The 72,089-nt window shown below is 47.7% G+C and overlaps 3 protein-coding genes across 3 annotated transcripts; 1 reads left to right on the plus strand and 2 right to left on the minus strand.

Moving 5' to 3' along the window:
* Positions 1 to 22,450: 22,450 nt before the first annotated feature.
* Positions 22,451 to 31,177, minus strand: LOC123062702 (uncharacterized). The gene is made up of 10 exons (XM_044486338.1): positions 30,980 to 31,177; positions 27,336 to 27,875; positions 27,085 to 27,195; positions 26,859 to 27,008; positions 26,662 to 26,760; positions 24,885 to 25,735; positions 24,162 to 24,218; positions 23,441 to 23,775; positions 23,214 to 23,303; positions 22,451 to 22,481 (listed from the first exon to the last, which is right to left on the minus strand). Exons 2-8 carry the CDS (start codon positions 27,579 to 27,581, stop codon positions 23,769 to 23,771), a joined length of 1,521 nt encoding a protein of 506 aa, XP_044342273.1. The 5' UTR covers positions 27,582 to 27,875; positions 30,980 to 31,177; the 3' UTR covers positions 22,451 to 22,481; positions 23,214 to 23,303; positions 23,441 to 23,768.
* Positions 31,178 to 31,445: 268 nt separating this feature from the next.
* On the plus strand, positions 31,446 to 35,948 carry LOC123062704 (uncharacterized). The gene is made up of 3 exons (XM_044486340.1): positions 31,446 to 31,822; positions 34,618 to 34,871; positions 35,333 to 35,948. Exons 1-2 carry the CDS (start codon positions 31,581 to 31,583, stop codon positions 34,850 to 34,852), a joined length of 477 nt encoding a protein of 158 aa, XP_044342275.1. The 5' UTR covers positions 31,446 to 31,580; the 3' UTR covers positions 34,853 to 34,871; positions 35,333 to 35,948.
* Positions 35,949 to 36,006: 58 nt separating this feature from the next.
* LOC123062703 (putative UDP-rhamnose:rhamnosyltransferase 1) lies at positions 36,007 to 37,903 on the minus strand. Its single transcript, XM_044486339.1, has one exon. It carries the CDS (start codon positions 37,769 to 37,771, stop codon positions 36,362 to 36,364), a length of 1,410 nt encoding a protein of 469 aa, XP_044342274.1. The 5' UTR covers positions 37,772 to 37,903; the 3' UTR covers positions 36,007 to 36,361.
* Between the last annotated feature and the right edge of the window lie 34,186 nt (positions 37,904 to 72,089).

Below are 72,089 nucleotides of genomic sequence, written 5' to 3' on the forward strand. Positions count from 1 at the left end.
GCAGAGTATGAAGCACTCCTGTATGGGTTGCGCATGGCCATCTCACTCGGCGTCCGTCGCCTCATGGTCTATGGCGACTCAGATTTGGTAGTTAATCAAGTGATGAAGGAGTGGGACGTTAGAAGCCCAGCCATGACTGGTTACTGCAACGCGGTGAGAAAGCTTGAGAGGAAGTTCGAGGGGTTAGAACTCCACCACATCCCCCGATTGAAAAATCAAGCAGCCGATGAATTGGCAAAGATAGGTTCCAAGAGAGAGGCCATTCCCAGCAATGTGTTCTTGGAGCATATTCACACGTCGACAGTTTAGGAAGATCCTTTCATTGAAGAGCCCCCACAACCCAAGAGCGCCACGGATCCAACTGAAGTCAAGGTCCCAGCTGTGGTCGACCTAATCATGGAGGTTCTGGCCATTACTCCCGACTGGACAGTGCCCTACATTGCGTACATCCTCAGGAAAGAGCTCCCAGAGGATGAAGAAGAAGCTCGACAGATTGTCCGCTGGTCTAAAGCTTTTACTGTGATAAGAGGGCAGCTGTTCAGAGAAAGTGTGACTGGAGTCGGTCAGAAGTGCATAACACCAGAAGAAGGTCGAATGATCCTCAATGACATCCACTCGGGGACCTGTGGTCACCATGCGTCCTCTCGGGCCATCGTGGCTAAAGCATACCGAGCTGGATTCTATTGGCCACGAGCAAATGAGATGGCGAAAGATATAGTCGACAGATGTGAAGGCTGTCAATTTTACTCCGATATGTCTCACAAGCCAGCGTCAGCCCTGAAGACCACCCCCCTCGTCTGGCCCTTTGCTGTTTGGGGACTGGATATGGTTGGACCGCTGAGGACCGGCAGAAGCGGATTCACTCACGTGCTCGTTGTAGTCGACAAGTTTACCAAATGGATCGGAGCCAAACCCATCAAGAACCTTGACGCTAGCACCGCTGTCAGTTTTATCAGAGAATTGACGTTCCGATATGGAGTCCCACACAACATCATCACGGACAACGGATCGAACTTCAATTCCGATGAGTTCAGAATTTTCTACGCCTCTTAGGGCACTCGAGTCGACTATGCTTCTGTTTCTCACCCGCAGTCGAACGGACAAGCAGAAAGAGCCAATGCCCTAATTCTCAAAGGACTAAAGCCCCGACTGATGCGTGATATCAAACACGCAGCAGGTGCTTGGGTTGATGAACTTCCGTCAGTTCTGTGGGGTTTAAGGACAACTCCTAATCGGTCGACTGGAAGAACTCCTTTCTTCTTAGTCTATGGAGTCGAAGCTGTCCTGCCAAGTGACTTGCTCCACAACGCACCCCGAGTTGAACTCTTCTCCGAAGCAGAAGCAGAGCAGGCCCGGCAAGATTCGGTCGATCTCTTAGAGGAGGAAAGAGAGATGGCCTTGATTCGCTCGACCATTTATCAACAAGATTTGCGTCGATTCCACGCCAGGAATATGAGCGGCCGGGCCTTTCAAGAAGGAGACTTGGTTCTTCGAGTGGATCAGCAGAAACCACACAAGCTCGCTCCAACTTGGGAAGACCCCTTCATCGTCACCAAAGTTCTCCACAACGGAGCATACCATCTTTACAGTATCGAGCATCAGAAAGACGAGCCACGGGCTTGGAACGCGGAGCTGCTCCGCCCCTTTTATACTTAAACACTCGTTCGAATAAAATGTAATAAGCAACACCTTTTGTAATTCGTTTATCAAAGACAAGAGCTTACGGTTCTCTCATTCGATTGTGTTGTTCTTATTTACTCCTGAAATCCCCCAGTGGGTTGGTTTAGTCACGAATCCGTTCCGCCTAAGTTCGAAAAAATCCTACCGAGTGAAGAATAATCCTTCCACTCAGGGGCTTAGTGTTGGGGAACGTAGTAATTTCAAAAAAATTCCTACGCACACGCAAGATCATGTGATGCATAGCAACGAGAAGGGGGAGTGTGATCTACATACCTTGTAGATCGACAACAGAAGCGTTTGGTTGATGTAGTCGTACGTCTTCACGGCCCGACCGATCAAGCACCGAAACTACGGCACCTCCGAGTTTTAGCACACGTTCAGCTCGATGACGATCCCCAGACTCCGATCTAGCAAAGTGTCGGGGAAGAGTTCCGTCAGCACGACGGCGTGGTGACGATCTTGATGCACTACTGCCGCAGGGCTTCGCCTAAGCACCGCTACAATATTATCGAGGTCTATGGTGGCTGGGGGCGCCGCACACGGCTAAGAATAAGATCACGTGGATCAACTTGTGTGTCTCTAGGGTGCCTCTGCCTCAGTAAATAAAGGACCAAAAGGGGGGAGGCCGGCCAGCCACATAGGGTGCGCCAGGAGAGTCCTACTCCCTCTGGGAGTAGGATTCCCCCCCCCCCCAATCCTAGTTGGAATAGGACTCGCAGAGGGGGGAAAAGAGAGAGAGGGGTCGGCCCCCTCTCCTTGTCCAATTCGGACCAAGGGAGGGGAGGGGCGCACGGCCCACTATGGGCTGCCTCTTCTCTTTTCCACCAAGACCCATAAGGCCCATCTAGCTCCCCAGGGGGTTCCGGTAACCTCCCGGTACTCCGGTAAAATCCCGATTTCACCCGAAACACTTCCGATATCCAAACATAGGCTTCCAATATATCAATCTTTATGTCTCGACCATTTCGAGACTCCTCGTCATGTCCGTGATCACATCCGGGACTCCGAACAACCTTCGGTACATCAAAATGCATAAACTCATAATATAACTATCATCGTGACCTTAAGCATGCGGACCCTACGGGTTCGAGAACAATGTAGACATGACCGAAACATATCTCCGGTCAATAACCAACAGCGGGACCTGGATGCCCATATTGGCTCCTACATATTCTATGAAGATCTTTATCGGTCAGACCGCATAACAACATACGTTGTTCCCTTTGTCATCGGTATGTTACTTGTCCGAGATTCAATCGTCGGTATTCCAAATACCTAGTTCAATCTCGTTACTGGCAAGTCTCTTTACTCGTTCTGTAATACATCATCCCGCAACTAACTCATTAGTTGCAATGCTTGCAAGGCTTAAGTGATGTGCATTACCGAGAGGGCCCAGAGATACCTCTCCGACAATCGGAGTGACAAATCCTAATCTTGAAATACGCCAACCCAACATTTACCTTTGGAGACACATGTAGAGCTCCTTTATAATCACCCAGTTACGTTGTGACATTTGGTAGCACACAAAGTGTTCCTCCGGCAAACGGGAGTTGCATAATCTCATAGTTATAGGAACATGTATAAGTCATGAAGAAAGCAATAGCAACATACTAAACGATCGGGTGCTAAGCTAATGGAATGGGTCATGTCAATCAGATCATTCACTTAATGATGTGATCCCGTTAATCAAATAACAACCACTTGTTCATGGTTAGGAAACATAACCATCTTTGATTAACAAGCTAGTCAAGTAGAGGCATACTAGTGACACTTTGTTTGTCTATGTATTCACACATGTATTATGTTTCTGGTTAATACAATTCTAGCATGAATAATAAACATTTATCATGATATAAGGAAATAAATAATAACTTTATTATTGCCTCTAGGGCATATTTCCTTCAGTCTCCCACTTGCACTAGAGTCAATAATCTAGATTACACAGTAATGATTCTAACACCCATGGAGCCTTGGTGCTGATCATGTTTTGCTCGTGGAAGAGGCTTAGTCAATGGGTCTGCAACATTCAAATCCGTATGTATCTTGCAAATCTCTATGTCTCCCACCTGGACTAGATCCCGGATGGAATTGAAGCGTCTCTTGATGTGCTTGGTTCTCTTGTGAAATCTGGATTCCTTTGCCAAGGCAATTGCACCAGTATTGTCACAAAAGATTTTCATTGGACCCGATGCACTAGGTATGACACCTAGATCGGATATGAACTCCTTCATCCAGACTCCTTCGTTTGCTGCTTCCGAAGCAGCTATGTATTCCGCCTCACATGTAGATCCCGCCACAACGCTTTGTTTAGAACTGCACCAACTTACAGCCCCACCGTTTAATGTAAACACGTATCCGGTTTGCGATTTAGAATCGTCCGGATCAGTGTCAAAGCTTGCATCAACGTAACCTTTTACGATGAGCTCTTTGTCACCTCCATATACGAGAAACATATCCTTAGTCCTTTTCAGGTATATCAGGATGTTCTTGACCGCTGTCCAGTGATCCACTCCTGGATTACTTTGGTACCTCCCTGCTAGACTTATAGCAAGGCACACATCAGGTCTGGTACACAGCATTGCATACATGATAGATCCTATGGCTGATGCATAGGGAACATCTTTCATATTCTCTCTATCTTCTGCAGTGGTCGGGCATTGAGTCTTACTCAACTTCACACCTTGTAACACAGGCAAGAACCCTTTCTTTGCTTGATCCATTTTGAACTTCTTCAAAACTTTGTCAAGGTATGTGGTTTGTGAAAGTCCAATTAAGCGTCTTGATCTATCTCTATAGATCTTAATGCCTAATATGTAAGCAGCTTCACCGAGGTCTTTCATTGAAAAACTCTTATTCAAGTATCCCTTTATGCTATCCAGAAATTCTACATCATTTCCAATTAGTAATATGTCATCCACATATAATATCAGAAATGCTACAGAGCTCCCACTCACTTTCTTGTAAATACAGGCTTCTCCAAAAGTCTGTATAAAACCAAATGCTTTGATCACACTATCAAAACGTTTATTCCAACTCCGAGAGGCTTGAACCAGTCCATAAATGGATCGCTGGAGCTTGCACACTTTGTTAGCTCCCTTTGGATCGACAAAACCTTCCGGTTGCATCATATACAACTCTTCTTCCAGAAATCCATTCAGGAATGCAGTTTTGACATCCATCTGCCAAATTTCATAATCATAAAATGCGGCAATTGCTAACATGATTCGGACAGACTTAAGCATCGCTACGGGTGAGAAGGTCTCATCGTAGTCAATCCCTTGAACTTGCCAAAAACCTTTTGCGACAAGTCGAGCTTTGTAGACAGTAATATTACCATCGGCGTCAGTCTTCTTCTTGAAGATCCATTTATTCTCAATTGCTTGCCGATCATCGGGCAAGTCAACCAAAGTCCAGACTTTGTTCTCATACATGGATCCCATCTCAGATTTCATGGCTTCAAGCCATTTTGCGGAATCTGGGCTCACCATCGCTTCTTCATAGTTCGTAGGTTCATCATGATCTAGTAGCATGACTTCCAGAACAGGATTACCGTACCACTCTGGTGCGGATCTTACTCTGGTTGATCTACGAGGTTCAGTAGTATCTTGTTCTGAAGTTTCATGATCATTATCATTAGCTTCCTCACTAATCGGTGTAGGTGCCGCAGAAACAGGTTTCTGTGATGTACTACTTTCCAATAAGGGAGCAGGTACAGTTACCTCATCAAGTTCTACTTTCCTCCCACTCACTTCTTTCGAGAGAAACTCCTTCTCTAGAAAGGATCCATTCTTAGCAACGAATGTCTTGCCTTCGGATCTGTGATAGAAGGTGTACCCAACAGTCTCCTTTGGGTATCCTATGAAGACACATTTCTCCGATTTGGGTTCGAGCTTATCAGGTTGAAGTTTTTTCACATAAGCATCGCAGCCCCAAACTTTAAGAAACGACAACTTTGGTTTCTTGCCAAACCATAGTTCATAAGGCGTCGTCTCAACGGATTTTGATGGTGCCCTATTTAACGTGAATGCGGCCGTCTCTAAAGCATAACCCCAAAACGATAGCGGTAAATCAGTAAGAGACATCATAGATCGCACCATATCTAGTAAAGTACGATTACGACGTTCGGACACACCATTACGCTGTGGTGTTCCGGGTGGCGTGAGTTGCGAAACTATTCCGCATTGTTTCAAATGTACACCAAACTCGTAACTCAAATATTCTCCTCCACGATCAGATCGTAGAAACTTTATTTTCTTGTTACGATGATTTTCAACTTCACTCTGAAATTCTTTGAACTTTTCAAATGTTTCAGACTTGTGTTTCATTAAGTAGATATACCCATATCTGCTTAAGTCATCTGTGAAGGTGAGAAAATAACGATATCCGCCACGAGCCTCAATATTCATCGGACCACATACATCTGTATGTATGATTTCCAACAAATCTGTTGCTCTCTCCATAGTACCGGAGAACGGTGTTTTAGTCATCTTGCCCAAGAGGCACGGTTCGCAAGTACCAAGTGATTCATAATCAAGTGGTTCCAAAAGTCCATCAGTATGGAGTTTCTTCATGCGCTTTATACCGATATGACCTAAACGGCAGTGCCACAAATAAGTTGCACTATCATTATCAACTCTGCATCTTTTGGCTTCAACATTATGAATATGTGTGTTACTACTATCGAGATTCATCAAAAATAGACCACTCTTCAAAGGTGCATGACCATAAAAGATATTACTCATATAAATAGAACAACCATTATTCTCTGATTTAAATGAATAACCGTCTCGCATCAAACAAGATCCAGATATAATGTTCATGCTCAACGCTGGCACCAAATAACAATTATTTAGGTCTAATACTAATCCCGAAGGTAGATGTAGAGGTAGCGTGCCGACCGCGATCACATCAACTTTGGAACCATTTCCCACGCGCATCGTCACCTCGTCCTTTGCCAGTGTTCGCTTAATCCGTAGTCCCTGTTTCGAGTTGCAAATATTAGCAACAGAACCAGTATCAAATACCCAGGTGCTACTGCGAGCTCTAGTAAGGTACACATCAATAACATGTATATCACATATACCTTTGTTCACCTTGCCATCCTTCTTATCCCCCAAATACTTGGGGCAGTTCCGCTTCCAGTGACCAGTCTGCTTGTAGTAGAAGCACTCAGTTTCAGGCTTAGGTCCAGACTTGGGTTTCTTCTCTTGAGTAGCAACTTGCTTGCCGTTCTTTTTGAAGTTCCCCTTCTTCTTCCCTTTGCCCTTTTTCTTGAAACTAGTGGTCTTGTTGACCATCAACACTTGATGCTCCTTCTTGATTTCTACCTCCGCGGCTTTCAGCATTGCGAAGAGCTCGGGAATAGTCTTATTCATCCCTTGCATATTATAGTTCATCACGAAGCTCTTGTAGCTTGGTGGCAGTGATTGGAGAATTCTGTCAATGACGCAATCATCTGGAAGATTAACTCCCAATTGAATCAAGTGATTATTATACCCAGACATTTTGAGTATATGCTCACTGACAGAACTGTTCTCCTCCATCTTGCAGCTATAGAACTTATTGGAGACTTCATATCTCTCAATCCGGGCATTTGCTTGAAATATTAACTTCAACTCCTGGAACATCTCATATGCTCCATGACGTTCAAAACGTCGTTGAAGTCCCGATTCTAAGCCGTAAAGCATGGCACACTGAACTATCGAGTAGTCATCAGCTTTGCTCTGCCAGACGTTCATAACATCTGGTGTTGCTCCAACAGCAGGCCTGGCACCCAGCAGTGCTTCCAGGACGTAATTCTTCTGTGCAGCAATGAGGATAATCCTCAAGTTACGGACCCAGTCCGTGTAATTGCTACCATCATCTTTCAACTTTGCTTTCTCAAGGAACGCATTAAAATTCAACGGAACAACAGCACGGGCCATCTATCTACAATCAAACATACATAAGCAAGATACTATCAGGTACTAAGTTCATGATAAATTTAAGTTCAATTAGTCAAATTACTTAAAGAACTCCCACTTAGACAGACATCCCTCTAATCCTCTAAGTGATCATGTGATCCAAATCAACTAAACCATAACTGATCATCACGTGATATGGAGTAGTTTTCAATGGTGAACATCGTTATGTTGATCATATCTACTATATGATTCACGCTCGACCTTTCGGTCTCCGTGTTCCGAGGCCATATCTGCATATGCTAGGCTCGTCAAGTATAACCCGAGTATTCTGCGTGTGCAAAACTGGCTTGCACCCGTTGTAGATGGACGTAGAGCTTATCACACCCGATCATCACGTGGTGTCTAGGCACGACGAACTTTGGCAACGGTGCATACTCAGGGAGAACACTTCTTGATAATTTAGTGAGAGATCATCTTATAATGCTACCGTCAATCAAAGCAAGATAAGATGCATAAAAAGATAAACATCACATGCAATCAATATAAGTGATATGATATGGCCATCATCATCTTGTGCTTGTGATCTCCATCTCCGAAGCATCGTCGTGATCACCATCGTCACCGGCGTCGACACCTTGATCTCCATCGTAGCATCGTTGTCGTCTCGCCAATCTTATGCTTCCACGACTATCGCTACCGCTTAGTGATAAAGTAAAGCATTACATCGCGATTGCATTGCATACAATAAAGCGACAACCATATGGCTCCTGCCAGTTGCCGATAACTCGGTTACAAAACATGATCATCTCATACAATAAAATTTAGCATCATGTCTTGACCATATCACATCACAACATGCCCTGCAAAAACAAGTTAGACGTCCTCTACTTTGTTGTTGCAAGTTTTACGTGGCTGCTACGGGCTTAAGCAAGAACCAATCTTACCTACGCATCAAAACCACAACGATAGTTTGTCAAGTTGGTGCTGTTTTAACCTTCGCAAGGACCGGGCGTAGCCACACTCGGTTCAACTAAAGTTGGAGAAACTGTCACCCACAAGCCACCTCTGTGCAAAGCACGTCGGGAGAACCGGTCTCGCGTAAGCGTACGCGTAATGTCGGTCTGGGCCGCTTCATCCAACAATACCGCCGAACCAAAGTATGACATGCTGGTAAGCAGTATGACTTATATCGCCCACAACTCACTTGTGTTCTACTCGTGCATATAACATCAACATATAAAACCTAGGCTCGGATGCCACTGTTGGGGAATGTAGTAATTTCAAAAAAATTCCTACGCACACGCAAGATCATGTGATGCATAGCAACGAGAAGGGGGAGTGTGATCTACATACCTTGTAGATCGACAACGGAAGCGTTTGGTTGATGTAGTCGTACGTCTTCACGATCCGACCGATCAAGCACCGAAACTACGGCACCTCCGAGTTCTAGCACACGTTCAGCTCGATGACGATCCCCGGACTCCGATCCAGCAAAGTGTCGGGGAAGAGTTCCGTCAGCATGACGGCGTGGTGACGATCTTGATGCACTACTGCCGCAGGGCTTCGCCTAAGCACCGCTACAATATTATCGAGGTCTATGGTGGCTGGGGGCGCTGCACACGGCTAAGAATAAGATCACGTGGATCAACTTGTGTGTCTCTAGGGTGCCTCTGCCTCAGTATATAAAGGACCAAAAGGGGGGGAGGCCGGCCGGCCACATAGGGCGCGCCAGGAGAGTCCTACTCCCTTTGGGAGTAGGATTCCCCCCCCCCCAATCCTAGTTGGAATAGGACTCGCGGAGGGGGGAAAAGAGAGAGAGAGGGGCCGGCCCCCTCTCCTTGTCCAATTCGGACCAAGGGAGGGGAGGGGCGCGCGGCCCACTATGGGCTGCCTCTTCTCTTTTCCACCAAGGACCATAAGGCCCATCTAGCTCCCCGGGGGGTTCCGGTAACCTCCTGGTACTCTGGTAAAATCCCGATTTCACCCGGAACAATTTCCAATATCCAAACATAGGCTTCCAATATATCAATCTTTATGTCTCGACCATTTCGATACTCCTCGTCATGTCCGTGATCACATCCGGGACCCTGAACAACCTTCGGTACATCAAAATGCATAAACTCATAATATAACTGTCATCGTAACCTTAAGCATGCGGACCCTACGGGTTCGAGAACAATGTAGACATGACCGAAACATGTCTCCGGTCAATAACCAACAGCGGGACCTGGATGCCCATATTGGCTCCTACATATTCTACGAAGATCTTTATCGGTCAGACCGCATAACAACATACGTTGTTCCCTTTGTCATCGGTATGTTACTTGCCCGAGATTCGATCGTCGGTATTCCAATACCTAGTTCAATCTCGTTACTGGCAAGTCTCTTTACTCGTTCTGTAATACATCATCCCGCAACTAACTCATTAGTTGCAATGCTTGCAAGGCTTAAGTGATGTGCATTACCAAGAGGGCCCAGAGATACCTCTCCGACAATCGGAGTGACAAATCCTAATCTCGAAATACGCCAACCCAACATGTACCTTTGGAGACACCTGTAGAGCTCCTTTATAATCACCCAGTTACGTTGTGACGTTTGGTAGCACACAAAGTGTTCCTCCAGCAAATGGGAGTTGCATAATCTCATAGTTATAGGAACATGTATAAGTCATGAAGAAAGCAATAGCAACATACTAAACGATCGGGTGCTAAGCTAATGGAATGGGTCATGTCAATCAGATCATTCACTTAATGATGTGATCCTGTTAATCAAATAACAACCACTTGTTCATGGTTAGGAAACATAACCATCTTTGATTAACGAGCTAGTCAAGTAGAGGCATACTAGTGACACTTTGTTTGTCTATGTATTCACACATGTATTATGTTTCCGGTTAATACAATTCTAGCATGAATAATAAACATTTATCATGATTATAAGGAAATAAATAATAACATTATTATTGCCTCTAGGGCATATTTCCTTCACTTAGCTGCAGTCGAGCACTCGCCTAAGTTCTCTCACTAAGAGGTTTAACGGCAGTCCAACACTCGCCTAAGTTTGAAAAAATCCCACCGAGTGGAGAGCAGTCCTCCCACTCGGGGGCTTAGCTGCAGTCGAGCACTCGCCTAAGTTCTCTCACTAAGAGGCTTAACGGTAGTCCAGCACTCGCCTAAGTTTAGAAAAATCCTACTGAGTGGAGAGCAATCCTCCCACTCGGGGGCTTAGCTGCAGTCGATCACTTGCCTAAGTTCTCTCACTAAGAGGCTTAACGGCAGTCCAGCACTCGCCTAAGTTTGAAAAAATCCCACCGAGTGGAGAGCAGTCCTCCCACTCGGGGGCTTAGCTGCAGTCGAGCACTCGCCTAAGTTCTCTCACTAAGAGGCTTAACGGCAGTTCAACACTCGCCTAAGTTTGAAAAAATCCTACCGAGTGGAGAGCAGTCCTCCCACTCGGGGGCTTAGCTGCAGTCGAGCACACGCCTAAGTTCTCTCACTTAGAGGCTTAACGGCAGTCCAGCATTCGCCTAAGTTTGAAAAAATCCTACCTAGCGGAGAGCAGTCCTCCCACTCGAGGGCTTAGCTGCAGTCGAGCACTCGCCTAAGTTCTCTCACTTAGAGGCTTAACGGCAGTCTAGCACTCGCCTAAGTTTGGAAAAATCCTACCGAGTGGAGAGCAATCCTCCCACTCGGGGGCTTAGCTGCAGTCCAGTACTCGCCTAAGTTTGAGACCCATCCCTATCCACAAGGACGACGAGGTGCAGGTCGACTGCAACCTTCTTCTTCGGAGCTGCGGCACAAATACAACGTCCGCTCCATCCCTATCCGCAAGACGACGAGGTGCAGGTCGACTACAACCTTCTTCTTCGGAGCTGCGGCACTAATACAATGTCCGCTCCATCCCTATCCGCAAGGACGACGCGGTGCAGGTCGACTGCCACCTTCTCCTTCGGAGCTGCGGCACAAATACAACGTCCGCTCCATCCCTATCCGCAACGACGACGAGGTGCAGGTCGACTGCCACCTTCTCCTTCGGAGCTGCGGCACAAATACAACATCCGCTCCGTCCCTATCCGCAAGGACTAAGAGGTGTAGCAAGCAAAGTCCATCCGAAGGCAAACACAAGCACATTCGGAGATAAACCAAATTCAGATAAATACTAAAAGGTTCCAAGCAGCGAATCAAAAGTACTCGGGCACCAAGCCCGAAGGAGTTTAACGGTTACAGAAACCACTCGGCATTCTGAGGCAAATTTAAAGCGTATCCAAGTTTCATAAGATTGTTCACTCAGCCGGAGGAGGACTGGCAGGCTCCACGAATGAGTCCAGATCGATCCCATCAGCGATCCGAGTGGCAGCATCAATGAAAGTCTCCATGAAGGACTGGAAGTCATGCTTTTTGGTGTTAGCGACTTTGATCGCAGCCAGCTTGTCTTCACGAACCTCCTTGCAATGGACTCGCACCAGGGACAGCGCCACGTCAGCACCACACCGGGCGGAGGATTTCTTCCATTCTTGCACTCGATCAGGGATCTCGTTCAGTCGAGTCATTAGAGATTCCAGATCATTCTGAAGCGTCACCTCCGGCCAAAGCATCGAGTCGATTCGAGAGACAACCTCCTTCAGGCGTGCGGGGTAGCTTGTGGCGTTGGCGATACGGGACTTCAGTCGGAGCATGTTCATCGTAGTTTCATCGTAGACCGGGGAAGCGATAGGGTCCAGGCCCATCTCGACCCTCCCAGTTTCTTCGTCAAAGTCTTGACAAAGTTCTACGGCCAAGAGTCAGTTCAATCAACCGAGCAAAATCCGATGGCAAACATCAACACAGTCGGATTAAAAGAAATACCTCCCAGCACGAGATAAAGCTTCTTGGCGAGGGTCCTCAGATAGGCTTCTGTGTCGTTCCTCTTGCGGATCGCAGACTCCAACTTTTCGTTCAGGGTGACCTTATCCTTCTTCAGGCCGGTCACTTCGCGGTTAGCTTCATTAAGACAAGATGTCAGTCTAGTCACCTCTCCTTCAAGCGTTCCGACTAAAGCAAGCTTCTTCTTTGCGAGAGCGGTTTTGTCTTGGGCTGCTTTTTGCGCGGCGGCGAGGTCCGAGTCCTTCTTGTCCAGAGCCAACTTCATTTTCTCTGCAAAAGAAATAATCGAATAAAAAAAGAGATCAAAGAGATATATTGAAATTCAGTCGGCAATCAGTTACCTTCCATACCAGCGGCCTCATCTTGAGCTTTTTTCAGATTTTGCCGAGCCAATTCCAAGTCTAAGTTGAGTTGCCTCTGCTTCTCTTCGAGTTTGGCAAACTTGGAGATAAGAGTACAAGACTTCTGCAGGAGGCAAGAGACAGGTCAATCGATAGGTTCGAAAGCAGCTCATTTCCGAATGAATAAAACCTAAAGAAGTGGACAACAAGCTGTTCAGACCCCAGTCGACTGCCAGCAGTCGACCGCGGTCTCGGGGACTACACCCAGTGGGTGCACTTGGCGTTCCCCCACCGGTTCTGATCCCACTCGCCCGGCCCGCCGGAGTCGAGTGCAAGGAGTAAAAGAGAGAGAGAGAGAGAGAGAGAGAGAGAGAGAGAGAGAACAATTGCATCGTCAAGAAAAGAAGAACTCAGACCACAGTCGACTGCCAGCAGTCGACCGCGGTCTCGGGGATTACACCCAGTGGGTGCACTTGGCGTGCCCCCATCGGTTCTGATTCCACTCGCCTAGACCGAGTGGAAGAGCAAAACTACCAAAAATGACAGCAACACCCGCTGGGTGCTCTAATTCAACGCGAACAACATGAGATTGTGCACAAGAAGATTTTTCAAGAACAAAAACAGTCGGAAAGTCTACTCACCTCGACGTTGGCCCGAAGAGCGGCACTAGCATCATAGGCAGCCTGACTACTCTCGTGCACTATCTTCACCCGCTCCATCATCATATCATCCTGTCGGATGGCTTCCGTAGCCGCTTCCGACTGGTTGTCTGGGACGGGGTGGCTGGTAAAAAAATGTGCAGACGACTCAGGTGCAGATGCTTGAGGCTCCGCGGTGTGGAGTTGGATAGTTGAAGGAACCACAGGCGCGGTCGACCGCATGGGGTGCCCGCTCGGCAAGGGTGCAATGAATGTCACAGCGGCCCTGCCCGCATCTTCAGCCTGACAGACGGGAGGCGTTGCAGTTGGTTCCTGCCGAGCCACCCTACCAGCTGTTACCTTCTTGCTCTTCCTAGGCTTAGGATCCACATCTTCGTCGTTGTCCGGAAGGTCAATGATGTTGGGTGGAGCTGCAAGACAGAACATTCGACCCCAAGTGAACCACTCGACCCTAAAAGGATCAAGAATCGAAATCGCAAGAGTTCATACCTGGGTTAGAGGTCACCGCATCCTCCATTTCCTCGTCCCGGTACTGGTATGAAGAGGTCCCTCATGTAGCAGCACTGCAAAGGCCCGCATTCAATCGGTTACATCCAGTTAATTGAATCCACATAAAGGACAAGTCAGATGGTTACCCGGAGATAGTAGGAACGGTCACTTTGATCCGAGGCAAAGCTTTGGGCGGTTTGGAAGAGATGGCTTTCGGCACTTTCGGCGCTGGAAGCAGCGCGACCTTGGATTGCTTTGGAGGCTTCTTAGTCGGCGTCGGGGAAGACGTCCTGGGGCGCTTCGAGGATTTCTCGATCGGCGCAGCCACCAAGTCCGGAGCGCGTGCCGGGTCATGAGTGTGCTTGGACCTCCTCTCCCTGCGAGGAGGCGAGTCGACTTCTTCCTCATCGGTCGATTCACCGCTCTCCTCGTCCTCCTCGGCTTCCGAATGCTCCTCGCCGCTCTCGCCCCCGCTCCCTTCTTCTTCAGCGCCGGGGTCCTGCACTCCGTTAGGCATCGAGTACATTTCAATGAGGCCCTGAAAGGATAACAATCGAAAGACATTCAGTCGACCACAAACGGGACATCACGTGGTGAATCGGAAAGATACTTGATAAAACAGAAATATACCTGCTCTGGCTGGCGCGAGTTGTCGAATGGAATCACCCTCCTGGATCCCCGAGGGTTGTCTTTGTTGCCAGTGATTCCCCTCAACCAGTTCTCCAAGATATCCTTGCTGACCTCCTCCGGGTGGATCCGAGTGGTATCTTCGAGCCCAGAGTACATCCACATCGCATGGTCGCGCGCCTGAAGAGGTTGGATGCGTCGACCGAGAAAGACCTCCAGCAGATCCATCCCGGTCACTCCGTCGCGGACAAGCTGGACGACCCGTTCGACCAGCTCCTTGACCTGCACCTTTTCTTCTCGAACTACCTTCAGGGGAGCAGGCTTCTCCACTCGAGCCAAGGAGAAAGGAGGAAGTCAAGTCGACTGGCCAGGGGTTGGCTGATCCTTGCAGTAAAACCAAGTCGACTGCCAGCCCCGGACCGAGTCAGGAAGGATCATCGCTGGGAAAGTACTCTTGCTCCTCATCTGGATCCCCAGACCACCGCACATCTGGATCACCGCGTCCTCTCATCACTAGATTGGCCTTTTTAACCGACTGGGATAGGCAAGTGAAAATGTGTTTGAAAAGCCCCCAGTGCGGTCGACAACCCAAGAAGTTTTCGCACATGGACACAAAAGCGGCCAGATAGACTATGGTGTTCGGAGTGAAATGGTGGAGTTGAGCCCCAAAGAAGTTCAAAAAAAACCAGAAGAAAGGGTGGGGAGGCAGCGAGAATCCGCGATCTACGTGGGTTGCTAAGAGGACACACTCACCCTCTCTAGGCTACGACTCAGTTTCGTGCCCCGGGAGCCGAGCCGACTTGTGGGGGATCAATCCCCCCTCCACCAGGTCGTCGAGGTCGTCCTGCGTGATTGCCGAGCGGATCCAGTCGCCCTGGATCCAGCCCGCCGGCAGGCCGGACCTTGACGAGGATCCGCCCTGGCTGGTCCGCTTGCCCTTCGCCTTCGCGGTCGCCTTCTTCGCGCGTTCCAATGCCGCTGTCTTGTCCTTCCCCATGGTGGCGGATCGAGATCGAGCGGAGGTCTGGCGACGAGGCGGAAGCAAGAGTGGCGGAGGGATCAGGAGAAAGAGAAGAGAGAATGGGGGCGTGCAGAGCAGGGGCCTGGCCCGAGACCTTTTATAAGGCCTTCCACCGAGTGGCTGACTAGTGGACCCAAGCGATCTAAACAAATCCCACAACAGCCGCGCGCGCAGTACGTGGCGAAAAAGGTGGCGCGGGGATCGAGGAGACTTACCTAATCCGTCTCGATAACCTCGTTTCCTCCCGTCTGGCGCGATTCCCAAAATTCGAATCCCGCAAGATCAGCGGAGAGCGGAACAACCTATCAGACTGAAGACAAACACCCTCTACATCATCATTCGGAATTCAACCATGAAAGTTCACTCAACAACAACCAAGAATGGACCAAGGCGATTGAGAAAGGAGTCGATGTCGTCTCCTCAACTCATTGTTTCAGGAAAAGGCATATTCATAGCACAAAGAGTGGGTCGGATGTGTTCTCGACCCTTCCTCACTCAAACCCTGATCCATTCGGGGGCTAATGATGAAGCTATGTACCTAGGGTAGGGTCATGGATCTGTCCAGCGTATCCTCCCCAAGGACATCTTTACAAAGAATCAGAAGCAATCGAAGAGAAATCATCATCCACTCGACCGTGGAGATGCGCTCACTCGACCACCTTGAAGACACTCGACCACCAGAAGATGAGGAACCCTCCACTCTGCAACGGTTAAGACTTAAACCATAGCATTATGAGCATTTATGACATTTACTGTAGACGTTACCTGTAACGCCTTTCCTTTATGAGCATTGAACTCTGTGTAATGGAGGGGAGCCGGGGTCCTGGCGCACTCTATATAAGCCACCTCTCTCCTCTGGGACAAGGGTTTGCACTTTTGTAAACACACACACGTATAATCCAGTCGACCGCCTCAGGGCACCGAGACGCAGGGCCGTTACTTCCTCCAAGAAGGGTCTGAACTCGTAAAACTCGTGCATACAACTACTCCATATCTAGGATCTTGCCTCCTCATACCTACCCCCCATTCTACTGTCAGTCTTAGATCCATGACACTTCCTACAAGTAGAACACCATGATGTATTTGCAAAACATGTTTTACTCCATTTTATATCAATTAGCTAGCACTGCTTTTAGGGTTTACAAAAAAAGGAATGTTGAGCATGCAAATATAAAACAAAGAACAACAAAAAGTCATGTTTTTTCTTGACTTACTGAAACAACAAAAGTAAGAAAGAAAATGTTTTCATCAGGTGCTACCATGCCAACATATTGCAACTTACCACACATGTTCAATACAAGTTACCACCAAATGATAAATCATGTTTTGACAGACCGTCTCATGTGAAAAACATGCAGGTGCTCCACCTACATCTAACCCGAGGATCCATGAAGCCAAACAAGGAAGCAAGTTCTAGCATTGGGGGGAAGAAAAGTTCTTTGATGTATCGGTCAGCGAGCGGGCAAGTCCAGAAACATGAGCGTTGAACGGTGATCAAGGAGGGGTTAACACTGATACATACTCCATGCCTAAGGCTCCTAATACAATAATGAAGTTTGACACTTTTGAGGAGGTTGTTGCTCACTACGAGCTATATGCACCCAGGCATGGATTTGGGACAAGGATAGAGTACACAAGAACACTGAAGGACAACACAGTGAGCAGAGCACTCCTGATGTGTGGGAAAGGCGGCAAGCCAAAGAAGAAGAAGGAGGAGGTGCAGGATGTGCAGAACCCAAAAGGCATCATGAAGAAGATAAAAAGGCGGAAGATTATGAGGACTGAGTGTCCAGCCCACCTTTATCTTACACACAAGGATGCGTGGTGGAGAATCAAACGCTCCGACGACAACCACAACCACCCACTGATCAGAAAGCCTTCCCTGACAAAATTTCTAGCATCACATCGGAACATTCCCAAAGACAAGAAGGACTTCTTATGGATTCTGCACGGATGCAACATACAGACCGTGAGGTAAATGCAACTAATTTCATGGTTCTATGGTGCTGCTGAGAATGTACCACACACAACACAGGACCTTGCGAATCAGCGAGCCAAATTTCGTAAGGAGTACTGTAATGCGGATGTGGGGAGCACGATTTCATACTTTGAGGAGCTGAGGGCAAAGGATCCAGATTTCTATCAGAGAATGAAACTTGATGATGAAGACAGGGTGGAAAACGTGTTTTGGATAGATGGCGCGTCGCGCAGAGCATACACAACAACAACATTGTCTCGTTCGACACAACGTGCATGACTAATATGTAGAAGATGTCGTGTGCGCCCTTCATTGGCATTAATAACCATGGGCAATCAATCCAACTCGGTTGTGGTTTCGTTCAAAACAAACTGACTGACAACTTTGTGTGGTTGTTTAACACATTCTTGCATGCGATGGGTGGGGTTGCGCCAAACAACATAATCATAGATTAGGACTTTGCCGTGAGGAATTTTATTGATGAGGTGTTCATCGGGATAGTAGATAGAAATTGCAGATGGCACATTATGAAGAAAGCACATGAGAAGCTTGGGAGGCTAATGGCTGATGATCAACCACTGAACAAAGCATTCAAAAATTGTGTTAACAACAGCTTGACTAGTAATGTATTTCCACACAACACACTCCACTCGCATAACCGCAAGCTAGCTATTGTGTCACGGCATCCAAAGTTACCATGCTGAATTATAATAAATCATCACCAATTATACCCATTTTCTCCACATTTAAAAAGAGGTTTCATTTAAAAACTGGATTGTTATGGTACCCAGAAAAATTTACTAGCACTCATGTTCGAAAGTGACCATGACCACTTGAGCACATTTACCATGTTGTTCTAGTTCACATTCTGCATGAACTAGAACCACCAAGTGTTTCCTGAATGAAGCTATCATGTTAAGTACATCAAAATTATCATGATCTATGCACTTGAGTTACCATCTCCTTGATTTTGACTGCAGTGGAAGTGTTATCTGAGCTAGAGTCACCAAGAGTTGTTTGTTCAAGTTATCATATCTATGTGCATTAGGAAAGTTCCCCATTCTGCATGAACTAGAACCACCTAGTGTTACCTGAAGGAATTTATCATGTTAAGTACATTAAAGTTATCATGATCTCACTTAAGTTACCATATCCTTGGTTTTTGAATGCAGTGGAAGAGTTTGAGGAAAAATGGTGGAAGATGGTGGATGATCATGATGGACAACGAACATTTCAATTGGTTGTGGGAAAACATGGAATGATGGGTCCCGGTGTACTACATGCATGACTTCTTCCTGTTCTCTCAGACCACGACAAGGAGTGAGGGATTCAATGTTGTCTTGAAGAAGTACGTCAACCCAAATAACTCTCTGGTCGAATTTGCAAAACAGTGCACTGTGATCCAGGAGAAGGTGATGGTGTGCGTGGAAAAAGAGCAACTGGAGATAGTGTAAAAAGAGGTGGAAACATACTCGTTCAACCCACTCGAGTTACAGGTGTGGGGCCTCTACACGGATAATCTTTTCTCTAAATTCCAGATGGAGATAAAGGTGAAAACTGGCTACAGATGTGACACATTGCAAAATGTGTCATTCAAGGTTGGCTCAGTTAGAGGAATCATACCAAAATATGGGGAGAGGGACTACCATGTGCAAGCAAACAAGGATTAAGGGACATATTCATGCACTTGCTGCAAGTTTGAGCGAGATGGTATACTGTGCGCACACGTGCTACGAGTGATGGAACAAATTAGGGTGTACGGGATACCTAAGAAGTATATTCTAAAGAGATGGACTTGTGATCGGGAAGAAGAACTAATCAAGCCTATTTTTGAACAACCAACAGTTAGTAAGAGCATGCCAGAGGGGGGCAAAAGCGTCATGTGATATACGTCAATGCTGAAGGATTTCAAGGCAACATCCAAGAACACTTTCCTCACAGATGATGAGGCTAGGGTGGCCAGAAAGCACCTATATGCTTTCAAGGAAGAAATGGATGCGCTAACAAAATGCCTGCATAAGAAGGCCAGAAGGGATAGTGAAGAAGATAGAGGATCGTTCCAATCACAACAAGATCCATGTTCTAATCCAGTGGTCGCAACGAGTGAAGCCATCCATTTCGAACAGCAAACAAACGTACCTAACACACAACAAGTGGACAACCCAAACACGGGACAAACAAGCATCCCTGTGACAATACAAGCTGGCGTCAACGTGCCAGCCGCTGCATTCAAGCAACCACATGGCGCCATATCCCATTTCTCGAACACAAGAATGATACTAGACCCTCCGAAGACTACCATGAAAGGGCGGTCAAAAAAAAAGGTTCAGCATCCATTTTACATTGCACAAAAAAAGGAAGTGCAGGGTCTACGACAGCCTGGACCATGACAAGCGCAACTGCACGTCACCTCTACCAATATGAATGAAAGAAAAAGGAAGATCATCGCTACAAATGAATGGACAAAACTTATCTCCATTTGTTTGCTGATCATTATCATAGCAAATGTAATCCAAATTATCATACCTATATTTATGTAAGTTATCAGCACTTTGGTGGAATGAGGTTTTAAGTACTTTGTGATGGAAGTTATCGTAAACATATTGTGTAAGTTGTCAGCACTTTGATACTGTGGGCCATCATCAGTTATCTAGATGTTTTATCTATGTCATTTCACTACCATGACTTATCAACACTATATGCAATCAAAAAAGTTATTATACCTACATTTTTGTAACCTATCAGCATTTATACATGCTAATTATCAGCAAAATAATCTGTAAGTTACCAGACAAATTGTGATCAGATTATTTCATGTCAAAAACGATAAAACAACTAGTTATCAGACCATCTTTGTACAAAATATTGGCCATAAATGCTAGAAGTTGTCAACTGGTCCTTGATTTTCTTTGTGTGATGAGAAAACCAAAAAAACAGCATTGTGACAACAAAGCAAATGCTAAACTACTTCTTTCAAGTATTAACATCAATTTAAGACCATCATTGGAATTACTCTCACAAACGAAAAAACAAAAAGATGTCAGTTGATACATCATGAACTGTTGCCAAACAAATGATGGCGCCACTGTTTGCATTTGTTATGAGTGTGATTTAGCCATCTCAATGTCAATATTTTTTTGAGTGCTGGTACTTGGTCATGGGTGAAAGCGGGAATAATTTTCCCATTCCATAGCTCCAGAAACATGAGAGTGAAGAAGCCACAAGCAATGCTGAAACAGAGTGTCAAAGTGAGAACAGTAAGCATGATATCTAACAAAAGTTGAGCTCCAACAAAAAAGTAAAGTAAAAACAAATACACAACTAACCTGTTCTTTTGTTTGAGAACATCAATGTACACGAGTTCATAGTCTTGAATTTGCTTATGCGAGTCCTTGTATGCAATCAACCAAGCCTTCTTTATAGCGTTCATATACCTTGTTGCGTGCTCAATTAAAGATGTACTATCTTATTCACGCAGTGAATCTAGCACCTCAAATCGTTTTGCCTTAAGATTCAGCGATAATACATACCAATGACTGTCATGTGGTCCCTCTCCCAACTTTTGTAGAGCAGGGAATAGTAGCTACAATAATCGTAACATGAACAGAAAAAGGAAGGCATCCTTAAATACAAGGCACATAAAAAAGTTATCATGGGAGAAGATAAAAACTACTAGAAGTTAGATGCTAAATTATTATGCAAAGCAATCAAGTTATCATACCATAGAAGATAAAAATACAAGAATAGGGATGCTGGACCACCATGATAACACAAAAGACAAAAAATATTATACCTTGGATGCTCAATTTACCATAAAAAATAAGTTATCGTACCAGAAAAATACAAAGATACCAGACTATGTATACTGAAGTTATCATGAAAAAAAGCACTGGAAAATTATGAGAATAGTAGGAAAAACAAAAAAGTTACCATGATTGGTAGTGTAAAGTTATGATGATTATGGGTGAAAGAAAACTAATTGTATATCAACGCTAAATTGGCAATACATATGTGGAAAGTGGATATTAACATGTAAGAATGACAACAAACCATAAAGTACCTCATTTTGGTGGCTCAGAATGTAATGCTGGTCCCGTCGAAAATGATGCATTACAGATTTACATTTGAAGTCTCCAACAAGAAGATATACAGACAGTGACCAAGGGAAGATAATCTTGTCTGGCATTTCCAAATATTGAAGAACGCGGACATGCAACTCAATAATACTGGTTGAAACCTGCCCCATTTTTCTCACACAATCAGCAAGCTCGCCGAGTGTGACCCACCTCCCATCGATGTCGATTACCCTAACACTATGATACCAGGGGGAAAGCAACTCAACAAATGGAATGGCAAAAAAATATTTTGCAATAAAGGTATGAAAACTAAGAAAGCTTGTTTGTTACCCCTTAATCTTGGAGTTCGAATCAGTTGTGTGCTTGATAACTTCATCATAAACAGCCTCATCATCTTTGCTGGGGATGAGTGTCAAATATGGCGGCAGCTGGTATTGTGATTTGCGGGTAACAATAACTTTCCTAATTAATGATATAGGCATGGCACTGCGCTGCATATACTCTTTGGGTTGGGGTAAGTGTGGTGTAGGAAATGTGGAGCTTTGACAATGCTCTGCAAAACATCATGAAGGGTTTAGCAAAAGGATTGGTGATGATAAACAAAGGTTAAACAATCTGAAGGGTTCAACGAAGTGGGAAATCAGAAGTTATCAATCAGTTTGTGAGTAACTTATCAACAATGGGGGCAGAAGTTATCAAGTGACATTTATATAGTGCATCACAGCTTTGGCATTGCCAAAGTAACCAAAAATGATTACCTCCTTGGACAATAGCTTTTCCTTTGGCTGCTGGGTTATCATGTTCAAATTCTTCCCACCACATAAGTACTTCGTCATCGTCAAGTTCTACATCATACACCCGAACACAATGATCTTTAATTATTATATAAAAATGAAAATCAAAAGGTAAGATGGGACATGAGAAAAGGGGTATACATGATAAAAAACAAATAAAAACATATACAATAATAACATTGGTGAACTTCACGGGGAAGTACCATCAAATAATAACAGAAGGGGTGTTGTCACTACCGTATTGGGTAAACTAAATATTAAGATATAGTGAAAGTTATCAAGCCAGAATAATGGAAGTTACCAACACAATAATAATGACTTATCACCACAACAGAAAAGGGGTGTTGCCAAGGCCGTATTGGGTAAGATAGTGTCGAGATAGAGTGGTAGGTACTAGGCTAAACAATGAATGTTGCGATAAAGAGGTGTTGTGAAGACTGTATTGGATAAGATAATATTTGGTTATAGTCAAAGTTATCAGGCCAAACAATGATACTTAGTAGGACAACACTAGTTCAGGCCAAAAAAAACAAAAAATTGGTATTGATCAGGGGCACAAAAAATGCAGAACTTGTCATGCAACATACTGGTTAGTTACCATGGGCATAGAACATATTGTGGCATGAGAGGGTAGTGGCACAAGTTATCAGGGAATAAGAAGAGATCTTATCAGTATATAGCAACTCAAGTTACCAGGGACCACAATATGTAACTTACCAACATAACTAAGTGAAGTTACCATCAGACTATTCTATAGTTACCATCAGAAGAGTGCATGATTACCTAGAGCTGTTTTTTCTGCATCAACACCAGTTGCTGCAACAACCACTCCCACATCAGGGGGCACAGACACTTGGGCAGCTTCGGTGATGGCTTCATTAACATTTTGGGTTGTGTCATATGAGAGGACAAAAAACATATTTTATCACATTGAAAAAATAATCGCATAAAAAAAATCCACAAACTAGGTCTGTATGTTTAACATCAGAGTAGTGATCCTTCATGCATACCAGTGTCTGCAGTAGGAATTTCCTCAGCATGCAATTCATCATTAACAGTTGTAGAGGCGAGCTCTTCAACAACAGGAGTGATGGTGGCCACTGCAGCAAGTTGTTTTACAGATTCAACAACATCAGATGCAACTTCGCAAGCAGCCGCTGCTTCGACGAAGGCTGGCGAAGAGGCCATCACATCAGATTGTGAAACGACATCAGGAGGCGTCATCGTGGCCTGCTCTTCAAGATCCACAACCTCTACCGGCTGTGAAGATATTGCTCTTAGTCGAGGAGAAGACCTAGTCTTGAGAAATCGCACCTTTGTAGCAGCCTTCTTTTGATTTCACTGGCTGCAAAAAATAAAAGCCAAACAATGGGGGGAGGATGATAAGAAGTTGTGAGATGTAGTGCTAAAATGAACAGACAAAGTTATCATGTGTTGATTGTGTCACAAGGACATATGCTATCTTTACTAAGTTAAACTTATGACATAAAAGTAAGTTAAAGCATGGTAATACCAAAAAGTTACGAGCATATATTAACAAAAATGACCACGATGAATAATCAACCGGGTAAGAATAGATTATAAGGATGTATATAAGATATAAAAACGCTAGCTAATTATAGAAGTAGCATTATGAAATCTAAAATGAAAGAATCTTGGAAATTCATCTATTATGCAACACAAAATGAATAAAAATACAAAAAATATAGACCACGACAAAAGGGGGATTACCTTGATCTTGGGATAGTAGATGATGCCTCAAGTGAACAGACTTGTTTGTCGGGTGCGCTGAATAAAAATACAAGTAGTAAACAAAAATAATTAGAGCAATATTTTATTAACAAATAATGTAGATGTATAGAAATAAGGAGATAGTTGCAAGTTATCAGAGTAATACTACTGAAATTACCAGACAAACAGTTCAAAACTATCATGCAATATGAAGTTACCAGCATATTTTTAACAAAGGTAATCATGAAGAATAATCAACCAGGTAAAAATATATTATACAAATGTATATACTATATAAAAAGGTTAGCTAATTATAAGAAGTAGCATTATGAAACCTAAAGAGAAGAAACTTGGAAATTCATCTATTATGCAACACAAAATGAATAAAAAATACAAAAAGAAAGACTAGAAATAGAAAACAGACTACCTTGATCCTGGGATACTAGATGATGCCTCAAGTGTATCAACTTGTTTGCTGGGTGACCTGAATAAAAATAAAGTAGTGAACAAAATGGTTGGACCAGTAGTTTAGAAACAAAAAGCAGAGATGTATATGAGAAGATAATAGTTGCAAGTTATCAAAGAAATGCTACTGAAATTATCACATACCAACAATTGAAACTACCATGGAGTGTCAAAAATACAGTAACAAAACAAAGAAATTGACAAAAGAAGAGAAACTGAAGAAATATAAGAAGTAGAAAAATACAAAGGATAATTCACCTGCATGGAACCTGCTTAATCTGAGTTGAGGGTGGAATGACCTCACCGGTGCCCTTGTCAGCCACACGGATCGCAAGCTCTTGGATGACCAATTTCATGATAGAAAGATGAATATCCCTATCTGACAGCTGGGCACGCCTGGGTGGCGAAGCTGGACAGGGCAGAGATGGCAGCCTCAAATTCTCGCGCTTCTGCTCATAAGACGAAGTATTAGCAAGCTGAGCACTGCATCTTTCCATAGAAGAATCAGTGGCCGAATCAAACTGCGTGTCTGTCATGTCACGCTGGCTAAGCACGCCATCCCCTGAGCCGCTTGAGATCGTGTTAGAAGTAGCAGTCTGCATGAACTGGGACTCAATCATAGGTTCATCGCCCGCACCGTCAGGTGTGCCTTCGACAATTCCTCCTACCCTGTCATGTGATTTAGCATTTGCATCATCTGAGTGCGGCGCGTCCACATTTGCTACCCCGCTGCCAGAAGCCACGTTCACTGCCCTGCTGCGGGAAGAAGAACCAGTATGGCCTTTTTCACCATGGTAAAAAACTTGAAAGTCTGTATCATCATCATCACCAGAGTCGTCGTTGTCGTTATCCTGTGTCTCATTGTCACTATCCGATTCATCGATAATATTTTTGCCAAGGCTGTCTCTTTGACAAGTACGACGTGCAGGAGGGGGCTTTGCCATATTGCGGGTACCAAAAGAAATTGCCTTAAGATCCGTGTCTAGTCGATGAGACACATGTGAACTGCCTTCATCATCAAGGGAGATGAACCCTTGCACAAGATCGCCAAGCAGGCCAACCAAGCCAGACGAAAACCGGACCACAAGCTTAGAAGCCTTTGCAAGTTTCTGCTCATTAGTAAGAAACAAAGAACACAAGGAACGCTTTTAGTTACCAGACATGATTTTTAGATGCAAAAAAGGATCATGAATTACACAAAACACACAAACCAAGATCATAAATAAATAATAATCAGGATATGCATACAGAAGTTGTCATGTGAGTGCAACAGAAGATACCATCCAAGTACAACACAAGTTATCAGCAGTAATAAATTCAGATTGGTAAAATATGAGTTATCAAGGAGAACAACCACAAAGTACCATGTGAATGCAACAAAAGTTACCATCATAAACACAACATATGTTAACAGCGTGTAAAAATTTCAGATGTGTAATACAAAATAGCATTGTTCAAGAAATCTTCCGATTCACCGATTAATCTTCCAATTTATCTCTAATCAGGGGATGACCGATAAGATTATGTCTTATCTTTGCCGTTTATCTTTTGGACCAATTTATTGTTCTAACAAGCGATTTATTAGGAATCTACCGAGAAATCAAACCTATTCATAGCACGATGTTTGCAAAAACTATGTTTATTTATGTTTTGTGGACCTTGTTACGGAATATGTATATGTATTGTTGTCCTATTTTTTGCCATTATACGAGGATTCAAAGGCTAGAAATCAAGGTAACACTTCTGTCAAATATTGTTTTGGTGTTGAATATAGTGTATTTTAGTGTCGGGAACATGAGATTTTCAAAAAATATCCGATTAATAGTCGACCGATAAAATTGATTTATCGGCCGATTTCCGATTAATCTCTAATCCCTAGCTGACCGAGACGATAACGATAAGCGATATCCTCAACATTGCAAAATAGTTATGAGGGTGTACACTCATAAGTTACCATGTAAATGCAAGAAAAAAAACAAAAGGAGCTACAATTACCATAATACCTCCAAAAAAAATTTAAAAAAAACCAGCATACCTCATCACTGCAGTTTGGTGGGACATGCACACGCATGAATTTCCCAAGACCTTGTAAACCGCCAAACAAGCAGAAATCAACGACAAACTGGGGTTTCAACTGGCGAATTATTGAGAACGCAAATGAGTAAGGAAAAGTATGAAAAACAAATGCATTTGCAGTAAGTACATGAACTGATCAGAAAAAAAACAAGTTACCGGTAGTTTCCCATAAGAAATTCCGTCCGCTTGGACATCCCTACTAAGCACTTCAGATATCTTCTCTTTCGTCCAAACATTAATAGCAAAAGCACCATCGGGCAATGCAATACCAAGACTAGTAAGATCAATTGCATCAATGTACAAATGCTGGTAAAAAGGTGAATGTCGTCAGAATACACAATCAAAACAAAAAAAGAAAAAAGAAAAATGCAGCATCACTTACATTGTAGAAAAGAAGGCATCCCTTTGTAGGCTTTCCCTTTGACAGTGCCTTGTGGAGCTCATCAGCAATGAACTTGGACCAGTTTAGATCTTTAACTCTATTAATGTTTTGCTGAAAAAACAAGGAAGAAAATGAACAAAAAATTAACATGCTAGAAAGCATTGCAGTTTCCATATAAGCATGATGCAAGTTATCAGCCACAAGACATAAAGTTACCACCATACAAAATGAGAAAGTATGGAAATACTTACCAACACACCATACCACCTAGGACTAATCTTGTTGAATGTAGTAGGCGCAATGACAGTATTGCCGGCAAGCATGAGCCACATCCGCTTGAACTTCTCATCAAAATTAACAGAACTTGTTATAAGATCAAGGACATCTGTCATCTTCGGCGTATGTTCAAGCTCACCAAACATCTCAATACCTAACTCAATATCAGCTTCTGTAGGTAGATTGTAAGGGACATCCTCCCCACCACGGGGCACACCCATCACGCGACAGGGATCCTGCCACACCCTGGAACAACCACTTCACGGGATTTTGGCTCGTATAACCCGACAAGCCATTCACTAAGGAAACTGAATGGGTGGACGCACTTGATCTCCCGAAGGCTTTTGAAGTCCATTTCATTGATAGCATTTTTGCTACCATCAGACAAATCTTTACAGGCAATCAAAAATGAGTTAGGGGAAGCCCTGTTCCGAGGTGGAGGGCGCTTCGGCTTCTTTGAAGGAACTCCCTCATGGCCATCACCATATCCTTTGCGCTTCCTTGGCATCGTGCCCCTGCCAAGTACAAAGAAACAAAACAATTAAGAACTGACAATTAAAGAGTTGCGAAAGGTGAATTGAAAGACACAAAAACCAACAACTCAACAAAACCACTAGTAATTTGTATGCATGAGACTGGTAATCAGAACTTATCAACCATGATAACTTTCTTAGTTGACAATCTAATTTCCGGGCATTTGGATTTTGTGATCTACCTTTAATGATAGCGATTAATGACTTTTTGATCGCATGCCTAATTTTCTGTGGTCGTGATTAATGACTTTGCAATCATGCGTCGTGGAATTGATGACACTTTAATGGGATCCGATTTTATAGGGGATTTTTTGTGTGGTGCGCAACCTCTTATAATTATGCAAAATTTATTGTTGTAGCAGGGAATCGAACCCACGACCTCATATGTTAATCCCATGACAACAACCAACTAGGCTAATTTGTTGGTTTGTCACAAGGTACACACTACTTATACCTTCTTATTACGAGTTTTAAAAAGAATTGAACCAACATTATCATCGGTTCCAGTTACTTGAATTTGTGCATCCAAGTTCCATCATTTTATTGCACGTTCCATACTGCTTCACATAGATCAAAAAGTTTTTTTAAAACATCTCCCAGTAACTTTCGTGTAAATAGCATGGTAGTTTATACACCGTAGACCTGATTACTGCGTACAAACACAACTGTAACTTTGACCCGAAGAAATAGTTGTTGATACATACTCCGATAACTTTTGTAAAAATAATATGATAATATATGCACCGAATAACTGATAACTTAGGTACAAACACTGCAATAATTTCAAACTAAGGGAAAAAATTATTGAAAACTTACCCCGTCCACTTCTGTGTAAATAATGATAATACACACACTACGGGCATGATAACTTACGTACAAACATCATGGTAACTTTGAACCGAAGAAAATAGTTGTTGAAACCATACCCCTGCTAACTTATGTGGAAATAGTATGATAACACATACAACATAGACCTGATAACTCAGATACAAACATCGTGGTAACTGTTATCGGGGAATTTTTTTATTGAAAGCATACTCACGTTAACTTACATGTAAATAGCATGGTAATATGGTAATATACAAATCGCATTCCTGACTTAGACACAAACTCCATGATAACTTTTGACTGGGGAATTTTTTTTGAAATGTACCCACGGTAATTTTTTTATAAATAGATGGTAACATACACACAATAGAGCTGATAACTCACGCACAAACACCATGGTAACTTTGACCATCAGGGGTTGTTTAAAAACATTCCCCTGATAACTTCCGTGTAAGTAGCATAATACTATATGCACCATATACGTGATAAGTCACGCACAAACACCACCGTAACTTTGATGGAGGTTGGGTCAAGGGATGAAGTTGTTCAAAAACATAACCCCTCCCGGTAACTTTCATATAAGTAGAACGGTAATATACAAATTGTAGGCTTGATCACTCAGGTACAAACACCGTGATAACTTTGACCCCGGGGGGGGGGGGGGGGTTGTTTGAAAACATACTCTCGATAATTAATGTGTAAATAGCGTGGTAATATACGGACCGCAAGCGTGGTAAGTCACGCACAAACACCGCGGTAACTTTATCCTGGAGAAAATGTTGTTGAATATGCACCATGGTAACTCATATGTAAATAGCATGATAATATATACAGATCAGAGATGATAACTTACTTAGCCCTGGCCTGGTAACTATTTGAACGAAAAAATTATCAGAACATATTAACATGAGATCTAATTTCGTAGGTCTCATCATAATTTTTTATGTGAAAACAAATTTTCAATCGGGCCAACGGTTTGAGTTATAAAACATTTCGAAGTTTCAAAATAAATATAAGATGACATCAGATATTTCCCCTCTAATGTATGCACACATGTGCATGTAAGAGAATGTTGGATTGACTTTTTTATGCCTGGTAATTTATTTATAAACAACATGATAATTTATGCTCAACTGTCATGATAACTTGTGTAACACCCGCGTGGTAACTTTTTACCCCAAAAAAGTCGTCAGAATATACCAACATAGGATCTAGTTTCAAAGGCCTCGCCGCGACGAATTTTTTATGTGAAAACATTTTTTCGATGGAGTAACAATTTGAGCTACAAACTTTTTGAAGTTCAAAACTGAGAGAGTATATGACGACATCATCTTTTTTGTCTTTTTCGCATATATATAATTTGCTCTAATAAAAGGTGAGGAATGAGGGAAAGGTGGAGGAAAGTACGTGCTTGAAGTTGCTAATATGAGAAAAAGGTGAGGAGTACGCATACATGGTTATTAGCATCGTTCGGTTCTGTCTACTAAAATCAGAATGTTCTTAATATATGAAGGTTACTATAACCATTGGTAATTTGAAAACAAGAGAGGAATTGCATGGTAACAACTAAAAATCCAGTGGTAATATGAAGCAATAAGCTATGGCAAGAATCAAGCATTATGCTAGATATGAAACAAGTGAACTAGAGTGAGATTTCAAGGTAACCACTAACAAATACAGTGGTATTGACAAGCAAAAAGGACCTAGTAAAAAACATTAAGCAATATGCTGGATCTGAAGCATGTGACCTAGCATGCAATTTCATGGTATCAGATAACAAATTTAGTGGTAATTTCAATCAACGAGTCCTCGTAGATATGCATTACCCATGGATTATTGTTGCAATATGAATTTACACTAGGACCTTGCGCAATACATCATCATACATCTGCATCTGAAACACATAAGGGAGGGGATTGGGTATAGAGTTCATTTCCACATCCAAAAATTCACCAAAACGAGATGGAACCCCGGGGAAATCAGACCCATACCACCACCCGCAACCAAATCGATCTTGAACCACATGTGTCGCACAAATCTACGCCTAAACTACAACACCACAACTGCGCCCGACCTAATTGGAACGAACCCACAAACACATCCAACTCCCTTCTGCACACCAATCTCAAACAAATTAACACTTGAACGAAACGGCTCGCTGCACCAAAAAACGTCTACACCCTCCAAAAATCGCCCTCGGAACCCCGGGTTCACCCCACGACGCAAACACAAGGGGAGGGGGGGGGAGGAGATCTCACCAGAACAAATTGGTTGCCGACCGCAGCAGAAGCAACCAGCGCCCCCCCCCCCCCTCAATTCGCCGTGGACGAAGGGGAAATGCCCGCAATTCCGCCTCGGTTCACTGGGAGGAAGCGGAAGAGGGGAAGTAATGTCGGAGTGGGGAGGAACAGGGCAAACCGCATGCCGTTACAAGTGAGCGAGCAGATCGGGGGAAGAAAGAGGAGAGGGGATCGTGCGCGAGGAGGCCGGCGATTGTAGAAAGAAACGGCGCGGGCCCACTTGCCATAGAGAGAACAGGAAACGGCCATCATCTCACACGTGATTAGATGGAGCAGGTATCGCGTGGGAGGCTGCGAAACGTCCGATTCAGATCGGACGGGATTGAATGCGTTCGGATCTGAAAACAAAATCAGAACATTTGGAAAATGCACATTTCGTTTAATCAATCAAAGAGGCCCCCGAGAGATGTCGCAGCAAACAGGACACGCGAACCTTCGCTTCTGTTTCACCGGGAAAACAGGGGCCCCGTTGTGAAAAAGACAATAATCCTCGTGGTCGCGGGAGCCATCGGCAGTCCCCGGCAAAGGCACCGGAACCCCCACTGCCCTGTTCCTAAGAATGGCGACCCCGACCACCCGTCCGGGGCGCAGCACTCGCCACCACCGGGAGCCGCTGCTGCATACCGGCCACTACTCCTCCCGCTCCTCCGCTCGCCGGCCGTGGTCGATGGCCGGCGGTGCCGGATGGATCCATCCTTACAGGAGCCGGCGGGCGGTCGTGGTGGTTGTCGGTGGCGGCGTCGCCGGCGCGCTCATCGCCAACTCCCTCCAGAGCTACGCCGACGTCGTCATAATCGACCCGTAAGCGCTCTCTACACATATCTTCTTACGCCTGTGCCACAATTTATCCCCAAAACTATGGCTAAACGATGAGTTATATCGTGAGATTGTTGATAAGCTGGTGCCGAAACTGTGGCGTGCTTGATGTAACTGTGCGCATTGCTGATTGCTTTTTCGCGCATCATCCAGATAAATCCATCAATTAACCCCATGATTCAGATGCCACGCTAAGTCGCTAACATTAGTTATGCCCAAATATAGTCCCCGCTAGATTGTTGAGAATACGAGATATTGACTTGCTAAATAAGAATTGGTTGTTATTTGCTGGATTGATCTTTCACTTGTTAAATAAGAATTGATTTGCTGGACTACTAAAAAAAGAATTGGTTTGCAAATCAGAACCCTCACCAGTTTTTTTCACGAATAAATATCTAAAATCTCACTGTTTAACATTTCAATGGTGTCGGGAGGATGTGACCTGTATATCTGCATATGCTCGGATAATAGTGATCATTTTTTTAGTTTTTTGGGGTGAAGTCCTGATCGACTCGATGCAGATATTCAGTTATTCCACTACTTCCACATTGAAACAGAACCTTATGAATCGGAATATCCGTCACTGTTTCCAAGGCTGTGTTACTTTGTACATTGGGTGCTCACAATATATAGAAAATTAGTTATTTTGAATCCAAAACAAAATGAATGAGTCAAAAAAGAGGTGTGATGCTTTAAAACGGAGGTGTGATGCTTTAAAACGGAGGTGTGAATAGACTTTGGTTACCTGTTATGTATAGAACATTTTACAGTTACCACATTAGACACCACTTTGGGGTCTTTGGTTGATATACTCCTTATAAATAAGATGTTTGTGAACCTTAAAGGCAAACACGTTAGTAGTTAGTAGGGGCAAATTTGTAACAAAAATAGTCCCTAAATAATATCTCCATCCAGATTTTGTTTCAACAGCCCGATATATTTTTATATCACATCCTGCTTGAGGTGTCCGTACAAAATTAATGCCGACTGATTTGTCTACCTTAACTACTTCGGTGCATGTAACTTGATTGGGTAAAAAATAACAGTGAACATTACCCACTTACAATTGTATTGAGTGTGTGAGTATTTAACCAAAAACTACCACATTTCATGGAAACGTGCCTAGAAACTACCACTTTACAAATTTGTGCCAAAAACTACCATTTTTTACTAACCCGTGGTAAGAAACTACCACTTTCGGAAAATGATCGGTTTAGAAGATTGAAACACGTTTATGACAAGTGGGGCCCTCCCGTCAGGGCTAACGAGCTTCCTCCTCTCTCTCTCTGGCATTTTAACAAACACTTTCAGTGCATGGGAGGGAAGCACGTGAGTTTCACCATGGCACCAGTCGGCGGCCTAGGACATCGGCGAGGAGTTGTTGCTGGCCATGACGGTGTGCTTGCGACCTTCCAGCCACGCCGCTGCCTCGGTTCCTGCTGGGCGAGTCCATGGGCGGCGCGGTGGTGCTGCTCCTGCACCGGCCGCGGCGGTCTCCGCCGACGCCTTCGCGGCGAGCACCTCCCGCGACATGGCCTTCAGCCGCGCCTCCCTGGCCTGGACCGCCACCCTAGCCACGCGCGTGTCTTCCCTGCCCGCGGCGACTTCCTCCTGCATCGATCGTGCGCTCGCCTTGGCTCGCTCCGTCTCTCGCCGTGCCTTGTCTAGCTGTTCGGCCGTCGTCTTCTTCTTCTCCTCTTCGCTGTCCCTCGCTCTTGCCTGCGCCGCGGCGAGCTTGGAGGTCACCCGACTCAGTTCCTCCTCCAGCGACGGGATGGACGCTAGATGTACGAGGCGAAGCCGCCGATGCCGAGGGTGACGAGCCGATGTCGATGCGAGCGCGTCCACGAACGCCGGCCTGAGCGCTGCCACCGCGGAGACGAAGTCGGCGAGATGCATCGAGGACAGGAGCTCGTTCGTGCTCTGCCGTGCGTCCTTGGAGGGGAACGGAAGCTCGACGATGTCGGCGGCTCCGGCGCCGACGAGCCCGACCTGGATGAAGGGCGCGTTGCGTGGGGTGGTGAAGAAGGTGATGGGGGAGGCGACGCGGCGGCCGAGGAGGAGGCGCACGAGGTGGAGGAGGACATCGTACTGCACCTTGCAGACCGGACTAGGGGATTCGGGAAGAATGGGGACGACGTCGCGGTGGGCGGGGAGGGGCTAGGAAGGCGTAGGGAGAGGAAGGAGGAGGCCATGGTGCCTGGTGGTGGTGTTTCCCGGCCGCGGCGTGCGAGCGAGCTCAGGGGGAGTGGTGTCTAGGAGCTCCCCTGCTTCCGTCCCATGCACAAGAGATGTTTGTTGAAATGTCAGAGAGAGAGAGGAGGGGAGGAAGAAGAAGGTTGGTGATGATGTGTGGGTCCCACCTGTCAGAAAGGTGTTTAGAAGAGGCGAATCGGGCACTTTCATGACATGGTAGTTTTTAGTCAAAGATTAGGCAAAAAGTGGTAGTTTTCGGCACAAATTTGTGAAGTGGTAGTTTCTGGGCACGTTTCCATGAATTGTGGTAGTTTTTGGTTAAATACTCTGAGTGTGTAGTCTCCAAAAAATGGTCTATGTTCGTCGTCACTCGTCAGCTTTGCACCATGTGTGCTTTAAACTCACAAGTCGTAATTTCCAATGGAGGAATGCTGGGCAAGCCCCTAATCCTATTTAACATATTTGGAGACTTTTTTCTTGAGAGCAATATTTGAAGAGTGACAGCATAAGTGCATGACCCCAAGTTGTACTCTCTTCATCTGAACCAAAATATAATTGAACGCCTTTCTTTTGCTTTATTTTAGGAAGGAGTACCTTGAAATTCCATGGACTAACATGAGATCAAAGGTGGAGCCATCTGTTGCTGAGAAATCATTAATTAACCACAGTGATTACTTGAGCGGTCAAGTCATTACAGCCTCTGCTGCTGATATAAGTGGAGAGGCTGTGATCAGAACAGAGGGTCGTTTGGTGGAGTACACATACCTTGTCATAGCCGCAGGTCACACAAATCAGTGTCCACGAAACAGGAGAGACTGACTAGAACAGTTTCAAGAAGGCAAGCCACCATGCTCACCTAATTGTTGCTTTATTTTCATAAGTTTATTTTTTATATCCGCTTGTCTATCATTTTGATGCACTGATAGTTATTTAGACAAACCATATAAAATTATATCTACACCTTACTCGTTGGAAAAGTGAAACCCATATCGTTTGATATGTTATATGTAGCAACAAAAATGTTTTTACAAAACAACTATGACTTCCTTATTTCTACAAAACAATTATGACTTTCTTATTTTCCAATGGACGTGTCTACTCTAGCACATATCAAACAAATGCCATAACTCAGTGCTTAGACACAAGCCTACAATCAATCTAGGCTATTGTATACCCTTTGAAAATGTAAACTACTATGCAACTATTGCATACGACACAGTGAATGTTTCCTGGGTATGACTTGTTCTTTGTGATGGATATTGTTAGCTCTTGAGTATCTGATCTCATTTACATTTCCAGATGACGTGAAGATAAAATATTCCGATTCGATTCTTATTGTTGGGGGTGAGCCATCAGGCGTTGAGCTTGCTGCTGAAATAGCTGTGAATTATCCAGACAACAAGGTGACACTGGTTCATGACAGACCAAGGTTGTTGGAATCTGTTGGTCAAAAAGCTGGTGGTAAGGCACTGCTTTGGCTGAGATCAAAGAATGTTGAAGTTTATTTGGAGCAGTCGATCGATCTAGAGTCCATGTCAGAGGGAGACAGGCTCTACAGGACGTCGTCGGGGATAGAGATAACAGCTGATTGCTGCTTCTCGTGCCTCGACAGACCACTGAGTTCATCATGGATTAGAGGTTCTGAGCTGAAAGATTGCTTGGACAATGATGGAAGATTGATGGTTGATGTAAATCTAAGAGTGAAAGGCCAGCTTAATATTTTTGCCGCTGGTGATATCATTGACATTCCGGTAAGTTCATACTGTACTTCCGTTTCTGCTGTTGAAGTTCCACCTGATGCGTTCATAGCATTTACCAATTTCCATTATGCAACACAAGGTTGGTTAGTAGTATAGTACCTTTTGGTCAATATATTACGGCACATGTGGTTTTAGAAAGTTCTGACCTGTCAAGCGAACATGCTTTGTCACAGGAGCTCGAGCAAGGATATTTCGTGCAGAGGCATGCCATGATGGTCCCCAAAAACATAAAGCTTTTGATGCATGGGGATAAAGACAGCAAGCTATTGAAATATAAACATTCGACAACAATGTTGTGTCACTTGGTAAGAAGGATGCCGTGGCACAACTATCCTTCGCCACGGTCCTAGGGCACCTTCCTGCGATGTGGAAATTTTGGCTGGAAGGGACCCCGCTAATTTTGACCTTTTGGTTGTACGCACTACACACCCCCTTGTTCAATTTTCCTATCAAAGGAGTAGCACGGTTTATGGGGTTGTAAATTTGTAATGGCGATCGGTTTTGGAAATCGCATGTAGCATGCTTCACTTCACTGAAAGATAGTTGATGAAATTTGAAAGTTTCAGCCCTATCCTTGGTTCTTTTTGCTGTGCTCCGACAGGTGACTGAGAAACTCTCTCACGCATTGATCATTCACCTCGTCGTCTCCAAACACTTTGGCTAGCTCCTTCACCTTGGCCCCGAATTGCTCGCCTTCGTCTTCCACCATGACCCTCCTCAGAGCCGCCGCGATGTCGTCCGCGGCAAACGACCCGTCCTGCTCGTCCCGCGCCACCTCCACGCCGACCTTCTTGTCCACAAGATTCCTGGCATTGAGGCCCTGCTCGAACACCAGCGGCAGCAACACCAGCCTCACGCCCTGCGCCAGGCCCTCGGCGATCGAGTTCCAGCCGGCGTGCGTCAGGAACCCCCCGACTGATGCATGGGCCAGGAACCTCACCTGCGGCACCCAGCCTCGGCACACGACTCCTCGGCCGGCGAGCCGCTCCTCGAAGCCCTCGGGCAGGCCGCCGGAGGTGGAGTCGGTCGGCGCGCGGAACGCCCAGATGAAAGGCAGCCCGGCCGCGTCCAGCCCGAGGGCGATCCGTTGCAGCTGCGCGCTCCTCAGCTTCACCTCGCTCCCGAAGGCCGCGTACACGACGGAGCCCGGCGCCTGTCCGTCCAGCCAGCGCAGCGTCGCCTCGTGGCCGGCCACGTCTTGCTGCGGCGCCGGAGGGAACAGGCCGACCGGGATCACCGGCTTCTCGTAGAGCTCGCCGAGCAGCTGCAGCCACTCAGGCTCAAACTCCGTGCTGCTCCTGATGCCCACGAGCCGGCACCCTTGGATGGTCTTGGCGTACCGGTAGTCCTCCGACACGCCGGAGTCAACCGGGACCATCCTTGGCTTGAACATCTCGCGCGCCTCGTAGCCGCGGAACGCGACGGTGGTCGGGAACGGGACGTACTCGGGGACGGCCGTCAAATGCGCCGGCTCCGTCTTGGCGTGCCTCCCGAGGCCGAGGAGCGTCTCAGGGCTCCCGAAGAAGCTGAGCGCCGCGGCGCCGAACAGGCTGAGGAACGCGCACGGCACGCCGTGCCTCGCCGCGGCCGCCGGCGCCCAGTACGACGCGTAGTCGACGAGGACCCAGTCCGGCCTCGCCTCCTCCTCTAGCAGCCGCGAGAGCTCGCGCTGGAACGCGGCGTCGTAGGCGCGGCGCAGGTACGGGCGGAGGTCGTCGGAGGGCAGGTCGATGGTCGCCTCGGCGTGCTCCGGCAGGCGGTCGACGCGCGGCAGCGGGACGTCCACGACGCGGATGAGGCCGGCGAGGCCCGGCGGGATGTCGATGAGCCGGCGGGTGTTCCTCGGCGTGGAGAGGAGGGTGACCCGGTGGCCCTGCCGGGCCACGCGCTTGGCGAACTCCGTGAACGGGAGCACGTGGCCGAGGGCCAGCCATGGCAGCATCACGACGTGCATCCTGCCGCCGTCCTTGGTCTCCATCTCAGGTGTCCGGAAATTAAGCTTCGGCAATGGAGGAGGGTCAAGATTTCCCAGCTGCGAGATGCTTTCCTTGGAGTTCACAGATTTCCCAGCGGCCAATCAGTCGTCTTGATGTTTTGGGAAAGCCAACGAGTCAGTGTTAATTGCGTGTAACTTTTTGTATGTCTAATATTACTATGTGTATACCTAGGTTACCAATTTTATCAGCTTAATATAAACTATATCAGTTTTGCTAGAGCACATCTAGATGTGCCATAAGTATTGCATATCTAAGTTCTATGTTATTGATCTTACGTCGAGATGTGTGTGGATATTTTTCTTTTCTTTTTTTTCCTCTTTATGTTTGACTCACTCACTTAGATATGCAATAACTAAAACACATCTAGATGTGCCCTAGACACATCCAAACTATATAACATAAAAATTATACGGTTTGGAAATAAAACATCTGAAGTTTATATTAATATATTTTTTATAATATATGATTTGTATTAGGTTGGTCAAATTAATGATCTAGAGGCACGTGGACGCCCTGTAAACTGAGAGAGGTAGTATTATTTCGTTAGCGTGGTGTGCCGCCATTCGCCGAACTTGCAGGTAGGTAGTAAATCTGCGTGACATGACAGCGGTGTCGTTTGTGCAAGTGCAGGCCACGGCTGGCTCCTTCCCGTTGCGTCGACGGCTACGTACAGTGGCACGCACTAGCTTGGGTTATCCTGGAATGAGTGGACTCCCTGGTTCCGCAGAACTGACTCCGCGATTCAGGAAGTTAGGTTAACCCCACCGCGCAACCCTATCTTGTTTGTTTGGGGTAAAACGAATAAATCAGACGTCCAACGCGCGGGCGCAAACGGATATTTGTTTGTTTCATGTCAGCTTTCGACCCATCCGTGGTCCAAGTTTACGTCGGTTTTGGGGTGAAACAGACAGCGCGCGGACGGGCGGGACGCGCGCGCTTGTCCTCCCCTGGTCCGCCTGTCGGTGGGAGAAACCAACCCCCTCACGTCCCATTTGGCGTCATTTCCACAAACCCTCCCACGTCCCTCCCGTCCACCCCCTCTCTCCCCCGTCCATGGCCGACGCCCCGCTGAATTCCGGCGGCCTGGCCGTCGACCCGCCCACAAAGGTGAAGAGGAAGGCAACCAAGGCGCCAAGAAAGCCGCGGCCGGAGTGCACACCGAAGGAGATCGTCAAATTGGACGCGGAATCGGCGAAGAGGAGGGAGCGAGAGCGGTTGTCAAGGTCAATGCCGCCGCGGCCAAGTTCGCCGCCCATGCGATGGAGGCCACGCGGCGCAGTGCCGCGGTCGACGAGAAGGAGGACCTCGTCAACAAAGCGCACGCCCTCCTCATGTTTGGCATGGGCCGTCCGCCCAGGTTCCCTGCAGTGGCCGCCGACCCCGCGAGCACAGGATGGGCGCCCGGCCTCCGCACTGTCAGTCGCCGACGTCGCGGACCGCGCCCATGTCGCCCGGCTTTCCTCCGCCAAGGCACAACGACCAGACCCGTTTCTCGGGGTCGCCGGACGTGGGCTTGTTCACGCCGTCCACATCGCGTCCCGCAACCGTCATCGACCTCAACGTCACGCCTGGGTCCAGCAGCGGCGGCAGGTCGTCCGTCGAGATGCAAAGAAAGCAAGCACGGGCACCATTCACGGGCACCATGCCGGCCCCCCGCATCTTGTTTGACGGAATGCCAACACCAACGCCAACGGTCGACGACCCCTTCTACAACCAGTACATGAAGGACGTGATCTTCGAGGGTGGGCATGGCCGTGCCTACGACCCCGAGGAGACCCAAAGTCAGGATGGCCGCGCCCAGTACGTGCCCGATGAAGAGGCCGACGACCGTGCTGACTATGACCATGGTGACTCGTGGCATGGAGACGATGACATCTATGTCAAAGGTGATGGTGATGAAGAAGAAGGCAATGACGTTTGTCGGTGTCAAAACCGGCGGATCTCGGGTAGGGGGTCCCGAACTGTGTGTCTAGGCCGGATGGTAACAGGAGGCAAGGGACACGAAGTTTTACCCAGGTTCGGGCCCTCTCGATGGAGGTAAACCCTACGTCCTGCTTGATTAATATTGATGATATGGGTATTACAAGAGTTGATCTACCACGAGATCAGAGAGGCTAAACCCTAGAAGCTAGCCTATGGTATGATTGTTGATGTGTATGTTGTCCTACGGACTAAAACCATCCGATTTATATAGACACCGGAGAGGGTTAGGGTTACATAAAGACAGTTACAATGGTAGGAGATCTGATCATCCGTATCGTCAAGCTTGCCTTCCACGCCAAGGAAAGTCCCTTCCGGACACGGGACGGAGTCTTCAATCTTGTATCTTCATAGTCCAGGAGTCTGGCGGAAGGTATAGTTCGGCTATCCGAACACCCCCTAATCCAGGACCCCCTCAGTAGCCCCTGAACCAGGCTTCAATGACGACGGGTCCGGCGCGCAAATTGTCTTCGGCGTTGCAAGGCGGGTTCCTCCTCCAAGTACTTCATAGAAGATATTGAACACAAAGATAGTGTCCGGCTCTGCAAAAATATGTTTCCACATATTGCTATAGAGAAAATAATAATATTAACACAAATCTAATCTGCTGACGTATTCCGTGGTGCGACACGCCACGGCCAAGCCTTTATCCATTTAATTATCCCACCTCAGCGTGTTGTGCGAGGCGGTTTCCTTGGCACGTCTTGTTGAAGCAGAGATCATGTCCCCTCATTTCGGGATTCTCATCAATACGGGCGTGGGTAACCCAACCACGCCTTTGATTACGGCACTTGGAGATAAGCAAGTTTTACCAGACTGGTGGGGACACATAGTCGCGTCCACCCATATAAGGGGATAAGGATCCACCTTTTCACCCACGCCTTCTTCCTCCTCTGCCTATCCATTCTTGCGCACTCGAGCTTCAGCGCCCAAGTCCGCACTACCACCTCAACCTTCTCCAGTCATGTCCGGAGCGGGAGGCAAGTGGATGGTCTCCTCCGTCACGGAGGGACACATAAAAAAGCCGAGGAAGGCTGGATATCTAGCCAGCGACATCGCGCACCGGCTCCCCGAAAAGGGGCAGCTCATCCCCACTCCTAGGCCCCATGAGAGGGTGGTATTTCTCCCCCATTTCCTCCGCGGACTGGGCTTCCCTCTGCATCCATTTTTCCGGGGGCTCATGTTCTACTACGGCCTGGATTTCCACGATCTGGCCTCGAACTTCGTACTCAACATCTCGGCGTTTATCGTCGTGTGCGAGGCTTTCCTCCGCATCCGCCCCCATTTCGGCCTATGGCTAAAGACTTTCAACGTCAAGCCGAAGGTGGTGCGCGGCAGCCAGGCGGAGTGCGGCGGTGCCATGGTTGGCAAGATGGCCAACATTCTGTGGCTCGAGGGTTCCTTTGTGGAGACCCTGAAGGGGTGGCAATCATGGTGGTTTTACGTCACCGAGCCGCGCGACGCCGGATGGGTCGCACCCCCTGAGTTCCGATCCGACCCCCCTACGCGGCTCACCTCCTGGAAGGAGACAGACCTGTCTTGGGGTAAAAAAGGAGAGCTGACCGGACTCCAAACATGCATCCAAACCCTGGTGGACAAGAAGCTCAAGCTTGTCAACGTAGTCCAGGTTATGCTCATCCGCCTGATCCTCCCGTGTCAACGACGGGCCTTCAACCTCTGGGAGTTCGACCCGGCGCAACATCAAACTCTAAATAGGCTCTTCGACACGACGTACAAAGATGCCTGGAGGATGCTTTTCAAGGGCGCCGAGGCTCTCGCATCCGCTGCCGAGGATCGCGGATTCAGTACTCAGCATCACGCTCATGCGGTAAGCTGTTTTTGTCCTTTTACAGGGTATCAGTTTTTCATAGTTTGACTCTATGCGGGATCTGAGTTCCCTTATCTTTGATAGGATTGGGTGGTGACGTCCGGACAGATCAACTGTCCGGCTCCTCTGCCCGAAGGCCCAGCGGACGCTCGCTTGGCGAAGCTGCTGGTCCCAACGCCCTATGTGGTGCCGGAGAAGAAGGCCACGAAAAGGGCCACGGGGACTCGAAAGAGTGCCCGACGCCAGGAGGTGTCGGATTCATCATCCGACGGTCCCGAAGCGCCTTCCTCTCATGAAGACGAGGAGGAAGAAGAAGAGGCCTCTCCCCCTCCAGCGGGAGGAGAGAAGAAAAGGAAGGCCGCCCTCTCTGAGGAGGCCGGAGGGTCCAAGAAGGGGAAAACCCTTCCTCCGGACTGCTCCACCGACGCCGATGATGACGAAGAGGAGTGGCAGCCCAGGGCCAAGCCCCTGGTGAAATCGTAAGTGTCCGGATACCAGAGTAATTCATAGTATTTGTTTTTTGCACAACTTTCCCTTATGTCGAATATGTTTATGCAGCCCACCCATAGACCGGCTCGACGCATCGTCGAGCGGCTCACTGGACTCGTCGGATGTGAACTCGCTTCCGACGGCTTCATCCCCCCGCCCTACGGATGACACCGAAGTGTTGTCCCAACAGGTTCCAAGCCGGGAGGAGGTGGTCCTGGAGGCGCCGCAAGGCGACCTCCCGGACTCCAGGAGTAAAGGGGATGAAACCCCCCAGGGCTCCAAGTCCGGCCCAAGGCCGGACGCCGCTCCGGAACCCTAAAAGGTTCCAGAGTCCGGCGGGTGACCTCCTTCCAAGAGGAGCAAGCCCACCGTGCCGGTGACCCCCGTCCAACCGGGGGCGCCGGATAATCTGTTGGAGGTGCTCGAAGGTGCCTCCATCAACGAGGGACACCACACTATTATGAGTGCGGTGGTCCAGAAGGTTCAGTCCGCCAAGAGCGGGCTGACTGAAGCTTGTACTAGCCTTTTAACAGGCTTTGAGGTGAGTAAAGAATGTTTAAATAATATTACCGCATAGACAGTAGCCCCTGATGCTCTGTTGGGCGTTCGGGAAGAAAAGCCGAATAGAGGATCAAAGAATTCACAGGAGTCTAACAAAAGGAGTCAATATGCGTAAGCAGGCTTCTCTGCTAGCGTCCGCCGCACTGACTACGGAAATGGACGTGCTGAAGCAGAGCCTCGAGAAGTCCGAGCAAGAGCTCGGGCGTGCCAAGAAGCAGCTCGAGGAGAAGGAAGGTAAGAAATACCCTGTTTGAATATGTATATAAAAAGGTGCAATTGCAAAAAATGACAGGATTGACATGGCTATTGTAGGGGCCACGTCTGAGGTGGCAACCCTTAAGCAAGCGCTTCTCGAGGCCGAGAAGAGTGCGGCCACGGAGCGCACCGAGCGGGAGAGGTATGAGGCTGAGGTTGGCAAGGTGCGGCAAGAGCTCCAGGTTCTCATGAAGAAACATGAGAGTTTGGAGCTTGACTCAAAGGCGCGAGCGTCCGAGCTCGCGGCAGCTATAGAAATGCCAAGTCTGTCAAGACCGAGTCCCAGAAGACCCTCCAGGAGTTGGATGAGGTGAAGAAGATAGCGGCGGGTAAGGCATTTTTTATGCAAAGTAAACATATAAACGTGAGTTACTTGATACTTACCCAAATTCGGAGCTCTCCAGGGGCATTTGCAGATCTTCCCCGGAGTGTATCCGATGCCGCCGCATTCTATCGAGCTGAGGAGGGCAGCTCAACGGAGAAGGTGTTCTGGTCTCAGTATGCTGAGGCCGAACACCCCGTGCCCTTGAGCGACCAGCTGAAGCAACTGGTCGAGCTCCACAGGCGGCCGAACAGGCCATGAAGGGCCCCCTAGTTCGGTTGTGGCCTGGAGAGGCCCTGCCTGGGAGCTATTTCGGGCTGGTGCGGCGGCTGGTGGAGGCCTGTCCAAGGCTCGAGGTTATCAAGTGCTCCGTCTGCATCGAAGGTGCCCGTAGGGATTTTGCCCGTGTTAAGGTGCACTGGGGCATGCTGGATGCGGAGAATCTTGTGAAGGACGGGCCACCAGCGGGGAAAGAGCATCGCAGGCCCGAAAATTATTATAAGGATGTTCTGAAGGGTGCCCGCATTGTGGCGGATGAATGTACTAGGGATGTATTCTTTGAGTAAAAACTCGCTCATTTTTGTCCTGTGCGCTGGAAACTTGTTCATATGCGCTTAGCAATGCTGTTTGAATTTAAAATATTACCTTCTGTGTGGCTGTTTATCAATTCCGAGAGATGGCGAGTCGTCGGCTTCTGCCCCCATGCCGCTAGTGCTGGGGTATTCGGGGGTAAACCTGAGCACTCTTTTTCCCATGTTTGGGTCCTTCGAGGGAGGCGCTCAGCCCAGCGAATGAGGCAATCGGACTATAACGCGTGAACACTCTCACTTAGCCATAGAATTCTATAATTTTAAATTTCGGCAAAGCCCCTAGTATTCGGAAGACCGATTTCGGGGCGCTACCCACGCATTGGCCGAACAGAGCCGACTCCTCGCCCGAAGCGGCATATGTCTTTAGGGACTCGAAAAAACCTCTCGAACAGCGACCAGCTCTCGCTTCATCATGACAGTCAGTTTTAGCTTTCTCCACTGAGGTGCTCGGCCCAGCTCAACTAGGGCACAATCGCAGTGGTTCTCCTGGTGCTACCGTAGCCGATATAGCGGAACGTAAGGCAGCAAAACATAGGAGCCGGGCAAACCCAACTATTGACCCAAGACATGATTCGGAGCCGATGCATATAATGCTATAAGTTCGGGGTGCCGCACTTGTGAGAGTGTGCGGACTTCTCATACCATATTGAGGGGTGTTAAAAGCCCATGGCGTATTTTGGCCGTACCAAGTTGTACGGATGCAACATGTCTTTAAGGAACATTTATTTATAAAAAGATAATGCGAAAATAGACAAAAGCTATGCATTATTTATTGAAAATAGCTACGATCAAAGGGGAATGATACAAGTAATGTGATAAACGAAAAGTTGGACTATTTAACATGTCTGCTCCAGGGGCAAGCTGCGGAATAGTATGCGGAACAGGTATACTGCTCGTGATAGAGACCACCTGGGATTTCCGTAATGCGGCATGGCTTGTCTGCTTCCCTGGTTCTTGCATCGTTTGTGCGGCAATTGAACTGCCGAACAGTCCTTCCAAAGAGTAGAGTCCTGAAAGTAAGAAAAAAGTGAAAAATCGGCAGCCCCTGGTGCGGTTTAAGTCGTGTTGTGGGCGTGCCGTGATGGTGCCCCTCCCCCTGTGCCCATGGTATTTCTAGAGCGTAGTTATGTACGCGAAGTACTGGCGTCGCCTTTTTGCGAGGGTTGGGGTTGGGGCCGCATTGCTACGCCTGCTCGGAAAGTGCCAGGCGGTCTTGTTGTAGGTTACTCCGGGCGCGCTTGACTGTGTCCGGACGTTTAATGGCCGGACTAGAGAACTGCCTGGAGAGGCTGCTTTGTACTTCCGCTGCAAGGGCCGCCGTGTGCTCCTCCATTTGGAGGGAGCGTTCGGTGTTTCCATTGACCGTAATGACTCCTCGAGGGCCTGGCATCTTGAGCTTGAGGTATGCGTAGTGTGGGACCGCATTGAACTTGGCGAATGCGGTTCGCCCGAGCAGTGCATGATAACCACTGTGGAACGGGACTATGTTGAAGATTAACTCCTCGCTTCGGAAATTATCCGAAGATCCGGAGACCACTTCAAGTGTGACTGAGCCTGTGCAGCTGGCCTCTACACCTGGTATTACGCCTTTAAAGGTCATTTTGGTGGGCTTAATCCTCGAGGGATCTATGCCCATTTTCCGCACTATATCCTGGTAAAGCAGGTTCAGGCTACTACCGCCGTCCATAAGGACTCTAGTGAGATGAAACCCGTCAATAATTGGGTCGAGAACCAATGCGGCGAATCCTCCATGACGGATGCTAGTGGGATGGTCTCTTCGATCAAAGGTGATCGGGCAGGAGGACCATGGGTTGAACTTTGGGGCGACTGGCTCTACCGCGTATACGTCCCTTAACGCGCGTTTCCGCTCCCTTTTGGGGACGTGGGTGGCGTATATCATGTTCACCGTCCGCACTTGTGGGGGAAAACCCTTCTGTCCATTGTTGTTCAGCGGCCGGGGCTCCTCATCGTCATCGCTATGCAACCCCTTGTCTTCATTGTCGGCGCTTAATCTGCCTACCCGCTTGAACACCCAATAGTCCCTGTTGGTGTGATTGGCCGGCTTTTCGGGGGTGCCATGTATTTGGCACAAGCGGTCGAGTATTCAGTCCAAGCTGGACGGGCCCCTAGGATTCCTTTTGAATGACCTTTTTCGCTGACCGGATTTAGAGCCTCTAAATCCGGCATTAACTGCCGTATCCTTAGCATTGTCGCCGTTAATGCGGCGCTTCTGCTGGTTGCGATGCGACTTGCCACTAATATCCCTGGTGTCCGAACGACCAGGGTTCTTGGTCATGTTGTTGCTACGAGCAAGCTAGCTGTCTTCTCCCGCGCAAAAGTGGGTCATGAGTGTCGTGAGTGCTGCCATAGATTTCAGCTTTTCCTGTCCTAGGTGCTGGGCAAGCCACTCGTCACGGATATTATGCTTAAAGGCTGCTAAGGTCTCTGCGTCCGGACAGTCGAGTATTTGATTTTTCTTTGTTAGGAACCGTGTCCAGAATTGCCTGGCCGATTCATCTGGCTGCTGAATTACGTGGCTTACACTACTAGGGAAAAGCCTATACACAGAATTTTACCAGTAGCGCTGTACAAAATCAAGCGCTGCTGCTACTTAGTAGCAGCGCGCGTAAATAAACCGTGCTACTGCTATGACTTTAGCAGTAGCGCGTACTAGTGAAAAGCGCTGCTGCTACGTTTGAACTGGGCGCACATGGCTAGCCCAACCTAGCAGTAGCGCGTATAATGGCCCAGCGCTACTGCTAATCTCCTTAGTTGCAGCGTGTATTCCAGAACGCGCTGTAGCTAACGTAGCAGTAGCTCCCTTTCTGGAATGCGCTGGTTGTACTTCTAACTTAACCACGCGGTTCGTCCTTCCCCGGCCACTTCATCCCCCAAATCAACTCCACTCTCGCCACCGCCGTCGCCCCTCGGCCACCGCACGCTCTCCCCACGCCGCCCCCGACACCAGATTCAACGCCGGCCCCGCCCCCGACCTCAACGCCGCCTGGGACGCCGCCCCCGACCCCGCCCCGGACACCGCCCCCGCCCCCCGACCTCAACACCGCCCCGGAGCCCCGACCACGTCCTCGACGCCGCCTGCCCCTCCCTCGTCGCAGGCACCCGAGGTGAGCACGCCTTCTCCTCCCTCTCCCCTACCTCTGCCTAGGGTTTCTACCTCCATCAAATTAGTTAGGGTTTCTACCACTTTCCACCCCTATAGGTTCATCAAATTAGATGATAATTAGGGCAGTAGTTCTTAGGTACTAATTAGTTAGTAAGAACTAGGTACTAATTAGGTACTAGAATATTTTTATTTATAGTAAGTTTATTTTTAGTAAGAACTAGTTGAATTAATAGAACTAGTTAGTAAGAACTTGTTGCTATTTTTTTTAGTTAAAGCAATTTTCCCGCATCGACGTGGACGATGCCTATCCCGCATCCTCGTCGTCGAGTCGGCGGAGGACGACACCTGCTTGACTAGATGGGCCATGTCCGGGACTGGGCTCCGCCGGGGTGGTACTAGGAGGCGCTACCTACCGGGGGGCGCAGGTTGGTGAGGAGCCAGCCTGTCGTTGACCCGAACCTTCTTTGGTGGTGGTCGCGTGGGCCAGTGACGGTCCAGAGGCTCGAGGACTCTGCGGAGGTGGTGCGTCACCGTGTCAGTGAGGAGGACGCGCATGTCCGTCGCTACTTGTTTGCGTTGGAGCACAGGTTCTCCAATACCTGGCAGGTTCTCCAGGGATCTCACTGGAGCTATGATCCCGTGATGGTTCCTTCTCTGCGGGTGTCCACCGCCCGCGCCGATACCTGTTGTGTGCTAGGGTTTTAGTTGTACTAGTGATGTTATATGTATGACACTATTCGGGATGTATTAGTGATAATATTCGACGATGTACGGACGCATGAGATGATTTACTTTTGCTTATTGAATGCATCCTAATTTGAGTCTTATAAGATATTTTGAAATGTATATCTTGTGTTGCTCAATATCCAAGTGGCCGGTCATGTTTGCAGGTTACACCTCCGAGTGGCCTATGTTTTGCCGGAGTGTTGATTCATTTCCGTTCCGGCAAATTTCAGGCGCTCGATATATCCTATTTTAGCAAAGGTCATGCCGGATTTTTCCGTGAATTTTGGCATGACTTTTGCCAGAATATGTAGGAAATATCGAGTGCCCCGGATTTGTGTGTTGAGTATCCTGGTAGTTGTCTTTTATCGATTTTCAATTAATGTTTTAACTATGAACATAGGAAATGTCTGACGACAAAAAGGATTTCGGTATTTGCAAATACTGCGAAGACGAGCGCGGCCTGTGCGACGGAATCTTCCTAGATGATGATAGGCGCTTCAGCATCAAGCTGGACGAGAACTTCAAAGTGGATACAGTAAGTCACAACGACAAGTCTTTTTTCGTAATTAAGCATGACATCTGCTTCATTTGCTTCAACTTATATTTTTTTTACTATTCTACTAGCGTATCTCCTGCCATGCAAGAGTTTTTGTCTTGAATAAGATAGGTCTCAGTCATACTATGGAGGTAAAGAAAGTTTATTTGAAGACCGAGCATGGTTATATTTTCCATGCAAAATTATACAATTCAGACGACTACACCTATTTTGGATGCAAAACATGGCGAGCACTATGCAAGACTTATGCATTTGAGCCTGATATGGTTATCACCTTTGATATTCGTCCGGAAGATGATATTGAAGGTAATACCGACATCTAGGTCGATGTGCAGACGCCTCCAGTTACACCAAAATATAAGTTTCTCAACCATATTTATGTCTTTGATATTGTTTATTCAAAAATAGTTGACAACTAATTTGTATTGTTAGCTTATTTCGGTGCAAGCAAACATGTCCAGCGCTTGGTAGACAGGACCTACTACTGTCCCGGGGCTGAACTAAACTGCGAGGAGCTAAGTCATTATGTTTCATGGCTTGATGATCTTGATACCGTCAAGACAAATTTTCTTCCTGGACTTAGAAATCTTAGTACTGAAAACGTGCGACCAATAGTGTTCGTCATGAACTACGGCCACATCTATTTAGGAAGGATGGTAAGATTTTTACTATTTGTCCTCAGTGCATCTTTTCCATACATTATTTGTGAAGCTAAACTTCATTGCTAAGTATGTGACTATACGATGTTCTTCAACAGGGACTCCCGATGAATGTTGTGCCTTATGGGATTGAGACTAAAGGTACCATGAGTATTATTAGCTTACGGCCAAGATATCCTACATGTTACTTTAGTGCATTCAAGATCAGCGATGAATGCTTAATAGTGCAAGACTGGACCAGATATGTGATGGGGGAGCGCAGACAAGTACTAGGGGGCAGCAAACAGATGTGCTACCCAAAATTAGGAGACAGGTCATCTGCATGCTCCAACTTGATCAAGGAGGAGAGCTACACATGTTTTATGTTGTTTTACCTAAGAGAGAGCAGCAGGAGTGATTAGCTAGAAATGAGTTTGAGGATGATGATGTGCTACACTATTACTATGATGATAAAATAGCTAGTGTTGGTGGTAATGACTGATGATTATTATTAGCTAGTGTTAGTGGTGATTAAATAAATATTGTTGGTGCTAATGATTATGATGATGATTAAATAGCTTGTGCTGGCGGATTAGATTCAAGTGGAGGCAACATGTGGTGCACATCGAAAGTACCACTAGTCCAAACTAGATCAAGTTTGGATTAGTAGTATACTTTTGACATGCACCACATATTGCCTCCACTTGAACCTAATCCACCTTCATTTGACACACTGTTATGGACATAATGATATAAACCTCATAACTGGTATTGTACCAATATTTGTACGATGGCGCATAAATACACTAAAAATAAAAAAAATAAAAAAAATAAAAAAACAATACTAGTAGCGATGGAAAGAAAACACGCTGCCAGTAGTTACATTAGCAGCAGCATGGGAGTGAACAAGCGCTGCAGCTATTTGTCCTAGCAGTAGCGCGTGCGGCACGCGTTACTGCTAAGCAATAGCTGTAGCGCCTTATTAGTAGCGCGCCTTCCCGCGCTACTAGTGAGCACAAAACCAGCGCTACTGCTAGGGTTTTCCCTAGTAGTGTTAGGTCGTCAGCGTCTGGGGGTCGCACATAAGTGCCCTGGAAATTGTCGAGGAATGCGGCTTCCAGGTCCTCCCAACAGCTGATTGACCCCGTTGGCAGGCTGTTAAGCCACTGCCGGGCTGGTCCTTTAAGCTTGAGTGGGAGGTATTTGATGGCGTGGAAATCATCGCCGCGGGCCATGTGGATATGAAGGAGGTAATCCTCGATCCATACCGCGGGATCTGTTGTGCCATCATATGATTCGATGTTTACGGTTTGAAACCCTCGGGGATTTGATGATCCATTATTTCGTTTGTGAGGCATAGTGGGTGTGTGGCGCCTCTGTACTGGGCTATATCATGACGTAGGTCCAATGAGCTTTGTCTACTGTGTTCGGCCCTGCCGAATTTGTGACCGGCGTGATGGTTACCGTCTCGAGCCGTGGGGCGCCCACGCGATCCATAGATCGATCTTGTTTGCCTTGCCTTTTCCTCCAACATATTACGTAAGTCCGGCGCATATTCCCGTGCCTTGGTACGGGGTGCAGCTTGGGTGGAGAGCCATGAGGCCTCTCTGTCGCGGCCACGAGGTGGCCTGTCGGCCGCGTCGAGTGCTTCCTCCTCTAATCGGGGTAGCACCCTGCGCTTTGGGTAGCTCTTGGAGGGGCGTTCGAGTCCATCTGTCGACTAGCAGATCTTGATCAGCTTTAAGCTGTTACTGTTTTTTCTTGAGGCTTCCTGTCGTGGCCATAAGCCTGTGTTGAAAACGCTCTTGTTCGGCGGGATCCTCTGGCACGACGAATTCGTCGTCGTCGAGGCTTGCCTCGTCTTCGGAGGGAGGCATATAATTATCGTCCTCGACCTCTCTATCAGCCACTCTCTCATGAGGGCTGGTTTCTCCATCCTCCTGTGCTAAATTTTGCTCGGGGGGATGTTCGTCGGCGCTCTCCGGGGTATTATCATCTCCCGTGCTGGAATCGCCGTTTTTGTGTTGGCGGGATTTTGAGCGGCGCCGCTGACGCCGGCGCTTTTGCTGTTTGTTGGAGGGGTCATCCTCCGCTGTTCCATCGCCATATCCCTCTTTTGGGGTGTCCACCATGTATATGCCATATGACGAGGTGGCTTTCCAGGGCCTGGTAGGCGCTGGTTCTTCATCATCTCCTTCATCGGCGTCCATGCCGTCGATGTCTTCGGAGTTGAAGTCGAGCATGTCGGTTAAATCGTCGACAGTGGCTACCAAGTGGGTGGTGGGTGGGCTTTGAATTTCTTCATCGTCCGTACCCCAACCTTGCTGACCGTAGTCCGGCCAGGGCTCTCCTGACAAAGAGAGAGACTTCAGTGATTTCAAGATATCGCCGAAAGGCAAGTGCTGAAAGACGTCCGCGACCGTGAACTCCATGATCGGCACCCAATCGGATTCGCTCGGCAGGGGCGTGGAGGGTTCGGAGTCCGGAGAAGAATCTGGCTCCATGGAGTCATGAGTCTTGCAGAGTACGGGGATGGAGTTCGGCTCAACCGCCGTTGGGATCGCAGCCCCTGAGGTGGCATCCAACCGCCCATCCTTGATCGGCGCGGTCGGCTCCGAACTAGGGGTCGGAGCCGATGCGGGTGCCGCCTCCAGGGCACTGTTCGGTGGCAGAGCTAGATCATGCTCGTCGTGACAGTGCGGCGCGCTCGGCAGTGGTTTGAATTCGTCGAAGATCAAGTCCCTGCGGATGTCGGCCGTGTAGTTTAAACTTCTGAATCTAACCTGACGGCCAGGGGCATAGCTTTCGATCTGCTCTAGATGGCCAAGTGAATCGGCTTGCAGTGCGAAGCCGCCAAAGATGAAGATCTGTCCGGGGGGGAAGGTCTCACCCTGGAATGCATCGCCATTGATGATCATAGGAGCCATCGGGCCTGACAGCGACAGCACAGAGGAACTCTCAATGAAAGCACCAATGTCGGTGTCAAAACCGGCGGATCTCGGGTAGGGGGTCCCGAACTGTGTGTCTAGGCCGGATGGTAACAGGAGGCAGGGGACACGAAGTTTTACCCAGGTTCGGGCCCTCTCGATGGAGGTAAAACCCTACGTCCTGCTTGATTAATATTGATGATATGGGTATTACAAGAGTTGATCTACCACGAGATCAGAGAGGCTAAATCCTAGAAGCTAGCCTATGGTATGATTGTTGATGTGTATGTTGTCCTAGGGACTAAAACCCTCCGATTTATATGGACACCGGAGAGGGTTAGGGTTACATAAAGTCGGTTACAATGGTAGGAGATCTAATCATCCGTATCGCCAAGATTGCCTTCCACGCCAAGGAAAGTCCCTTCCGGACACGGGACGGAGTCTTCAATCTTGTATCTTCATAGTCCAGGAGTCCGTCGGAAGGTATAGTTTGGGTATCCGAACACCCCCTAATCTAGGACTCCCTCAACGTTGATATTAGTGGCGAGCCATTGTTCATCGACGAGCTCACCCAAAGAGCGGAAGCACAAAAGAAAAGGAAGAGCATTCGCACGGGTCCATATACACAAGATGAGGACAAGTTGATTTGCCAAGCTTGGATGGAGATTTGCCGTTCTATTTTGGAGGCTGGCATGGGTGCCGCCCGCCCATTGGCAGTGTGCGGGCGAGAAAACATTCATTTTGGTGGGCGACTGTGTTGCCGGCCGCTGGCTGTGTTGCCGGCGACGGCAACTATTCATTTTGGAGGCTGGCTGTGTTGCCGGCCGCTCCCTGATGTCGGCGATGGACGTGTAGGCCGCTGGCTCTGTTGCCTGCGTGATGAACCGGGGCCGCTGGCCTGAACTAGGGCTTGGCATTTAAAACGTTGATTTTGGTTTTTTAAATAGATGCGGACAGGATGGGGCAAATGGGTGCGGCCGCGCGCTGGACGCACGGCCACCGCATCCTAGGACACGTCCGGACACGACCCCAGTTCCCTACCCAAACGGACAGAATCCGGACCAAACAGACGTCTGTTTGGGGTCGCGCGGTGAAGTTGGCCTAGTACAGTGGACTCCCTGACTAGATGGCCCATCGGGTCATTGGCATAGAGACCAACTATATCCCAAAAATGAAATACTCCCTTTAACTCATATTGATTGTCGTTCATGGATGCTTCTAAACATATTTCAGTGTTGGACATATCTGTTTAAGCATGGTTTATTCGCAAAAAAAGCATGGTTAACAAATGTTTCTTCTATAAATCACCAGTAAAGGTCATTAGCATGAATAAATCAAGAACCCTCGCCAAAGGTGTGAGACATGCAAAGGTTCGTGGAGGAGGAAGGGAAACAAAGAAGAAGAAGTAGATCAATGAGGTGGCGACGTGCCGCTTGTCATGCTAGTACTTCCCTGCATTTATTGAATTGTAATATACTCCCCTCCGAAATAGCTACGCGGACGACAGAACACTGAACGATTCCCGGACGAAGCAGCTCCAACCCATAGATATTAAAGAACGGGCCTAATCCAGTGGTGAGGATGAGTTGTCGTGCACATGTCGGCTGAAAAAGATCATGTACGTAACTCCCTCCATTTTACAATGTAGTGCTTTCTCTATTTCCGTGCTTCAACTTTTACCGTAAATTTAACTATCAAGACCGATTGCGGCGGGAGCAAAAATTATATCAGTGAATTTGTATTCGAAAGAAGTTTCCAATTACATATTTTTTTCTCCCGCCGTAGTTGGTCTTGTTGGTTAAATTTATGGTCAAAGTTGAACCTCGGGAAGCGCAGACACACTATATTTTTGAATGACGGGAGTATTTCTTAGCAATCATTATGTAATAATAGTTGACAATACTAGTTTATTCAGGTTCGTCCTATAATTTGAGGTGTCTAAGAGCATCTCCAACAGCCGCATAACGCGTCGCGTGCTAAACGTCAGAATACAGCGCCGGGTTAGTCAGCTTTTGCGCACGGCGGTGCGCTGGCTCCAACGGCCGTCGCAAATTAAAGCGCACCCACGGTGCTCTAGCAGGCGCGCTATATTTCATCAGTTTTTTCTACTACGATTCGATACATAAATTGGTTTCGTAGATAGCTCTCCTCCTACTACTACTCGTCCGACTCAGACTCTGTCTCGGTGATGTCCTCCTCCGACGTTGGAGCGTAGTCGTCAAGGAACCGCTCGTAGCCGGAGTTACAGGAGGACGCATCTCCTAGCGCTTCATTGTATTTAGCGAACGCCTTCCGCGTTCGCTTGTCCTCGCGATAGTCGGCTCGCTCCTCCCTCCTCTTCGCCCTTCTCTGGGCGAAGAACTGTTCCTCGTTGGTGTCTTCCGGGAAGCGATGGCTCCACAGCGCCATGGCTTGCTCGTCCATCTCAGCCAGCCTGAGACGATGCTCCCGCCTCTGGTGCTTGCGACGATCCTCGTCGGTGAGAAGCCACGGGAAAGGCGCCAACTCCTGTGCCCGCTCCCGCGTCGCCACGTCGGCGAAGTTCATGTCCTGACGGGACCGCAGGAGGCGCCACACCGCAGCGTCATACGCGCGGGCGCCCTCCTGGGCGGTGTCGAAGGTTCTAAGACGGAGCCGCATGCAGCCGCCCGACCGAATCTCGGCGGAGTAGGTGTCATACGGACACACGCGGACGCTGCGGTAGCCTGTACCTCCTCGGTGGCGAGGCGGCATGGTGGCGCGGTGGTGGCGTGTCGGTGGCAGAGGGCGATGGAGAGATGGAGAGAGCGGCAGAGGGTGGCAAAGGGCGATGGAGAGATGGAGAGAGCGGCGGAGGGCGCTGCAATTTATAGGCGCGCTGGACACGGTGGCCAAATGTAGCACGCGAGCTACCGCCTTTTCCCCCGCACGCAATTGTTTCCCACGCGCGCTAGTTTCCCGCCATCGCTGGAGCGCGCAAAAACGTCCCGCGCGTGCTAAAAAGCCAATTTACGGTGCACGTGTTTTTTGACGCGGCTGTTGGAGATGCTCTAAGCATAAATACGTGACAATTCGGTTAACTCCCCCTTTGATCATAGCATTCTTTTGTTCGTACATGTCACACTTGGACACAACCTCCTGAACATACACAATTTTTGGTAGGATGGAAGAACAGTGCGTCAAAAATAACAAAGGCAAAAAATGGCAGCATCGGTCTTTTTTTGAGGGGGAATCGTGCCGCTTTATTGACTAAACAATGTTCGGGATCTGGTCTGAGATTACACCAAGAACAAAATCTGGTGAAGAGTCCACCCACACACTACTTATTTCATCTCCTACACCTACCCTAGCAAACTTATACGCGGCCTTATTCCTGATACGACGAACCTACAACACTTTGTACTCCGTAAACGAGCTAAGCATCTCCTTGATCTCTTGAATCCACGGTCCAACGGGGGACAGGTTCCGGGTAGTTTGATTTATCATCTGCACCACCGACTTGCTGTCAAGCTCCACATGCACTCTCGGTATCTGTCTCTCCAACGCCATCGGTATCGCCTTCCTGCACGCCAAGACTTCCACCGCCTCTGGATCGCTGGTATGGGGGTAGAGCTGACAGGCTCTCAGGACAGCGCCGCCACCCCCTTGTCGTTGTGCCTGGATACCGCGCCGTCGGTGTTGAGCTTAATCCATCCGTCCTCTGGTGGGTCCCATTTCTGTATCACCACCTGCTCGGGGTCCGGTCTTCTCTTCTCATGCGCCAGTCTCCACTCCGCAGTGTGCCTCATCACCTCTTTCGCTATTTCATGTGGTGGCGCCATTCTCTTTTACTCTCTCGCTTCATTTCTCGCTAGCCACATGCTATAAACAGCCTGGATCATGACTTCCTTTTCCTCCTCGGCCGCCCCGGCGAACCATCGCAAAAGCCAAGAGGCCACTACACTCTGGGAGTTAATCTGGCACGGCGAGGTCTCCACCGCAGCTCCTAATTCCGAGCACAACTCCTTCCAGACCTGGACTGAATGCTGGCATGTCCAAAAACGATGCATCACCGTCTCCTCACGTCCATATGCTGCACAAAAAACACCCGGTTTGATCCGACGACGAAACAATTCTAACCCAACAGCTAAACCATTTCGAATGAGGCACCACATGTGGATCTTAGCTTTCCTAGGAGCACTTGTTTCCCACAATGCCATAAAACCCCTGTGTCTAAAGACAGCAGAAGAGGGCTCCGGCCGTCCGGACCTCGCTTGGTTTATTGACATACGAAGGTGGTAGGCACTCCGAACTGAGAACACCCCATTCTTCGTCATATTCCATGCTAAAAAATCATCCTCTCCGTGGCCTCCAATAGCAATCTGTTTGATATCAGCTGCATCTCCTGAGGTGAACGTAGCATCCACCCGCTCTTCATTCCATCCACACCCGTCAGGCAGAAGAAGGTCGACCACTTTTGTCACCCCCGGTACATATGTTTGTCCCAAAGGCTTCGTACTCCCCTCCCGTGGTATCCAAGGATCATGATGAATATTAATTTTTGTTCCACTCCCAATCCTCCATATGAGTCCCTCCCGGAGCAGGTCTCTCCCATGCAGCACACTCCTGAAAGTGTAAGACCCCGAAGACAGACATGAGGTCGTGAGAATAGAATCATCCTTGAAATAACGTGCTTTGAGCACCCTTGCACACAGCGAGTTGGGCTCCTGTAGGATGCACCAAGCTTGCTTGGCGAGGAGGGCTTGGTTAAAGGACTCCGGGTCTCGGAAACCCATCCCACCATCTCACTTACTTGCACACATTTTCTTCCACGATATCCAATGAACCTTCCATTCACCATTCGTTGTGCCCCATCAGAATTTAGACGAGATAGAAGTCAGGTTCTGGTACATCTTCTTTGAGAGGCGAAAACAACTCATGGTGTAGGTTGGTGTCGACTAGAGGCCAGATTTTATAAGCACTTCTCTAGCAGCCTTCGAAAGGCCCTAACCTTTCCATCCACTCACTTTCCCTTTTGAGCTTGCTGTGACATGTTTAAAAACCCCATCCTTCGATCTTCCAACCAGTGTTGGAAGGCCAAGGTATCTCTCGCTAAGAGCTTCCGATTGTATGCCACAAATATTTTCGATTTGTGTTTTGGTTTGCTCCGTACATCCCTTCCCAAAGAAAATAGAAGACTTCTGCAAGTTAATTTTCTGTCCAGAAGCTTTTTCATACTTGATCAAAATCTCTCTCAAAGTCTCCATATTTTCCTTTGTCCCTTCCAGAAACACAATGCTATCATCCGCAAAAAGGAGATGTGTTATATGGGGGCCAGTGCTCCCAAACGACACCCCTTTCAACTTCTTGTCCTCCTTGGCTTTCTTGAGAAGAGCAGAGAAACCCTCAACCCAAAATACGAATAAGTATGGTGAGAGCGGGTCACCTTGCCTGAGTCCTCGAGTTGGCTTGAATCTTCTCGAAATTCCACCATTTAACTTGACAGCAAACTGTGCCGACGTAACACACATCATCACCATCGCCACCCACATAGGATGAAAATCGTACTGTAACATCATCTGTTCAAGAAAACCCCACTCCACTCTATCGTAAGCCTTCGTCATATCCAGTTTTACCGCACAAATAGTATTTTTCCTCTTTCGAGTCCGAATCGCATGAACACATTCGTAAGCAACCAGAACATTATCCGTAATGAGGCGGCCCGGCACAAAGGCACTCTGTTCTTTAGAGATAAGAATTGGAAGTATACCTTTCAATCTGTTGGCTAGCACCTTTGTCGCCATTTTGTACAGAATGTTACACAAGCTAATGGGGATCATCACAATGATAGTAGCTCCGGTGAGTTAACTTTGGGGATCATCACAATGATAGTAGCATTGAACTCCTCCTGTGTTGCTGCCCCGTTCAAGAAGTCGTGCACTGCCTGACACACCTCGCCTTTTAACAGTGGCCAGTGCCTCTGGTAAAATAGAGCGGGAAGCCCGTCTGGACCCGGTGCTTTAGTAGGTCCCATTTGGAAAAGTGCCACCTCTATTTCGTCATCAGTTATTGGTGAAGTGAGCTTATGATTCATCATCGGAGTGACAAGAAGTGAAATGTTCTGTAGCAATCCTTCGGTGTCCTGTGACCCCTCGGATTTGAACAAGTGCTCATAAAAACTCATCGCCAATCCTCTCATATCTTCATCTACCGTACACCTCGTGCCATCCTCCTTCCTCAAGGCCTTTACTGTGTTTTTCCTCTTGCGATGGGACGCACGGTTTTGAATGTACTTTGTGTTTTGATCTCCTGCCTGTAACCAATCCACACGGTCAGTGGAGGCGCCTTTCTTTGCACTATGTCCACTGCACATATAGGAACGATACAACCGAGAAATTTGTTAGGCTCAAGCCTTCTATGCAACCATATAGAAACCTGGGACTAACCGCTCGCGTCGCTCACAGGGGGCGGCTCGGGCGGAAACGCAAGCCGCCGTCGCCCCCATCCTCTCCATCTCCTCCCCCGCCACCGCCGGAGGACGCCAACAGGCAAAGCCTGCTTGGCCGACAGCGGTGGCGGGGTTGTCTTCTCGCGCCGAGATCCCTCACATGGAGAGCGCTCCAGCCAGCACGGCACGGCGGCCCCGGATGAAGCGTCTAGGCGGCAGAGCTTGGGAGCCGGGGCGGCGGCCCTGGGTGCTGGTGGTGGTGCTGCCGAGGTGGCCGTGTGAGCGGCGCTGGGGCAGACCTGCGGTGGCGGCAAGCTCCTGCGATGGCGGATGGTGGTGACGGGGCAGATCGATCCCCTAGCTTGCTGCGCGCGCCCCTGACTGTTGGGGATCGTTGCAGAAATAATAAAAATTTACGCATCACCAAGATCAATCCATGGAGTAACTAGCAACGAGAGGGGAGTGCATCTTCATACCCTTGAAGATCGCGAGTCGGAAGCGTTGCAAGAACGCGGTTGGAGGAGGAGTACACGTAGCGATTCAGATCGCGGCCGAATCCGATCTAAGCACCGAACAACGGTGCCTCCGCGTTCAACACACGTGCAGCCCGGTGACGTCTCCCTCGCCTTGATCCAGCAAGGAGGAGGGGGAGGTTGAGGAAGAAGGCTCCAATAGCAGCACGACAGCGTGGTGGTGATGGAGTGGCAGTTCTCCGGCAGGGCTTCGCCAAGCTCACGCGAAGGAGGAGAGGTGTTGGGGAGGGGAGGGGCTGCGCCTTGGATGTGGTGCTGCAGCCCTCCCCTCGCCCCTCTATTTATAGGGAGAAGGGGGAAGGGGGCCGCCCCTCTAGATGAGATCTAGAGGGGGGGCGGCGGCCAAGGGGGAGGGGACTTGCCCCCCCCCCCCCAAGTAAGGGGGGGCGCCCCCCTTTAGGGTCCCCCTAAACCCTAGGCGCATGGGCCCTAGGGGGAATGGCGCCCAGCCCACTAGGGGCTGGTTCCCTTCCACCTACATCCCATAAGGCCCTCCGGGGCAGGTGGACCCTCCCGGTGGACCCCCGGAACCCCTCTAGTGGTCCCGGTACAATACCGGTATACCCTCCAATATTTCTGGTGACCGTATGATGACTTCCCATGTATAAATCTTCACCTCCGGACTATTCCGGAACTCCTCGTGACGTACGGGATCTCATCCGGGACTCCGAACAAAACATTCGGTAATCACATACAAATCTTCCTAATAACCCTAGCATCATCGAACCTTAAGTGTGTAGACCCAACAGGTTCGGGAACCATGTAGACATGACCGAGACAACTCTCCGGCCAATAACCAACAGCGGGATCTGGATACCCATGTTGGCTCCCACATGTTCCACGATGATCTCATCGGATGAACCACGATGTCGAGGATTCAAGCAATCCCGTATACAATTCCCTTTGTCAATCGGTACGTTACTTGCCTGAGATTCGATCGTCGGTATCCCAATACCTCGTTCAATCTCGTTACCGATAAGTCACTTTACTCGTTGCGTAACACATCATCCCGTGAACAACCCTTAGTCACATTGAGCTCATTACGAAGATGTCTTACCGAGTGGGCCCAGAGATACCTCTCCGTCATACGGAGTGACAAATCTCAGTCTCGATTCGTGCCAACCCAACAGACACTTTCAGAGATACCCATAGTGCACCTTTATAGTCACCCAGTTACGTTGTGATGTTTGGCACACCCAAAGTATTCCTACAGTATATGGGAGTTGCACAATCTCATGGTCTAAGGAAAAGATACTTGACATTAGAAAAGCTTTAGCAGACGAACTACACGATCTTGCGCTATGCTTAGGATTGGGTCTTGTCCATCACATCATTCTCCTAATGATGTGATCTCGTTATCAATGACATCCAATGTCCATGGTCAGGAAACCGTAACCATCTATTGATCAACGAGCTAGTCAACTAGAGGCTCACTAGGGACATGTTGTGTTCTATGTATTCACACATGTATTACGATTTCCGGATAACACAATTATAGCATGAACAATGGACAATTATCATGAACAAGGAAATATAATAATAACCATTTTATTATTGCCTCTAGGGCATATTTCCAAAGTCTCCTACTTGAACTAGAGTCAATAATCTAGTTACATTGTGATGAATCGAACACCCATAGAGTTCTGGTGTTGATCATGTTTTGCTCGAGGAAGAGGTTTAGTCAACGGATCTGCGACATTCAGGTCCGTATGCACTTTACAAATAGCTATGTCTCCATTTTGAACATTTTCATGAATGGAGTTGAAGCGACGCTTGATATGCCTGGTCTTGTTGTGAAACCTGGGCTCCTTGGCAAGGGCAATAGCTCCAGTGTTGTCACAGAAGAGTGTCATCGGGCCCGATGCATTGGGAATAACTCCTAGGTCGGTAATGAACTCCTTCATCCAGATTGCCTCTTGTGCTGCCTCCAAGGCTGCCATGTACTCCGCTTCACATGTAGATCCCGCCACGACGCTTTGCTTGCAACTACACCTGCTGACTGCCACACCATTCAAAATATACACGTATCCGGTTTGTGACTTAGAGTCATCCAGATCTGTGTCGAAGCTAGCATCGATGTAACCCTTTACGACGAGCTCTTCGTCGCCTCCATAGACGAGAAACATATCCTTAGTCCTTTTCAGGTACTTTAGGATATTCTTGACCGTTGTCCAGTGTTCCATGCCGGGATTACTTTGGTACCTTCCTACCAAACTCACGGCAAGGTTTACATCAGGTCTGGTACACAGCACGTCATACATAATAGACCCTATGGCCGAGGCATAGGGGACGACACTCATCTTTTCTCTATCTTCTGCCGTGGTCGGGCATTGAGCCATGCTCAATCTCATACCTTGCAATACAGGTAGGAACCCCTTCTTGGACTGATCCATATTGAACTTCTTCAATATCTTGTCAAGGTACGTACTTTGTGAAAGACCAATGAGGCATCTCGATCTATCTCTATAGATCTTGATGCCTAATATATAAGCAGCTTCTCCAAGGTCCTTCATTTAAAAACACTTGTTCAAGTAGGCCTTTATGCTTTCCAAGAATTCTATATCATTTCCCATCAATAGTATGTCATCCACATATAATATGAGAAATGCTACAGAGCTCCCACTCACTTTCGTGTAAACACAGGCTTCTCCATAAGTCTGCGTAAACCCAAATGCTTTGATCATCTCATCAAATCTCATGTTCCAACTCCGAGAGGCTTGCACCAGCCCATAGATTGAGCATTGGATCTTGCACACCTTGTCAGCATTCTTAGGATCGACAAAACCTTCCAGCTGCATCATATACAATTCTTCCTTAAGGAAACCATTAAGGAATGTTGTTTTGACATCCATTTGCCATATCTCATAATCATAGAATGCGGTAATTTCTAACATGATTCAGACGGACTTCAGCTTCGCTACGGGTGAGAAAGTCTCATCGTAGTCAACCCCTTGAACTTGTTGGTAACCCTTAGCGACAAGCCGAGCCTTATAGATGGTCACATTATCATCCGCGTCTGTCTTCTTCTTAAAGATCCATTTATTTTCTATGGCTCGCCGATCATCGGGCAAGTCAGTCAAAGTCCATACTTCGTTTTCATACATGGATCCTATCTCGGATTTCATGGCTTCCAGCCATTTGTCGAAATCTGGGCCCGCCATCGCTTCTTCATAGTTCGAAGGTTCACCATTGTCTAACAACATGATTTCCAGGACAGGGTTGCCGTACCACTCTGGTGCGGAACATGTCCTTGTGGACCTACGAAGTTCAGTAGCAACTTGATCTGAAGTTTCATGATCATCATCATTAACTTCCTCTCTAGTCGGTGTAGGCACCTTAGGAACATTTTCTTGAGTTGCGCCACTTTCCGGTTCAAGAGGCAATACTTCATCAAGTTCTACTTTCCTCCCACTTACTTCTTTTGAGAGAAACTCTTTCTCTATAAAGGATCCATTCTTGGCAACAAAGGTCTTGCCTTCGGATCTAAGGTAGAAGGTATACTGTTGAGGATATAACTATTAAGGGTAAACCGCCAACGAGGGGCCGGTTCACCTTCAGTCATACTGAAGCCTAAGCAAACCCAGAAGATGGCGCTTTACGGATGAATCTTAGAGGCCCAGAGCCCACAGGCGATTTAGGGCCCGTGATAGTAAACCGCCATGATTGTGTAAACTTGCATTGTAAGATAAGAAATAAGAGACCGAGGCGGACACTTATATGAGCCAGCCTCGGGACTCTGTAAACCGGCCGTGGGTCCTCCTGAGTATATAAAGGGGTGACCCAGCGGCGGTTCAGGAACAACGACTCGAAGCCAGACAAAGCGGATTCGCTCCCTGGCCTTCAAAACCCCAGCAATACCAATCACAACTAGACGTAGGCTTTCACCTTCATCGAAGGGGCCGAACTAGTATAAAACTCTTGTGTCCCCTAGTCTGGTTTAACCCTTTCAAGCTAACCCGTAGCGATGGCTCCACGACTAAGTCCTTTCGTGAGGACATCTGCCGTGACAATTGGCGCCCACCGTGGGGCTATTGCACGATGGTTTTGAGTTCTTGAAGGGCAGCTTCGATGGACTTAAGGGATACGCTGTGGGCCGGATGACGAAGAGTCGCCGCGGCAAGCTCTACATCGACAATGCAGGATGGGGTCCCGAAGCTAATTCAATCGAATACGGGTACCGGGTCCCCTTTGGTGGGATTCACGTCTTCATCGGCAAGATCGGCGAACCGGTCCCTGAGCCGGACACCTGCACTGACATCATTGAGACGGCTCGGCGTGCAAGTTCTTCACCGGTTCAGCCTAAGGCAAGGCATGTTTTCGTGGGTGTCGTCCACGGTTCGGGTTACGAGGAGGAACCGGTCTCCGATGGAGAAATCGTAGTCTGCAGTGATGACGAGTCTTCCGGAGAAACCGAATCACTTTACTAGTTGTACGACGGCCGGATTGAGGGAGGATCCGAGGGCAACAGTATTCCGGATTCCCCCGTTCTGCCAAACCGGGCCGCTGTCTTCATGGCCGGCACACAACCGGCGCCTCATTCATCTACCGCCGCAGCAGTGCTCTCCGGTTCAACGACGGCCACGCCAGCAGGTGCAGGAAGCTCGGCGCCGCCTCCGGCCCAAGCCTTGTCCAATTTGTTCGACACTCTAGCAGCACTGATGTCCGCAGAGGTGGACGCAGCAGCCAGGGATCAGCACGATGCGGAGATTCTAAAAGTGAAAGATCAGATAGCCCAGTCTAAAGCGGACCTGGCAGCAGAGAACGCCAGGATGGCCATGGAGCGGGCCGAGTTGGAGGCACAGGCTTATCGGATTAGACTGGATCAGAATGCCTCGGAGGAGGTCATGAGAAGAAGGTATCGATCACGTCTCCCGTCGGTTTATGAGCCGCAGAATCTTTTCCACACGCCAGGTGCAGGAGCTGGTAACCAATCCACGCCAAACCGGGCGGGGGCACCGGAAGGAGGAGCGCCGGTTCAACCACGCGCAACAGAACTGCCTCGCCAGAACAACATTGTACCATCAACGCCGCCCGGGCATTATTCCAACCCGTTGGATAATATTGTGGCTGCCGCTTCACGCCTGGCGGCCCTCCCAACCGACGGCGAATCACCAGTTGCAGTGGAAGCGCGCCGGGCCAAGGATCTCCTTCAGACAGCATTGAACCAACAGCAAGCGTATTCACACAGCCATGAGAGGATTCATTCCACTCCCTGTCCAAGCCGGAGTTATAGCAGACACGTGGAAGACGAACCAGCCGTGTCCAGTAGCGCACGCCGCTGAAATTCACCGCGTGGGAATAACCCGGCTGGGGGAGGTGCTGATGCACAAGACGTTGTGGACCACGGCCGCGCACGGCGAGAGGCCGAGTTGACAGCTCGACACGAAGCACGACAACATACTCCGGTTCACCCCACTGCCTCCGTGGAGCCAGGGGTAATGTTCAGTTCCCTAAGGGTACCATGTTTAACTCCCGCATTGCATAATGTGCGATTGCCCAAGGATTTCAAGGGACCTCATAAGGTACCAAATTACACCGCCAATTTGCAGCCAGTGGCATGGGTGGAGAGCTATGAGATGGCAATGGATATGTTAGATGTGGATGAGGCGGTATGTGCAAAATATTTCACCATGATGCTGGAAGGGACAGCTCGCACTTGGTTGAAGAGCTTGCCAACCAACTCTATCGATTCATGGGCCGAATTAAAGCGCCGGTTTATCCAGAACTTCAAGGACACATGCAAGCAGCCGATGTCAATCGTAGATCTGGCCGCTTGTGTCCAAGAGGAGGGGAGTCCACGACCCATTGGGTTAAACGGGTCTCGACGATTTTGCATTCATCAGATCATATTAATGCACATACCGCAGTATTAACGTTAGAGGGCAATTGCCGTTTCAAGCCGTTGAAACAGAAGTTAGGAAGGCTCAAACGTCATTGCAACGACATGTCAACACTCATGGCCGCTTTAGTTAAGTATGCCGATTTAGATAATACCAAGGATCCGGATTCAGAGGAGGACAAACCGGATAAGGGAAAGAAGAACGGCGGCACAAAAGGGCAGCACCACAACCAAGGGGGCCATGGGAATAACAGTAAGCGTAAAGCGGATAATTCAGATTTGGTGGCTAACACAAATATGTAGCGTCGCAAAGGTAAACCGCCCCAGCGCGGCATGAATCTGGAGCGTTTGTTAAACCAGCCCTGCCCGAAGCATGGATCCAAGGAGGCCCCTTCCACACATCTTTGGAAGGATTGTCACATAATGAGAGAGTTCAAAAATTCTGATTTATACCGGTATGATCAGGATCCACTGGGCGGTTCAGGCCCAGGTTTCCATGGAGGCGGCGGTTCAAGCTCTGGATTTCAGAACAACCAGGGCCATCAGAACAACCATGGTAATAACCAGCAGAATAACCAAGGGAATCAGCAACGGTCAGGTTACCAGAGTCACCCCAAACAGTTGAACAGCGGACAGTGTCATGTGTTCACTACTAGCTTGTGCAAGCGGGATCAGAAACTTCACAAGAGGGCAGTCAATACTGTTGAACCGGCCATACCACATTATCTACGATGGTCGGAACAACCCATTGTATGGAGCAGAGAGGATCACCCACCCCGGGTTGACAATCCGGGTCAACTAGATTTGGTGGTAGCCCCTCAGGTAGGGGGCTATAAGTTTACCAAGGTTCTAATGGATGGAGGGAGCAGCATCAACATCCTATATTATGAGACTTTCCGTCGCATGGGGTTGACAGATAAGAATCTTAAACCATCAAACATTGTTTTTCATGGTGTAGTACCAGGTAAATCGGCATACCCTGTGGGGAAGATTGCTTTGGAAGTTGTGTTTGGAGATGAGCTTGATTCCAGGTCTGAGACGTTGACCTTTGAGGTAGTGAAAATCTAGAGTCCGTATCACGCGCTATTTGGATGGCCGGCTTACGAGAAGTTCATGGCGAGACCCTGTTATGTTTATCTACAGCTCAAAATGCCGGGTTATAAGGGGACGATCACAATACATGGGAGTCGAAAGATTGCCTTGGATTGCGAGGAAGCTGAAGCGGCCTATGCTGAATCGGTTTGTGCAACAGAGGAGCTGAAATTCTATAAAGACAATGTTGATCCGGCGGACATGACCCCTCTGAAGAAGCCTACGACAGAGCATGACCCGGCCCTGACGTTCAAACCGGATAATGAGACTAAACTCGTTGACTTCGTCCATGGTGATTCATCCAAGCAGTTTAGTATCAGTACAAATCTGGATCCAAAATAGGAAAGCGCGCTCATCGAGTTCATCCGTGAGAACCGGGACATCTTTGCATGGAAACCTTCTGACATGCTAGGTGTACCGAGGGGACTCGCTGAGCACACGCTAAATATTGATCCTAAGTTTAAACCGGTCAAACAGTACCTTCGCCGCTTTAATGAAGAAAGACGTAAGGCCATCGACAAAGAGGTGGCCCGGCTGCTGGCAGCTTGGTTTATCGTCGAAGTGTTTCATCCCGAATGGTTGGCTAATCCGGTGCTTGTTCTTAAGAAAAATGGCACTTGGCGTATGTGTGTGGACTACACTGATTTGAATAAAGCTTGCCCGGCAGATCCTTTCGCCCTCCCATGTATTGATCAGATCATTGATGCAACGACGGGTTGTGAGCGCCTGAGTTTTCTCGATGCTTATTCAGGTTATCATCAGATTAAGATGGCAGTTAAGGACCAGGAGAAAACAGCCTTCATCACTCCCTTCGGAGCCTTCTGCTATGTTTCTATGCCCTTTGGGCTCAAGAGTGCCCAAGAAACCTACCAGCATTGTGTGCAGAACTGTCTTCACAACCAGATCGGGCGTAATGTTCATGCCTATGTGGATGATATCGTGGTGAAATCTAGGAAGCAGGAAACCCTGATAACTGATCTCAAGGAGATGTTCGACAATCTTCGGGTTTACAAGATGATGCTCAACCCGGACAAATGCGTTTTTGGTGTTCCAGCAGGCAAACTTTTGGGTTTTCTTGTGTCTAACAGGGGTATTGAGGCAAATCCGGAGAAGATCAAAGCAATCACATCCTTGGCTAAACCGGCGTGTATCAATGATGTTCAGCGTCTGGCGGGCCGGATTGCAGCCCTCAGCTGATTTATCAGCCATTTGGGAGAGAAGGCGATTCCCCTGTATCAGATGTTGAAGAAAACGGATAAATTCGTCTGGACTGACGCCGCCAATGCGGCATTCGAGGAATTGAAGCGGCAGCTAGCTGAACCGCCAGTCCTTGCTGCTCCAGTTGATAATGAGCCTCTACTGTTGTACGTAGCTGCCAACGCCCGGGCAGTCAGTGTGGCAATTGTGGTTGAGCGTAAGGAGGCCGGGAAAGAATATCCGGTTCAACGACCAGTTTATTATATCAGTGAGGTACTGATCGAATCAAAGCAAAGATATCCGCATTGGCAGAAGTTAGTGTATGGAGTTTTCATGGCAAGTAGGAAACTCAAGCAATATTTTCAAGGTCATCCTATCACAGTGTTCAGTTCTGCTCCCTTGGGCGATATAATCCAGAATAGAGAGGCAACTGGCCGGGTTGCGAAGTGGGCGATCGAGCTTGGTCCCCATGGTTTGAGGTATACACCCCGAACAGCCATCAAATCTCAGGCGCTTGTGGACTTCATCAATGATTGGACCGAGTTACAGGCACCAGAAGACAAACCGGATAATACATACTGGACCATTCACTTTGATGGATCCAGGCAGCTGGAAGGCTCGGGGCTGGAGTTGTCCTCACTTCCCCTCGAGGAGATAAGATCTGTTATGTCCTCCGCTTGATGTTTCCTTGTACTAACAATGCAGCGGAGTACGAGGCCTTGCTCCACGGTCTTCGTATAGCTAAGGAAATGAACTTAAGCTGGGTTCGATGCTTTGGAGATTCTGATCTGGTGGCTCAACAAGTTTCTGGTACTTGGGATTCTAAAGACCCGCTCATGGCGGCTTATAGGCGCGAGGTGGATATTATAGCAGGTCACTTTAAGGGTTATCAGGTGGAGCACATCGACCGGTGCAAGAATGAAGCAGCAGATGCTCTAAGCCGACTGGGATCTCAGCGTAAACCGGTACCACCTAATACCTTTCTAGATATCTTACATAACCCGTCTGTAAGGTTGCCTACAGAGGAGGATTTAGCTGTTCCTGATCCGGAGGCCCAGTTGGTAGCCGTTTTACATGCCACTCCGGATTGGACGGTTCCATATTTGGCGTATCTGAACCGGGGCGAATTACCAACAGACGAACTTTTCGCCAGGCAGATAGTCCGGTGGTCCAAGTCTATGGTTGTTCACAATGGCGAGTTGCACCGTTCTAGCGTTTCTGGCGTATTCCAACGTTGTGTTTCTCCCCTAGAAGGACAAGAGATTCTACGGGAAATCCATGAAGGGGATTGCGGTCACCACGACAACTCAAAGTCCTTGGTTGCTAAGGATTTCCGACATGGGTTCTACTGGTTGACAGCTCATTCTGATGCGGAAGACTTGGTAAAGCGGTGTGATGCTTGTCAGAAATTCTCACGTCGTGCTCATGTTCTTGCTCAAGAGTTACGCATGATCCCCATCACTTGGCCGTTTGCTACTTGGGGGCTTGATATGGTTGGACCCTTTAAGCATTCGAAGGACAAGAAGACCCACCTGTTGGTGGCAGTTGACAAGTTCACCAAATGGGTTGAAGCAGAGCCCATCAGTAAATGTGATGCAACCACGGCGGTTCAATTTCTCAAAAAGATTATTTTCCGTTTCGGCTTTCCACATAGCATCATCACAGATAATGGTACGAACCTTTCTAAAGGTGAGATGGAGGAGTTCTGCCAATGAGAGCACATCCGGCTTGATGTAGCATCCGTAGCTCACCCCCAGTCCAATGGTCAAGCTGAGAGGGCGAGCCAAGAAATCCTGAAGGGTATCAAGCCTCGGCTCATGGTCCCTTTGAAGCGGACGCCGGGGTGTTGGGTGGAGGAATTACCATCTGTGTTATGGAGCATAAATACCACCCCAAACCGATCTATGGGATATACACCATTTTTCCTGGTCTATGGGGCTGAGGCTGTCCTCCCAAGTGATATTCGTCACGACTCGCCCCGGGTCGCGAATTATGTTGAAGCGGATAACAAGCAAGCACGCCAAGAGGCGCTGGACCTGTTAGATGAGAAGCGAGACATGGCTTTGGCTCGGTCTGCGGTTTATCAACAAGACCTGCGGCGTTATCACAGCCGCCGGGTTAAGACAAGAACCTTTCAAGAAGGTGATTTGGTACTTCGACTCATTCAAGACCAGACTAATATGCATAAATTATCCCCACCTTGGGAAGGGCCTTTTGTGGTCAGCAAAAATCTGCACAACGGATCATACTACCTCATTGACGTTCGAGAAGACTCACGTAGCTCTGAGGAGGAGACCCGGCGGCCATGGAACATAGCTCTCCTACGGCCTTATTACACTTGAAGCCATAGGCTTTTCATATGTACATATTTCCACAATGTATATACTATGATTAATATAATAAACCGGCATCCTTGCTATCAAGCAGGGCCTCTGCCGTTCTTCCTTCAAATATCTGTTAACATGGGGGCTTCCTGTTCAAACATAGGTGTATTCACCAAAGAGAACATAGCGTTACTACCCACTTAATGCGGTTATCACACCACGACAAAGCTTGGGAGATTCACACCCAAGGGGCCAAAGAGAGTCTTGTTGCTACGCACAACTCAAACATAGGAACCCATTGAGCACAGCTCACAAAGTTACTTGGGGGCTCTTTGCGTCAAATACCAAAGAGTTTGAAAGGACCCTTGTAGCTGGGTATCGACCCACGTCTTGGAAGCCTAGTGTATTCACCTAAAACCCCGGGTTAACCTGCCTTCATCAAGTAAGCCACTCCTATCCAGGTAATCCTGGCATGACCCATCGAACATTTGACAGTTACTCTCATTGAGACCCTGAACTTGTCAAAGTTAACATGATGATTGGTTAGTTGGAGGGCCATCTTAAAAGGCTTTGCCAAAATGGTTTAACTCAGTGGCCTGGCAGCCCATGAAAAGCCTTGATTTGGGCCTGGCAGCCCTCGAGAAGCCTCGACTACGGTTTTTTGTTTGATTTTTCCCAGGTTTTTGTTTTTCGTGAGGTCTACGTTAAACCGGAGTTTTTTAGCCCGGCATGGCTTGCGGATCTTCTGTTAAAATATACAATTAAAGGTAAACTGGCATCCCTCAAAACTGGTCTGGCTTTGACACTTTGTCTCCAGCAATCGGCCGGTGTTCATTACAACCCGGTTCTGTATCCTATATATATACCAATATAGCATGGTGGAAGTTGGGTTTTCACCTTTCTTCAAATCACAATTGGTAACCAACAACAATGTTTTATATCACAGGTATGATTTATTATTGCTGCAACCATAGTTGCTCACCAAGTTATGTTGGGTATATTGACCCGTCCGGTGGTAAACCGCCTGGACAGATTTTTTCTTATGCAGGCACATGGATTGCATAATATTGTACAAATACATAAGCCAGTACTGACATTCTCATGACAAATTCACGCAAAGTGTATCCCGCTGCACGAGGGCAATGGATCAAAGTATTTCTACTAACTTATTACAAGGCGCTTGAAGGCCCAAAATATGGTGTTTCTAGTAGAACAAGGTTTCTGTAGCATCGCTCTAATTGCCGGATCAAGTCTCATTACCATGTTGATGCAAAGTTGACGGGCCATCTGGCGTCGGTTCAGCCTCCTCAACCCCACCTAGCGGCTGGAAGTTTGTGGTGGTCCAGTCAATCCGGGTTAAGGCCTAAAAGATAGCTTCTTCACTGATAAGTTCTAATGGATCAATGTCAGGGGCATAAGTATGCTTACGGATTCCTGGAATAAGATTTTGCGCTTTCGGAATGATAGGGTTAGCCCGTTTATTGTTGGCATCATAATAAGACCGGTGAACCGTCAAGTTAGCATCTTCTGCCAGCTGACTCGCTAGAGGACGCATCTCCCTTGTCACTCTTTTAAGGGTCGCATGATCAAAATCTGCCCCGTTTTCTTGTGTGCTTGGAAAGCCTTTGGCAAGGTCAACCAGATCCAAGTCAGCTATCCATGCTTTAGCTCGGGTAAGTGCCAACAAAGCACCGACCCTGGCAGCAGATCGCTTCACCTCTTCTAGCTGTGCTGGTACCATGGATAGCCTTGTCAGAGTATCCTTGATCAGCGTTGGGGCCGGATTGTCATAGGAGGCTGCACAGATAACCCGTTGAGCACCGGTGTAAAGTTGTTCCAGAAGAGTATATGCTGCTTTCAGCTTCATCTGTACATCTGAGCCCAGATGAATAATGCGGCTCCCTGCAATAGTTTAAGAATTTCGTATTTCAATCGGCACCTTACAAGATGGGTATTTCAAATATTTTGCTAGGTGTACTTACCAAATATTGCGGAGGTCATGGCGTTCACTTGACGCTTTAACCCAGAAAGTTCTTCTGCCACCGGTTTTAGTGCAGATTCGGCGTCTTCAGCCCGTTTTAGCAATGTCCCCTTTTCAGTGTCCCAGTTGGCACATTCCGTCTTGAATTCTTCTTTCAGTCGTTCTATGGAAGTTAAAGCGGCTCGAAGTTCATCTTTGGCTTTGGAAGATTCTTCTTGATGAGATTTGATGCTTTCTTGAAGATCAGCAATCTGCGTCCGTTGATGGTTTATGTCAGCCTGCCAAAATCAAGAGGAGCATTTCAATATTTTATCAAAAGTCCCAAGCATACAACTGGTTCTACACTTGGCACATGGGGGCTAATGCGGATTAATTCTTTCTTACTTCTTATTTAAAGTCCCAAGGATTCATACAAGTTTCAATCCTGGTACTTGGGGGCTAATGCGGATTAATTATTGCTTACTGCTTATTCAAAGTCCCAAGGATTCATACAAGTTTCAATCCTGGCACTTGGGGGCTAATGTGTGTTTGTTCAAAAAGCTTAAAAGTCGATAATGTGCAGTTTGGAAATTCAAAGTCCCGGTTTGTTTTTACAAATTAAACCGATCCTTGGGGGCTACAGGATACAAGGTAGTGAAAATACAAAGATAAGGAGGAAAATGTTCACCTCATAACATTCCTTCATCAGATTTACCAAGTTAGCCTCATTATCTCGACTTGTATAAAGCCGGTTCAAGAAACCGGAATGAAGATCCTAGGCAGAAAGATTAGCATATTTTGACATATCAGTTTCCATCTTCCTCTTGCCCATTGAAATAGACTCATCCTTGGTGGTATGTTTTGCCAAGACAACTAGATCATCCGGAGCTGTATAAGCAGTGCCAGTAACAATAATGTCATTGTCTTTGGCTGGGCTTGGCGGATTAGCACT

The sequence above is a fragment of the Triticum aestivum genome, chromosome 3A (assembly GCF_018294505.1).
Source record: "Triticum aestivum cultivar Chinese Spring chromosome 3A, IWGSC CS RefSeq v2.1, whole genome shotgun sequence".
NCBI lineage: Eukaryota > Viridiplantae > Streptophyta > Magnoliopsida > Poales > Poaceae > Triticum > Triticum aestivum.

Bases quoted from the DNA above. Each gene is read 5' to 3' on its own strand.
- LOC123062704 (XM_044486340.1), top strand. From the start codon at position 31,581: ATGGCGACCCCGACCACCCGTCCGGGGCGCAGCACTCGCCACCACCGG. The intron at 31,823-34,617 runs GTAAGCGCTCTC...GCTTTATTTTAG, and splicing joins GACGTCGTCATAATCGACCC to GAAGGAGTACCTTGAAATTC.
- LOC123062702 (XM_044486338.1), bottom strand. From the start codon at position 27,581: ATGGGTGTGCCCCGTGGTGGGGAGGATGTCCCTTACAATCTACCTACA. The intron at 25,736-26,661 runs GTATGCTGGTTT...ACTAATGAGCAG, and splicing joins CACCAAACTGCAGTGATGAG to AAACTTGCAAAGGCTTCTAA. The intron at 24,219-24,884 runs GTGAATTATCCT...ATTTTTATTCAG, and splicing joins ATTAAGCAGGTTCCATGCAG to CGCACCCGACAAACAAGTCT.
- LOC123062703 (XM_044486339.1), bottom strand. From the start codon at position 37,771: ATGGAGACCAAGGACGGCGGCAGGATGCACGTCGTGATGCTGCCATGG.